Raw genomic sequence first — 72,089 nt, forward strand, 5'->3', positions numbered from 1 at the left:
ACCTCATACTCCCTATCAAAATGTTCTGCCTTACCACAGGTCCCCAAGCAATAAGACCAACTAACCATGGACTGAAATTTCTGAAACCATGAGCCAAAATAAATTCTTCTTTTTTTTAAGTTGTTTATCTCAGATATTTTGTCACAGTGATGGAAAGCTGACTAACACACATATGAACCAGAGAAAAGTATTCAACAGTATAATTTTTAAAAATCTTCTAAAATAGTCGATAAAATTGAATCTACAGGTTGGAAGGAAAACCTTAACCCAGAAAAATGGTACAGAATAATTAACATCAAGCTATATCCTGATAAAATTATCCATCTTCAGGAATCAAAAAGCACTGTATAAACAAAAAGAAATTTTGAGTTCACCCACAGGTAGAATAAGTTTCCTAAAAGGCAGAAATAATCAGACTGACCTTAGACGTCTCTTCAGTAACAAGGCCTTAATAGTGGATCAGTATCTACATGCTCTGTATTCAAGAAATGCAAGAGGAAATGGGGTTTTTCTTTAGATTAAATGCTGCCAGGAAGCAGCATTTATTTTGTAATTGAGTATCCCAATAATTCTTATCAAAAAAAGTGAAGAGAATGAAGTTTGACTAAAGTTGTTACTGGTGAAGAATCAGCAATTACTCAGACAGAATAATGGAATGTAGATCATTTTTTTGTGACATGGAAAATATTCACTTTTGTCAAATGCTTTTCTATGAAATGATTAATGTTCACAGAATACAAATGATCTAGTTGTAAGTATCAGATCAGCTCCTGGACATCAAGGGCTGCCAGCTTCTTACTTAATAGTCCATTGTAGAAGTTATATTGTGAATGCAAAAGCCTAGGTATCTTCCTATGTCTTGGGAATCCTGGTACTCCTTAAGAACCTGAACCCTGACAACAAAATTAATACCTGAAAGTTGCTATTTTGGGCAAATATGGTTCCAAGATTTCATTATATTATGTTTCTGATGTTCTAATTTTGTGAGTGTGGGTGCAGTGGTTATAGAAATTATTATACAGTCATAATAACAACAGCTATCATTTATGATATCTAATATGTACCATACAGCTCATTAGGTACTCTGTATTTGGATTCTATTTACCTCTCTCCAAACCCAATGAGGTGATTATAATTATAGATAATGAAAGAGAAGTTCTGACAGTGTACATAACCTCTCCAAGGACACACACAAAATAAGTGTAGAGAAATACATTTTTACATCTCTCTAACCTCAAATCCTATGGTTTTTCTATTGATAAGTGTTAATAAAAGGTTTCAGAGCCTGCTATTTTCTATTATCTAAACAGTATGGGAAATGCTAAAAAAAGAAAGCAGCAACAATAACAGAGAAGGTAAATTTGTTAGAAACAAAAACATTTTGAGACCATCTCATTCCCCAGTGTAAGGTTTTCTTTCTTCATCTTGAATTTACTGGATTACCCTGATATATGCATAATGTTCTTCTTGTCATCCCAATAAATTGGTTTAGAATGAGTTTCTCCCCCCCCACACACACACACTAGTGGGTAAAACTTAGGTAACAAGTTTCTCCAAAACACAGTGAGGAACCCACCTGTGATAATGTGAATCAGATTACCTCAAAGAGCAAAGTCCTTGACTGAGATAGCAAGAGAAAATTCTGTTTCCTTTTGATATATGGACTGCTTAGCTGGAGAGGCCAAGGCACTTTGGGTTGACAATTCTTTTAGATTTCCCTGTCTTAAGTTGCCCTGAAATTAGAATATCACATGGAAATCTAGTTGATAAACATTTCCCAAGAATCAGCTCACCAAAGAGACTTTATCTTTTATTAATTTTACCCCAGGTCTCTAGGAAAATACTGTAACTACTAAAAGAGGGGTTGAGTCCTTAAGGTGGTTGCACACTTTCCTATGCAACTTCCCCTGGATTATAAATCTCTGCTTGTCTTCTAGAATGGGGAAGACACAGCAGAAGAGAGCTCAATGGTTACATTGGATTAGGAGTTGGGATGAAGAGGTAACCTGATCTCAGAGGTTGTAACCTTCCAAGTGTCTGCAGTGACCCAAGGAGATCCACCAGTTCCAGGGAAAGACACTTCAGACTGCAGAGGAGATGACCATCTGACTCCAGCCAAAGCCTGGATGAGATCCTTTGTTTAGACAGAAAAGAATAAAGGAAAAGGATGAAAGATGAACTATCTCAAGAACTGTGTGAACCAATCAGCAGTAACAAAGAATTATTAATATTTTTCCCTTGGGGCTGATATTGACGTGTGAAGTTTCAACAGAAAAGCAAAATCTGACATTCTTAATCAAAATTTTAACCAAACTGTCACTCTTCCCTGTTTCACTGACGGTACTTCTTTTCACAGCCTGCACAGCCATGCCTCAAACTCCCCATTCACTTGACTAAAGGAGTCCAGTCCTTGACAAGGCTTCCCTCATTGATTATTTCTAGAACCCACAGGAATGCTTACAAGTTCTGCAAGCCTGTCCTGCCTGTCCCCTATGGTCTCTTGACCCCTCACCTGCTCCATTTCCTGCAACTGCTGCCCTCCTCCTCTCACCACTTCCCCTAAGTGTGAACACAGGTCTATTCCTCAATATCTGAAGCTCAGACAAAGCTAGTCATATTTACCCAAATCTTACTGTCAGCTTAAGAATCACAAAAGGGAATTAAAGTACAGAAAATTTTTAAAAATTTATGAGGTTGGACCATGGTCCCCAGACTATGCCCCATAGGGTCCCATGTTAGTCTCTCTATAGGTCATTTCCTGCTTCCCAGTGCCAGCTCCAGCTTGACCTTATCTCTACTATCTAGTCCAAGCCCTTTGCACAACCATCACAGCCTCCTCTCTCTCTCCCCGGCTCAGAACAGCTTCTGCTGGGATATAGCTCTTCTCAGAAGGGAACAAATTTGAGCCTGAGCTATAAACCTCATTGCCTTTTACGTTTATCACTTAAAAAATTTTAACTTCATTTTCATTTAGTCATAAAACTAAAATAGATGTTTTCTCAATACAAAAGGGGGGCAATTTTCTCTAAAAAATAAAACTTTGATGGAAGTTTGTGAATTTTATCCCCAAAGTGTCAAAGATCATGGAGGGTGTGTGTGTGTGTGGCATCATGGGGGTCCAACCTCAGGCAGAGTGCCTTGCTAAGTGAAGTAGAAACAATACATTATTGACCTTACCATAAATGTTACCATTGCCATTGTTGATATAAAAAAAAAGTTGATCCTGTATATCAGACTTAAATAAAATGATGGTGCACTTCTCCCATTATCTTCTTTTCTGTAAAGAAAAACCTCTGTGGGAGATTATTATGGAGTTACATCAACAAAATAATAAATTAATAGCATAAAGGCAATTTTTTCCCCTAATAAAAATATTAAAGCATGTTGTAAACCCTGCTTAATCACAGAATGGTCAGTGTTTTTTGGTTCAACCAACACAGCAGAGGAACTGGGACTCAGTTGCTTCCTGAGGGAAATTAGCACCACTTGAAGCCAAGGTCTTTTGTCCAAAATTGCTACCTAGAAAACTTTTTTTGTCACCCAGCTTCATCTGACCTATTTTGCCAAAACCCTTTCAATTATTAAGCAATCAGACACAGTGGAATGAATCCAAAATAATTTTCCTATGTACTTATATGAATCCCACCATCACATACATCCTCATTATGTCCATAAGAATGGGGTTCTAACTAGAATAAGATATATTCCATGCTTGTATGATTATATCAAAATGAATTCTACTGTCATGTATAACTAAAAAGAACCAATTAAAATTTTTCTGACTAAACCAAAGAAACAAGTAAAAATAATAAGGAAAACTAAAATCTTGTCCCCTTCTCCTCAAAATACATCTTTATGAGAAATCTTTGACTTGCAAGGTCTTTTTTAAAAAATATTTTCAGTTGTAGATGGACACAATACCTTTATTTTATTTTTATATGGTGCTGAGGATTGAACCCAGGACCTCACATATGCTAGGCAAGTGCTCTACTACTAAGCCACAACCCCAACCTGACTCTCAAGTTCTTTAGAACATGGATAAAACTAATTTCTAAATAAGTCCCCATCTATAAATAGCACAATGTTACAACTGGCCTAAAGATCATTAGAGTTCTATTTACTTGTATAGATTTTTCTAATTGCAATTTCATTTCTCAAATAGATTTTTCTACAATAGTAACATTTGTATATTATAATTTTAATTGATATTTTTTCTTGTAATACATGTTTTAAAAATACAGTACATAAGTTTAATAAATTGTCTATAAATTTTTATAAAAACAAATAAATATGCAATTATTTCTGTATCTCATGCTTCTTTTACTTTTTTATGAAATGAGCTTGGAGCTGGTTTTGCCAATTTTATTCAGTGTGACTGTGTTTATTAATGATGTGAATCTTAACCATCAGTAGTAAGTTATTTTCTCATGCTCCAAGTTTCCATTTCCCTTGTTGAGAAGGTCATATCTTTATATTTACATAACTCCTTCCACATATGCCCTGACCTTTCTCTGTGGGGTTTTGCATCCCAACCTAGTACCTTACAGAAAGGGTCACAGACCCCTGACTATTCACATAATTTCTTTTTTTTTTCTTTTTTGTGATATCCTCCACCCTCCTCTTGCTTCCATAGTCACCTCATGCTGCTCATTGTAGCTCTTCAGGTAGCTGAGAGAATCAAGGTAGCCAGCTGACAGTGTGTCTGTAGCCATACAGCATCCAGAGCTATGACCTCCAGGCTTCTGAAGTTATGAGGGGCTTTTACTTCATTTGCATTAAAATGCTACAAAATGGTTTTCATTAGGTCTCTCACCCAATTTCTAACCTTAGACCACATTTGGCAGCACAATCTCATTGGGTTCAATGCGTTTGCCTACTACATTTTGTCTTCACTTTTCTTTTTTTTTTTTTTTTTATTGTAAACAAATGGGATACATGTTGTTTCTCTGTTTGTACATGGCGTAAAGGCATACCATTTGTGTAATCATAAATTTACATAGAGCAATGTTGTTTGATTCATTCTGTTATTTTTTCCCTTCCCCCCACCCCTCCCACCCCTCTTTACCCTCTATACAGTAGTTCCTTCCTCCATACTTGCCCCCCTCCCTAACCCTAACTCTAACCCTTCCCTCACCCCCATTATGTGTCATCCTCCACTTATCAGCGATATCATTCGTCCTTTGGCTTTTTGAGATCGGCCTATCTCACTTAGCATGATATTCTCCAATTTCATCCATTTGCCTGCAAATGTCATAATTTTATCATTCTTTATGGCTGAGTAATATTCCATTGTAAATATATACCACAGTTTCTTTATCCACTCATCAATTGAAGGGCATCTAGGTTGGTTCCACAGTCTGGCTATTGTGAATTGAGCAGCTATGAACATTGATGTGGCTGTATTTCTGTAGTATGCAGATTTTAAGTCCTTTGGGTATAGGCCAAGGAGTGGGATAGCTGGGTCAAATGGTGGTTCCATTCCAAGTTTTCTAAGGAATCTCCACACTGCTTTCCATAGTGGCTGCACTAATTTGCAGCCCCACCAGCAGTGTATGAGTGTACCTTTCTCCCCACATCCTCGCCAACACCTGTTGTTGCTCGTATTCTTGATAATCGCCATTCTAATTGGGGTGAGATGGAATCTTACGGTGGTTTTGATTTGCATTTCTCTTATTACTAGAGATGTTGAACATTTTTCCATATGTTTGTTGATTGCTTGTAGATCTTCTTCTGTGAAGTGTCTATTCATTTCCTTAGCCCATTTGTCCACTGGATTATTTGAATTCTTGGAGTAGAGTTTTTTGAGTTCTTTATAGATTCTGGAGATTAGTGCTCTATTTGAGGTATGATTGGCAAAGATATTCTTCCACTCTGTAGGCTCTTTCTTCGCATTGCTGATAGTTTCCTTTGCTGAGAGAAAGCTTTTTAGTTTGAATCTATCCCAGTGGTTGATTCTTGCTTTTATTTCTTGTGCTATGGGAGTCCTGTTAAGGAAGTCTGGTCCTAGACCAACAAGGTGAAGATTTGGACCTACTTTTTCTTCTATAATCTGCAGGGTCTCTGGTCTGATTCCGAGGTCCTTAATCCATTTTGAGTTTAGTTTCGTGCATGGTGAGAGATATGGGTTTAGTTTCATTCTGTTGCATATGGATTTCCAATTCTCCCAGCACCATTTGTTGAAGAGGCTATCTTTTCTCCATTGCATATTTTTGGCCCCTTTGTCTAGTATGAGAAAATTGTATTTATTTGGGTTTGTGTCCGTGTCCTCTATTCTGTACCATTGATCTACCTTTCTATTTTGGTACCAATACCATGCCGTTTTTGTTACTATTGCTTTGTAGTAGAGTTGAAGATCTGGTATTGCAATACCCCCTGTTTCACTCTTCCTGCTAAGGATTGCTTTAGCTATTCTGGGTTTCTTATTCTTCCAGATGAATTTCATAATTGCTTGCTCTATTTCTGTAAGGTACACAATTGGGATTTTAATTGGAATTGCATTGAATTTGTATAGCACTTTAGGTAGTATGGCCATTTTGACAATATTAATTCTTCCTATCCAAGAACATGGAAGATCTTTCCATCTTCTAAGGTGTTCTTTAATTTCTTTCTTTAGTGTTGTATAGTTCTCATTGTAGAGGTCTTTCACCTCTTTTGTGAGAATGATTCCCAAGTATTTTATTTTTTTCGAGGCTATTGTGAATGGGGTAGTTTTCCTAATTTCTCTTTCTGAAGATTCATCACTTATGTATAAAAATGCGTTGGATTTATGGGCATTGATCTTGTAACCTGCTACTTTACTGAAATCACTTATGAGTTCTAAGAGTTTTCTGGTGGAATTTCCTGGTTCCTCTAAATATATAATCATGTCATCAGCGAACAGGGATAGTTTGAGTTCTTCTTTTCCAATTCGTATCCCTTTAATTTCTTTGGTTTGTCTAATTGCTCTGGCCAGAGTCTCAAGAACGATGTTGAATAGAAGTGGTGAAAGAGGGCATCCCTGCCTTGTTCCACTTTTTAGGGGGAATGCTTTCAGTTTTTCACCATTTAGAATGATATTAGCCATGGGCTTAGCATAAATGGCCTTTACAATGTTAAGGAATGTTCCCACTATCCCTATTTTTTCTAGTGTTTTGAGCATGAAGGGGTGCTGTATTTTATCAAATGCTTTTTCTGCATCTATTGAAATAATCATGTGATTCTTGACTTTAAGTCTATTAATATGGTGAATTACGTTTATTGATTTCCTGATGTTGAACCAACCTTGCATCCCTGGGATGAAACCCACTTGATCATGGTGCACTATCTTTTTAATATGTTTTTGTATGCGATTTGCTAAAATTTTGTTGAGAATTTTTGCGTCGATGTTCATTAAGGATATTGGTCTGAAATTTTCTTTCCTTGATGAGTCTCTGTCTGGTTTAGGTATCAGTGTGATATTGGCTTCATAGAATGAGTTTGGGAGGGTTCCCTCCTCTTCTATTTTATGGAATACTTTGAGAAGTATTGGAATGAGCTCTTCCTTAAAGGTTTTGTAGAACTCGGCTGAGAACCCATCTGGTCCCGGACTTTTCTTTGTTGGTAGGCTTTTGATGACTTCTTCTATTTCAGTACTTGAAATTGGTCTATTTAAATTGTTTATGTCCTCCTCATTCAGTTTAGGCAATTCATATGTCTCTAGAAACCTGTTGATGTCTTCGAAATTTTCTATTTTGTTGGAGTATAGATTTTCAAAATAGCTTCTAATTATGTTTTGTATTTCCATCCTGTCTGTTGTGATATTTCCTTGTTCATTCCGAATTTTAGTGATTTGGGTTTTCTTTCGTCTTCTCTTTGTTAGTGTGGCTAAAGGTTTATCAATTTTGTTTATTTTTTCGAAGAACCAACTATTTATTTTGTCAATTTTTTGTATTGTTTCTTTTGTTTCAATTTCATTGATTTCAGCTCTGAGTTTAACTATTTCCTGTCTTCTACTACTTTTGGTGCTGTTCTGTTCTTTTTTTTCTAGGGCTTTGAGCTGTAGTGTTAGGTCGTTTATTTGTTGAGTTTCACTTCTTTTATTAAATGCGCTCCATGAAATAAATTTCCCTCTAAGTACTGCTTTCATAGTGTCCCAGAGATTTTGATATGATGTTTCTTTGTTCTCATTTACCTCTAAGAATTTTTTAATTTCCTTCCTAATATCTTCTGTTATCCATTCATCATATAATAGCATATTGTTTAATCTCCAGATGTTGAAATAGTTTCTGTGTTTTACTCTTTCATTTATTTCTAACTTCAATCCATTATGATCTGATAGAATACATGGTAGTGTCTCTATCTTCTTGTATTTGCTAACATTAGCTTTGTGGCATAATATATGGTCTATTTTAGAGAAGGATCCATGTGCTGCTGAGAAGAAAGTGTATTCGCTCTTGGTTAGATGGTATATTCTATAAATGTCCGTTAAGTCTAAATTATTGATTGTGTTATTGAGATCTATGGTTTCTTTGTTCAGTTTTTGTCTGGAAGATCTGTCCAGTGGTGAGAGCGGCGTGTTAAAATCACCTAGTATTATTGTGTTGTGGTCTATTTGGTTTCTGAAATTGAGAAGGATTTGTTTGACATACATAGATGAGCCACTGTTTGGGGCATAGATGTTTATGATTGTTATATCTTCCTGATTTATGCTTCCCTTAAGCAGTATGAAATGACCTTCTTTATCCCTTCTGACTAACTTTGGCTTGAAGTCCACATTATCGGAAATGAGGATGGATACTCCAGCTTTTTTGCTGAGTCCATGTGCATGGTATGTTTTTCCCCATCCTTTCACCTTTAATCTATGGGTATCTTTTTCTATGAGGTGAGTCTCTTGCAGGCAACATATTGTTGGATCTTTCTTTTTAATCCAGTCTGCCAGTCTATGTCTTTTGATTGATGAATTCAGGCCATTAACGTTCAGGGTTATTATAGAGAAATGATTTGGTTTCCCGGTCATTTGGTTCATTTTTAAAATTTTGTTTATTTATTTGTTTGACACAACTTGTTTCCTCCTTTATTTGACAATTCCTTTAGGATAATTCCTCCCTTTGCTGATTTGCTTCTTTGTTTTTCATCTCTTCCTCATGGAATATTTTGTTGAGAATGTTCTGTAATGCTGGCTTTCTTTTTGTAAATTCTTTTAGCTTTTGTTTATCATGGAAGGATTTTATTTCATCGTCAAATTTGAAGGTAAGCTTTGCTGGGTATAAGATTCTTGGTTGGCATCCATTTTCTTTCAGGGCTTGAAAAATGTTGTTCCAGGACCTTCTAGCTTTTAGGGTCTGGATTGAAAAATCTGCTGATATGCGTATTGGTTTCCCCCTGAATGTAATTTGGTTCTTTTCTCTCACAGCCTTTAAAATTCTGTCTTTATTTTGTATGTTAGGTATTTTCATTATAATGTGCCTTGGTGTGGGTCTGTTGTAATTTTGTGTATTTGGAGTCCTGTAAGCCTCTTGAACTTGATTTTCCATTTCATTCTTCAGATTTGGGAAATTTTCTGTTATTATTTCATTGAATAGGTTGTTCATTCCTTTGGCTTGTTTCTCTAGACCTTCCTCAATCCCAATAATTCTTAAATTTGGCCTTTTCATGATATCCCATAGTTCTTGTAGATTCTGTTCATGATTTCTTACCATCTTCTCTGTTTGTTCCACTTTGTTTTCAAGGTTAAATATTTTGTCTTCAATGTCTGAGGTTCTGTCTTCCAGGTGTTCTATCCTATTGGATATGCTTTCTATGGAGTTCTTAATTTGGTTTATTGTTTCCTTCATGTCAAGGATTTCTGTTTGGTTTTTTTTCAATATCTCTAACTCTTTATTGAAATGATCTTTTGCTTCCTGTATTTGCTCTTTTAACTGTCGATTGGTGCGATCATTCAATGTTTGCATTTGCTCTTTCATCTCATCGTTTGCTTCTCTGATCATTTTAATTATGTACATTCTGAACTCCTTTTCTGTCATTTCTTCTGCCATGCTGTCATTGGGTTTTATTGATGTAACATCTAGATTTGTTTGCAGCATTTTCTTTCCTTGTTTTCTCATATTGTTCAGATATCAGTGGACCGCTGAGTATTGCAGATTTCCTCTGTTGATTTACAATGTCCCTGAAGATTTCTATATATATCCCCTCTTAGCCTTCAGTAGGCTGAAGTCTTGGAGGAAGTTGATAATGCGGTGCTCCACAAGGAAGCTGCCTCTCTAGGAGTGGTGGCCTTCAGGTGGGGTATATTCCCTGCTAGTGGGCAGAGGTGCCTCCACTTGTTGACCAATGGTCATCCAAAGGGGACCTAGGCTGTAGGCTGAGGCAAGGCCTGTTTGGGCCTGTGTCTCTGGTTTTACCGTCCTTGTGGGGAAACCTCACCAGGCAGGGAAGACTCACCCAGTGGGGAGGTCTCGCTGGTCAGTTTCCTCCTAGAGGTTCCCCTCAATTTACAGCTACTGCCTGGGCTGGGCTGCCTTCCTCTGCAAAGTTTCCAGGGGCCCGGCCCTACCTCCTGGGCCTGGGAACCTCACCCTTCGCAGATGAATCTCCTTAGGCTGCCCCTCCTCAGAGAATTTGCCCACAGGCCTGGAACCTTCGCTCCGCCCTAAGCCTGTCTCTGTGCGGCTCTTCCACCCAGAAGCCTCCTAGATCCTGGGACCCTGCTCTGCACCTAATCGCCTGGCTATGCGGCCCCTCCTCTGAGCAGCCACCTGGGGCCCCATACAATCGCTCTGAGTCCCAGAGACCCGCCACAGGCCTCTTCCTCCAGACAGCCGCCCAGTATGCCGGTGCGGTCACTAGGAGTCCAAGAAACTCACTTCGTGCCTCCTCCTCCCACCAACCACCCGTAGCCCGGGGCAATCAATCACTCCGAGTCGAAGTGACCCTCCCCGTTCCTCCTCCTTCTCCAGATAACCCCCCGGGTGTTCAGGAGCAGTCCCTCTGAGTGGCTCTGAATCCACGTGACCCGCTGCACGGGTCCTCTGGGCACTGCCCGGAGCTCAGGTGAGGCCACTCAAGACCAAGCGTCCCACCACGCTTCTCCTCCAGGCAGCCCCCCTGTGTTCAGGAGCTGTCACTTTAAGACCAAACAACTCACCACTCGCCTTCTCCTCTGAGCAGCCGCCTGGAGCGCTAATGCAGTCACTGCGAGTCCAAAGGACCCGCCGCGCTCCTTCTCCTCCTTCTCCTACTCCTCCGGGCAGGCCCCGGGGTTCAGAAGTGGTCAGAGTCCAAACAGCTCGCCACGCAGCCCCTTCTCTGGCAACCGCCTGTAGCTCTGGTGTAGTCACCCGAATCCAAGTGGCCGCTCCTCTTCCTCCTCGTCCTCAGGGCAGGCCCCGGTGTCCTGAGTCCACACAGTTCTCCTCGCCACTCTTCCCCTGGGCAGCCACCGGAGCCCCAGTGGCTGCTCCGAGTCCCAGCGCTGTGCCGAGCGGCCTCCTTTACGGCGCTCCCAGCTGTCCGAGTTCACTGCTCCAGCAGGGGGAGGGGCGTCTTGCCGGCAGTTCTACTTCACAAAGTTTCCTGCGTTCCGGGACCCCCGTCCCATTCGGGATGCCCCCCCAGGGGGTGAGAGTCACCCGGCTGCTTTGAGTTGGTCCCAAGCGTCTCAATATCTCCTCTTTTGAATCCTGAGTCCTGGAGCAACATGAAATGCAGCCACCCTCTAGGCCGCCATCTTGAAAACCCCTTGTCTTCACTTTTCAAAACATCTCCCCTACTTCAGTTCAGAATTTCTGTTCATTTATGTCCTCTTGAATGTAGCATCCTCCTACTTTGTGGTGTGTATGAAGGGGGCTGGACTTAATGTCAGAAAATCAGGGTTAAAATATATCACCAACTACTCACATAATATTGTGAGGGTGAGATGTTCAACTCACCTCCAAACTTGTTTCCCATCTTTAGAAGAAGGCTTTACACAGAAATGGCAAAGATTCAATGAAATCATTGGCCAAGCATATAAACTCCTCAGGTCTGTTGATTATACTTGAGCACATTTCATATGGCACTAGAAAGATTTGTCAAATCTTTTTTAGGTTAAAACAATATGTGTTCAAGCAATAGCACAGCCAATTCTTCAGCTGTCTCAGAGTTTGTAACACTCCTTCCACCAAGTCATCAAGTACCATTAAGAGCAGTTCTTCTCACCCAGCTTGTGCTACAAATTCCAACCATGTTAAGATCTGAAAGCACCATCATCATCATCATTTGTGAGGATTATAATTTTTACACATCCACTATGTGCCAGGTACTGTGCTTGGTGCAGTTCCAATCCTCAAGGAGTTTATATTTTAGGTGAAAACACAAGAAATAATAAATCAAGGAAACATAAATGCAATGTGAGAAACCAGTAGAGAAGATTAAGGGCAGTAGAGATTGCTGTGGGGTTTGGTGGTTGTGGAACAGAATGTTAACTCCCCCTCCTTCACCACTTTCAGCATTTCCCCTTCTTCCTTTCAATATTGACTTCTGAGCTCCCTGGCATCTAGGTGTGGGCAGGTACATACTGCCCAACCAGACGTGTTCTGTGCTGAGCATAATTTCCTAGTCACACATTTTGGAGGAAGCTGCTTTGTTCTCAGCTTTCTGTTTTGTCTGCAGGTGGAATGTGGACCTTTACATTTTGCCGGTATTAGTGTTCTCACCATGAGAGCAGAGTGACAGGCTAGATGATCTGAGCTCTCTCTTAAATAAGAGTGGGCTACCTATCAGAGACTGCCTACCTACCTGTAGACCATTACACAGTAGAAAATAAGTCTCTGTCTTATATGAGTCTCTAAATACTTTGTTCTCTTTAGTGTAGTGACTTAATCTGTATAGTGGTAAAAGGGAAAATTCATGAAGAAATGCCTTGAAGTGTGGTTAGGATTGAAATTAAATAAGAAGTGAAGAGTGAGAATTATAAGGAAAAAGAAAATGAAAGCAAAGATGTGGGCATAGCACATGACACACTTGAAGGGGAATTGATGGATTGATTTTGTTGAAACTTAAAATACACTCACAGAAGGAGTTAATAAGACAAAGTTCAAGTTGTGTTATGGTTTAGTTGTGTTATGGTGTGAGACATGCAAGAAAGTTTAGAGGCAAAATGACTGGATTATCAATGTTTTAATCTAATTAGTAAATTAATGCCAATAGGGATTAATTGAGTGGTAACTATAGGTAAGGTAGGGTATGGCTGGAGGAAGTAGGTCTCTGGTGGTGTGCCTTTGGGATTTATATTTTGTCCTTGTTGAGCAGAACTCTGATTCCAGGCATGATGTCCTGAGCCACTATCCTCCACCATACTCTTCCGTCATCATTTTCTGCCTTACCTTAGTCCCTGACGAATGGAGTTGGCCATCTATGGACTGAGACCTCTGCAACTGTGAGTCCACAAATAAACTCTTCCTCCTCTAATTGTGCTTATCAGGTCTTTTGGTCATAGCAACAAAAAAGCTAAAACACTATAGAAGAATTGAATTAAAGCTAAAATTCTTCACATAGAAAATGGAACCAATGTTTTAACCAATGTTAAAACCTGTATTCAGGGTACTAAATAGCCAGAGGCAGCCAACAGAGATATGATCTATGATGGTTAAGGACTGGTGAGCCTGAACTGGGATGAAAAGGAAGAATGGATTCTGGGGAGATCTTGCTGGCCTTAGTGACTACTCGCATACGTAAGGGTGAGATTTTGAGCATGGATGATGGAGGGGGTTCTATTTCTTTATATATAAAGGAAATTTCCATTTTATATATTCTGAGATGAAAGCTATACATCCTTGAGGAAATATTCATTCAGCAGAAATGCAAAATTAAAGCTGTAAGGATCTGTTCAGTTTGGAGATATATAACTAGAGGCATCCAAAGGAAAGATTGAAACCATTGCAAAAGGGATGACAGAGAGATTGGTAGAAAACAGTGCTATTGAAGGTCAAGGAAGGATCTTAGACAAAACAGTTGCTATTTGACATGGAAGTTGGCGAGGAGTTTAATTTGGCTGTGGGGTTCATGTTCTCTTTATGTACATATCCTTCTATCTAGCTTTACTTCAAATCTTTTTTCCCTTAAATCTGTTTTTTTATTTCTTTCTCTTGCCAAGACACTCATCACTTCCTGCCTTGATTTACACAAAACCCTTCTCACTGGCCTCTTTTTCATCAGTTCTCAACTCTAATCTTTGCCAAATGCTACTGCCAAGTCCATCTTCCTTTCCTGCTGTTCAGTCTATGTTTCTCCACTCTGCTTTGGCTTCTTTTCACCTTCCAGGCTTCCTATGACTCTGCATCTGCCTATAACTCTTCCACGCCCCCATCCTACACACCATCCCCTCTTCCTCTGACCCTCTCATCACTTCTGGCATCCTTAACCATCAAATTCAACCTCTCAAAATTTCAGGTCAACACCCCACATCATCCTCCAGTGCAGGCCTCCCAACTCATGCACATCAACATGGCTCCTAGTCCTGCTGCAAAGAAACCCAGTGTATTTGCTTCCTTTACGAAGCATGCTAGTTCCAATAACAATGGGCTACATGCTGCTTTCCTTCAGAGTTTACAAGAGAGTATAGCTTGCACTGTACTCTTTCCTGTCCCTGCTACCTCCAGGGCCTTACTTATATTGTTTGTTCTGGAAGAACATGATTTCAGTCCTGTCAGATGATTTCTATTCCTTATAAAGCACATATTCAAGTTACCTTGGGGTACCGCATAAATAATACAAATCTTACAATGCCTCTCTGATGAGAGGGCTTAACCTCAACTGGTTTGTCCAACAGTACCTTGAGTTTTGTGTCTCAGTAATGCCTGGGAGAAAACCATATCTGTCAGAAAAGGGAGAAGATTAATGTACAGAAGGAAAGCTGTGATGTTTCTATTGTCCTCAACAAACAATGATCATGGAGAAAAAAAAGAATATATATGAGTGAATAAGAAATTCAGTGAGCATTATAGGTAGCTCTACATAAACTCCTCTCCAGCTATGGAACATTCTCAAGGACATATTCTACTGTCATCATAGAAAGCACTCGTTTGTATTTCCACCCCTGGAACTTTTCTCATTCTAGGTTCATTTACCATATTACTATAATGTAAATCATATTTTAGTGAAGATACACACTATAGAACCAAAATGTTTAATTTCAGGACAGTTACAAATAGATACAAAGAATAATAAACTAGTATATATGTCTCTAAGAGCATGATTTAAATAATTGTTGCTTAATTTTAATTTCTCATAGGCAGAACTACTTGAATATCTACCATTTATTTAAATACACTTGATATTTTCACAAAATGTTAAAGTTGAGTATCAGAGAAAGGTTCACTTTTTCATTTTATTTCCTTTAAATGTTAATAAAACTTGATACTCAGCATCCAAGTTTTATTTTCAACAAGAATCAAAAAACTGTCAAAGATAAACTGTTTTCCATCATACAAATGATGTGATCACAGATAATAAAATTGCACAAACCTCAAAGCCTAAATAACCATGTAAATGGATTCTATGTTTTTTGAGACAGATGGTGGATCACAACAGTGATGGGTTATGAATTCCAAAAAGATTGTCCTCCAGAATAAAACAAAAATGCCTGAAGAAGCAGATTTAAAATATAAAGTGGAACCAAAATAGAAAAATGACATCAATTTTTAAAAGACCAAAAAGACAGAAACAGAGAACATATAGATTATAATAAAAGCACTCTGGGAAGAAAATCATTTTGAATTGAAATATTATGCTTATGTTAACAGAAGGAAATGTGAATGCATTTCAACAAGGTGAGTAATGTTATCTGCTTCATTCTGTGTCACATCCAAGAATGCAGAAAATTGCAGCCATGTCTATCAACCACCTTATCACCTGCTGTTGGCCTAAGATATGCTCACCAACCTTGGTCATTGTTGGGAACTCTTGACTTCCTTACATAGTTCTTTGGCCATATTACATTACAGTGAATTAGAAACCATTATGGAAGGGAATTAAGTTCTTTTTGATGGGTCATTTCCTTACACAGCCTATTTCTAGAATACAGAAGGGAAGTATACCATAAATGCTGATTTAAAATGTCTTCTGTGCAGGTGTGGAAAGAGTTAATGGTCTCATCAGATAAATCTCAAAATAACATCAGTGATATTGGCATAGAACTCATCTAAACAGAAAAAATTAAAAGCATTTTATGCTACTATCACAGCCAGTGAAACTCAATTTCTGATGAAGTCTACTGAATCAAATTATCTAATATCTGGGTATCTTGTGTGCTAGTTGATCGTGACTCTGTCAGCACAAAAAGGCAGTGATCATGTTCCAAAATAAGTATCTTGGCTCTAAGATGATATCACCCATACTAAGTGCAATGAAGGCACTTATCAGCAGTCATTCAAGAGTCCTTAATTCACTGTTCCTGTGAGAAATACAGGTTGTTAAATTCATATCATTTCCTTAGCTACTTGCAAGTTCCTCTCCAGTTCTTTCTTAGATATTTCCTTTATACAAACACAATTAAATTATCTAATATACATAAAATGCTTTGAGCAATGCTTGGCACATAGTAGTCACTAAGTCTCAGTAATCATCATCATTATTTGATGTCTTACAAGTGATACTTTGTATGTCACATGCCTTGCAGAGACTCTGAGGTGTGATTTGCTTTAGCAAGTTCAATCCAGTGCTCCCAAGGAGGAAAAACTCTAATATCCAAGGCATGTTTTACATTACAGTTTTCTTATTTAGAGTAGAAGGACAAATGATTTTAAAAGTGATCAAAAATATATATACATATCCACCTCTAGATAAATGTCCCCAAAGTTATTACCTGAAATGGTAAATTTTGAGAACAAATTAAAAGTAAATTTTGATAACTGTACTACAAATTAACTGTGCCACTGATTAAACAGCCTATCCTCACATTGAATTAGTTCCAGACTGTGGTAAATTTGTTGCAACATTATTAAAGTAGTTCAGTATATATTTTATTTTTATAATAATGAATCTGATATGCTCTAATATCCTTTGGTTTGTCATATGTCATCCACACATCATTCATTCCATTCACTTAAAGCATCATCTTCATGTCCAGGTATTTCTGTTGGTGACTGGTCAAGAGAAGTGGAGTCTTTGTATCTCATAGAACTCAGCTCTGAGTGTATCTCAGTTGTAGAGGCTTTCGACCCCCAGAAAGCTTTCACTGCTGCCCTAGGGGAAAAAACAAAAATGAAAACAAAAACCACAATATGAAGTGAAAACAAAGACTTAATGTTTTTTACATTTTCTCTATATAGATGTTCCTTTTATTCATTATTCAATTTTAGTTTGTAATGCATTGGGCTGATAGATGAATGCTTGGACTTACCAGGATGTAATGCTCATAGAGATATTATACATATTTTTATATAAATGAATTGGTAGATTACAATAATCAAGTTTTAAAGTTGTGAGAACTACAACTGGATAACACAAATATTCATTAAATAAAATTTTAAGCAATTGCTTTGTAAAATTCTAAGAATTGCGTTTAAATGCTCTCTCATGGCTAGGGAAATAAGTCATGAGATCATTTTTAAAAGTATCCACATAAGAGATGGGGTAGCCTGAGCTAGCATTGTCACAAGAGGAATGACGTGAGCTGGACAGTTTCAAGACACATGCCAGAGATATCATGGTCAGGATTTTACAATTCACTAGATGAGGGAGGGGGAGATGAGGAGGATGTTAATCAAAGGTGACAATGCATCCTGGTCATTCGCCTACCAATTAATAATTATGAAGATCAATACGAAGATCACAAACACACAGATAATGACTCCTATTGTCAGCACAAAAACTAGGACTGCATCAGTGTCTGGTCTGCTTGATCTTCTCATCTGCAATTCTAAAGAAAACACACCTGATGATTATTTCTACTGGAAACAAAGAAGGAAATTAAAATTAAATGGAAAATTTATATTTGAAAAACAACTGTAGGAAAATACAAACAGAATTAGTAGAAAGAAAATTGTTAACATGACCTCGTGCATGTTCAAAATATGCATGTTCAAACATACAAAAAAGTTGAAAGAACATAACAACAGACACCTAGATTACCACCACCTAGATAGTCCCATGAATATTTTACTATTTTCTCCATCCATTCATTCATCCATCCATTATTAATCCATTAAGATATATTTTCATGTAGTCTAATATAATTTGCAGACATCTGCACAATTTCCCCCAAATTCTGCAAGTGACCTATCATTAGCTAGGATTCAAAATTTGCTTATATTTTTTTCTTTGAGGTAAAATACATGTATAATGAATTGCATAATATCTTAAATGTACATTTGCTTAGATTTGGCAATGGCAAACACACGTATGTAATCAAATGCTGATCAAGATGAAGGATGTTCCCATATCCCAGAAAATTCCCTTGAGCCCCTCCCAGGTTAATTCCTGTCCCAGCCTCCAGAAGCAACCAGTGTTGGATTTGATCTTGTTTCCCACCAAAATTAGTTCCGCCTTTTCTAGAACTCCATATGAATGGGCACATTCTGCAAGTGGCCTATCACTAGCTATGTGCTTTTTTGTATAAAGCTTTTTTCACTCAGCACAAGTGTTTTAGAGATTCACCCACACTGTTATATATAATTACTTTTTCTCTTTTTTATTCAGAGTAATACTACAATTATTTATCCTGCCACTAATGAAATGTTTGAAGGCTATTATAAAGTCCTGTGAACATTCTTGTAGAAGTCATTTTGTGAATATATATTTCCACTTTTCAGTTGGATAACTAAGAGTGGAATTGCTGAGTTGTAGGGTAGATGTATACTTAGTCTTCTAAGAGCTGGTGAAGATTTTCTCAAACTGATTATATTGGCTATATACGTGTTGTGAGTTTCTCCCAGATTTTGGCTTGGCTATTCATTTTCCAAGTGATTTTTTTTAAGTGAGCTTAAGTTTTTAAATTTTAATGAAGTCTTCCCTACATTCAATATTTCCTTTTACGGTAGTCATTCTGTGAGTCTTGTCTAAGAAACCTTTTCCTACTACAAATCATGCAGATTTCCTCCAATGTTTTCTTCTTAAAGCTTTATGGGTTTAATTTTTATCTTAGGATTATGATACATCTCTAATTTTTAATATATGGTATACAATTGAGGTTGAGGCTCATTGTTTTCTATACAAATATCCACACAGCATTCTTAAATTAAGCCCTCTCTCCCATATCTGTCTGCTCTTTCTTCAAATCAGGCTATTAAAGAAACAAAGCTGGTTTACAGTATGTGTGGGAACACTGCTACATTGTAAACTGTTAAAAAGTCAATTTATATCAAGGATAACTTGTTTTGTGAATTAAATTGCTTTCTTATGGCTCTTTCTATTCCCTGAATTCTAGAATCATTAAAAAAAAATGCTGAAAAGGACCATAGAGACCATCAGACCCAAATATAATTTTATACAGTTAAGTAAAGCAAGGTCCAAGGAAATGTAATGATTTGCAAAAATTATGTTTTGACTATTTTAATATTTTTATTTTGGTAAGTGTCAGTCTATCAGAAGTAGTCTCCTCTATGGGAAATCTCCATTGATTATTTTTCTGAATATTTTTTTCCTGTCCTTTAAACACCACAGATTATTATAACTCTCCATTTTTCCTAGTAATTCTATCATATAAACTCAATATGGTGATATTAAAGAGTTCCAAGTATAATCAAGAAATTATATCCATGTTTGTATTCCAATTTTGATGGATTTAAAAATCTTTTTTATCTTGAAATAATTTTAGATATACAGAAGTGTTTTGTTTTTTTTTTTTAAACTTAAAAACACCTTTGTGGAGAAATGCAAAAATTAGTTTCAATTTATGTACTACCCTTCAACATTAGCCAGGAGAGGGTGGAAAGTGAAGCGTATAAAGATTTTAGTTCTTTACAACAGTAGTCTCTCCAGGGTTACCGAGGCCGCTTTTACATCTAAATTTTTTAAAAGGTTGAAATTTTCTAATGAAAACTAGGTCCAATTTCAATACTCTCACTCTTTAGATATAAACGAAGCTTATGGGTAATGTCCTAGGGACACCATAACAAAGCACCACAAACTAGGTGACTTAAAAACAACAGAAATTTATTGTTTCATAGTTCTGGAAGCAAAACATAAGGGAGGGGGAATGTGATGTAAGAGCATGATCCCTCTGAAGGATCTAGGGGAGGATCGTTTGCTGCCCCTTCCAGCTTCTGGTAGCCCGATGTTTCTTGGTCTGTGGTAGCACATATCCAGTCTCTGTCTCTGTTTTCACGTGCCCGTCTGCTCCTATGTCTATGTCTTCACATGGCATTCTTCTGCCTTTCCCCTCCTCTGTCTCTGTCTCTCTCCCTTCTCCAAATTTCCTTCTTATAAGGACACCAGTCACATTGGGTTAAAGCCCATCCTACTCTACTAGGATCTCATCTTAACTAATTACATCTGTGTTGATGCTATTTCCAAATATGGCCACATTCTGAGTACTGGAAAGGCAGGACCTCAAAGTCTCTTTTCTGGGAGGAGGGCACACTATTCAACTCATAACAATGCCTATTCATGAAAGACAACTCTTCTGGGAGTGAAAAATGGTGACATATAAAATGGAAGTCAATACAATGTTGTGTGGACATTTCTGTGATGTCCAGTCAAAAGGGTCTATTGCAGTGGTATACCCAATTGTCATTTTTGAAAGAATCCAATAGTGTGCATGTACTAAGACGACAAAGCTACACCACCCCGGGCTCTACAAGAGAAAGAAGTCAACTTTGCCTCAATAAAGGACAGATATTTTGAGGTCTGTGTCCCTGCCCTTAGCTTACACCCTAGCAAATGCATTCTCCTTTCTAATCATGAGAGGAGTATGTACTACCTTGCAACATTAGCCAAGAGAACGTGGAGAGTGAGGAGTTTGAACTACGAACTACTTACCAGTCCTCCCAGGGACCAGTAAGTGTGCACAAAGGCCAAGAATGGTCCAGTTGCATTTATAATATCATAAACTAAGGCTAGCTGAGAAATTTTTTAGCTTGATGCTTTGCTCCTGTTTTGTCTTTCTTTGGTACTTTATTGAAATTATTTTTTTAGTGTTATTAGCTTTAACCATGAATTTTTTAAGTTGCTAAATAGCACATCAAAAGAAGTTTAAATAGTAAATAGTTTATTTTTTAAAATCACCCCCAAAACACTTTGCCCTGTTTTCATTTGAATAAAGATACCATATTACACTATGTGGTATCTCTAAACAAAAGCAGAAGCCATTTACCTGGGCTTCAAAAGTAGCTTTGAGAAATCCACGAACTCTCTTAAAATTACATATAACTTTTCCATGTTTGTATATTGGACATTTTTCCTCTCAAGAAGATCCAGAGCCTTGATTGGATTCTCAAAAGAACTTGTGACCAAATCCCCCATGCCCCTAACAAAAATGACAACATTATAAATGGCTAAGAGCGACTACACAAAAGGAAATGATAACCTGGATAAAGAAGACATCATAGATTAAACTGAAAGGACATACATGCAGATCCATCTCACAAGGGAAACAATTTATAACATGGAAAAGTACATTCAGGACAAGATTTGCCTTTTGTGATATATTTCAAGAACTGAATTATTGCATTCTCAAAAAACATTTTCTTCAAATGGATTTTTTTTAAAGTGCTCTGACTTCATGTTTCTTAATTTTATTATTTTTCTGTGCCAACAGTTTTATAAGCATTCATGAAAATTCCATTAATCCACTTTCACTTTTATGATGGAAGTAAGTGCAAGAATATATTTTAAGTTAAAAGACTACTCATTAAAGACCAGTTTCCCAAAGTGAGACACATTTGACTTTACATTGTGAAAAAGAAGTTAAGTATTAGTTGGTAGAAAAGCTTCAATTACATAAACCAGTGATAACTCAGTATAGTCACCAGCAGCAACAGCATCACCTGGGAACTTGTCAGAAAGGCAAATTTGGGTGCCAGCTCTAGTCCAGATCTACTCAAAAAGAATCTCTAAGTTGGGGCTGGATAGAGATTTGTGTCTTACCAAGATCTCCAGGTGATTTTGATGCTTTTTGAAGTATGAGATATAAGCAAGCCAAAATTTTGCTAGGCACTTACCATTTGTTGTATAGACTGTGAATTTAACAGATGCTACTAGTTCAGAATTATCCAAGGTATCGCACTGGAAAGCCAAGGGGTGAACATCTCTTTGTACTTCCAGGATTGCTGAATCATTTCCAAGTATAACAGGTTGCTATTAAAACAAAACAAAACCCAAACAAAGTATCAATGTTCTTCACTTAAGGTCAGAAAACCATTTATTTCATTCAAAAAAAGAAGAGTCACTGACTCTCTAAGTCCAGTATGCTAATTAATTGTGCATGTGGATTTTGGAGTCAGAAAATCCAGACTTCAGCTCTCAATCTACCACTTCCTGCCTGTGTGACTGTAGACAAGTTATCCTGTACACATCAGTTAGTTATCTATGCAATGGTATAGCAACCATAGGTTGTTATATACTGAAGAAGAGATTCTGACCAGGTGTGTTGGTGCACATCTGTAGTCCCAGTTACTCGGGAGGTTGAGGCAGAAGAATCGAAAGTTGGAGGTCAGCCTCAGCAACTTAGTAAGACCCTAGGCAATTTAGCGAAACCCTGTCTTAAAATTAAAAAATGCAAAGGGTTGTGACTCAGTAGTTAAACTACTCTGGGTTGAATCCTCGTTTCTTGGTAAAAATCTTTAATTAGTGTTAGCTACTGTCATTAATATACAACTTCCTATATAAATCAATGAAACCCTCATTTCCAAAATACAACAGTTTATATAAAGTGGATGTTTTTAAGTTCTATTTATAGTTGACTTTAAGACATATAGAATGTCTTAAATCTCACTCAACAGTGAAAAATTTTGAAGTCCAGTAATAATAAAGTTGCATGATTTTTAACTTCTCTTTTGCCAACTGATTTTAAAAAGAGTTTTCTGAGAGTTATCTGAACTGGGATACAAATGTTATCACGTACTAGCAAGTACCAGATTACATATGTTCATTACTTACTTGGTCTGGCCTTAGAAGTTTCCACATATATTTGAAACGATTTACAGGCGAAGTATGAACACATGCCAGTCTAACACTTTCAAGACTTTCTGAAATTGGTTTACCCCCTGAACAAAAGAAAAATTAAATGCATAAATACTATTGGGCATTACAACTTGTTTTACATACAACATTACTTTTAAGTCACTCCCAGTTTTAAAGAATCAGTTAGATGCTGCAAGTTATCAAATCTTATAATTGGAAGCTGGAATATAGTGGGGTAGGGGAGTGATGAAGGCAATGATAAAGTCACTGAAAAAAAAAAAAGACACCATGTCTTTTTTTTAATGCAGAATAAATTCTGGAGAAGAAGTAAGGGCAATCAGTGATCTGTTACACTGAACTTTGAGGTCTGTTAGTGGCTTCCAATTTACTGGTTAGGAAATCTCATTAGAGATATTGAAATGTCAGAATAGCATAATTGGATGCAGAACAGACCTCAAAGTTCCCAATTTAAGGTTTACCAACCCACCGATAAAATGCCATGACCAAAACATCAAAAGTGTTCCACTTGAGGACAGATTCAACCACAGACCCCAAGTATAGAAGTTCCAGTGTACTGCGGACGATATATCTGTTAAATTTTAGACATCACTGAAATATGTAAAGCAAAAGCAGAAAGTTATTCACAGTTATAAGTGTCTTGAGATGTGAAAATTAAATTTTGATGATTTCCTTTCAACGTACCCCTTGACCGTCTCCTTGCACTTAGTGGCAATCTGAGATTAAGGATATGTCCCCAGAGTAAACTCTTCCCCTCTGTCACCCTCCAGTACTTACAGCCACAATCTGCTGGTCCACGGCATTCTTCCACTCGAACAATACACTTGGATTCGCCTCCAGGGCATCCATTTGTTAATATAACTTCTCTAACACCAACACCTTAGGTAGAAAGAAATGGGCAAATGTTAAGAAAAAAAACTAATTGAAGAAGGTATTTACTTTCTCACCCAGGTCTGCCTTCTCTTTTCTTGCTTCCATCTATTTACTTATTCAGACTTTTTTTTTTTTTTTTTTTTTTTTTTTTTTTTTTGCCATGCTGGGGATCAAACCCAGAGCCTTGTGTTTGCAAGGCAAGCACTCTACTGACTGAGCTATCTCCTCAGCTCCTAGACTTTTTTCTTAATTTCAGAAATTTAACACCTAAACTCACAATGATAATGTTTAGAATTTTCTGTGGCTCCTTGTTCTGAATAATTTCATAAAATAGTATTTTCTCAAATTAATTACATAAAACACTAGTTATCCTACAATCATATATGCATTTGAAAATGGTACATTAAGTAAAATGAAAGGGACCTCTTTTTTCTTTTCCTTTTCTATTAGCCCATTATAGCTATACATAGTAGTTGAGTTCATTCTGACAAAATCACACATGCATGGAATTTTATTTCAGTCCCTGTTCCTCAGCTTTTCCCTCCCCTCCTTTTCCTCCATATACTACTTCCTCTACTCTACTGATCTTCCTTTCTCTCATTTACTTATTTTTGATTGATTCTTTCTACTTCTATGTAAAGGTGAAATTCCATGTGATGTATTTATATATGTGCATAACATGATTTTGTTAAATTCATTCCATTTTTTCCTCCCCTTTTTATGTTCCCTCCTCCCTCTCTTTTGATCATCTTCTATTCCACGGATCTTGCCTATATCTTTATAATATCCAATTTCCCCCTCCTTCTTTCCCTTATTTTGCTCTAGCTTCCACATATGATAGAAACTTTCCCAATCTTGATTTTCTAAGACTGGTTTTGCACAATGTTCTCCATTTCCTTCCATTTACCAGAATATGCCATAATTTTATTCTTCTTTATAGCTGAGTAAAACTCTATTGTATATCTATACCACATTTTCTTTATGCATTCATCTGTTGATGGATACCCTGAGCTGATTACATTATTTGGCTATTGTGAATTGTGCTGCTGTAAACATCAAGATGGCTATATCACTATAGTAGGTTGATTTTAGTTCTTTTGGGTAAACACCAAGAAACTGAATAGCTGGGTCATATTGTGGTTCTATTCCTAGTGTTTTGAGAAATCTCCACACTGCTTTCCAGAGTGGTTGTACTAATCTGCAGTTCTACCAACAATGTACAGTGTACTTTTTCCTCACATCCTTGTCAGCATTTATTGTGTTCTTAATAATTGGCATTCTGACTGGTGTGAGATGAAATCTCAATGCAGTTTTGATTTGTATTGCCCTGATTGAGAGAGATGTTGAACATTTTTTCATTTAGTTGTTGACCCTTTGGGTGTCTTCTTTTGAGAAATGTCTGTGTAGTTCCTTTGCTGGTTTATTGATTGGGTTATTTATTGTTTGTTTGTTGGGTGTTAGGTGTTTTTAGTTCTTTACCTGTTCTGAATATTAATCCCCTATCAGAGGAGCAGCTGATAAAAATTTCCTCCCATTCTGTAGGCTCTCTTTTCATGTGATGTCTTTACTACAGAAGTTTTTGGAAACTTTTAATATACAAATAAATTAATGTACTATTATGATCAATTCTCATTGACCTAAGATGCAAAGATTTTACATTTTAACATCTTTGAAATAAGAATATATTAATATAATTGTGGCATGGCAGCATTTTTCCCTTTTAGAATACATAAAATGTGCTTCTTACAGACAATAAAGTCAGGTTTGATGAAATACAGTAGTACACAGAATTTTCCAAACAGAGTGGGGGCACTGAGCTTCTGGAGAAAAATCCAAAATCATATTTTACCATAAATGATTTTTTTAATATTTAGATTGATAGTCTGTATTAAATATAGACAGGATAACCTATTAATAACAAAATCTCCATTTCCAACAAGATACTTTTTGTCACAGGAAATCAAATCTTTATTAACAATCCTAATCCTACAGCTCTACTGAGTCAGCCTTTAATTGCCATAATTGAGGGAGATGATAAATTCTGGATCGGCAACATTGCTGAATACATCCAGTGATAAGATTGGCTGATGACAGTTAAGGAATAGACCTTGATTTTCTTGTCTACCAGATTCCTTCTTTCAACCACTACAAGGTGTTAATCATAAACCCATTTTGAAGGTATAGAAAAACTAAAGATGAGAGGTGTCTTACAACAAACAGTGCTTCTCAAATTTAAGAATACATGCAAATCACATAGAGGTCTTACTAAAACGCAAATTCTGATTCAGTCTGTCTTGAGTACATTTAAGCCATTCTGTGGACCATACTGAGTAGCAAGAAAGAGGACTTCTATAGGACAGGAGGTTAGAAGCCAAAAGGTGTCTTTTGATTAGGAGGGAGTTGAGCCAGACACAGTGGTGCATGCCTGTAATCCCAGAATCTTGGAAGGCTGAGGCAAGAGGATCACAAATCCAAGGCCAGTCTCAGCAATTTAGTGATACCATCTTTTTAAAATTAATTAATTAATTAATTAATAAGGCTGGAGATGTAGCTTAGTAGGAGAGCACTTGCCCAGCATGTATGAAACTTTGGATTCAATTCCTACTAAAGGCAAAATAAAAAAACAAATTAATTGAAAGAGGTGGCTGAGAATGGCTTTAGTATGTCTCCACATGAATTTATGTGAATTTCTTATTCTGAAATGCATAAATATTTTCTAAGCAGATATTTTACATATTTATTTAGCAAAATACAGCTCATTGAGATATGTGTAGGTATGCAATTTTCCAGGTAACACCTAAAAACCTGCCAAAATGTAAGAAAAAAGTTTTTGAGTGCTAAAATAGTTTTTAGGAGTTAAATAGCATTTTCATTAAAACCTTTCTCTTTTCTATGTAGCTATAAACTGAAAATATTTTTAACATTTTATAACCAAAATATTACATTTTTGGTTTTTTCTTTAGAACATATTACATGTGGCATATCTTTCACATATTATTTGTCTGTCTTTTCCTACTAAAATATACATTCTTTGAAGACAAAGAGTTTTGTTTTCTTTTGTTGGTTTTCACTATTTTATCCCTAGGACCTATAACAATGCCTAATACATAGTAGACAAAAAAAATTAACATAACAAAAAATCAATTTTTGATTGGATATACAATTCAATATATAATTTCTAAAGCATGCCTTTGATTTTAAAAAAAGCAACATTAATTACTGGAGCTGTCATAAAAATAATTTTTTTTTTAACCTGTGAAAAATTTCAAGCAAGCAGCAAAAGAAAGATATAAACTACAAATGAGTAATCACAGGTTTATTACATAGATTCCCCTCATTTTGACTCTGACTTATGGTAAAAACCTGGTTTAAAATCACCTTTAGAGATTGAAAGAATAGTGGTTGCCAGGAACTGGAAGGAGTGGAGAGTTTGAGTTTAATGGGTATTGAATTTCAGTTTGTGGTGCTAAAAACGTTCAAGATGGATAGTGGTGATGGTTGTACAACAATATGAATATGCTTAAGGCTGCTAAATTTTACACTTAAAAATAGTTAATACAGTAACTTTTATTTTGAGTATATTTTACCATAATTTTTTAAAACTCTACCTCAAATAAAAATAATTCAAGTATAATTTTTGACCAATAGTTTGCTCCCAAAAATTCTGATCAAGATCCACATAAATTTTTCTGTCTTCTTACCCTCCTCATACCCTTCTTACCCTTCTAAAGCAGACTACTTAGGATAACTTAATTTCATTGTGAATCATCTAATGTTTCTCTGTACCCTAGTTTATGGCAGTGTTATCAAAGGATAGTCCTCTATTTAGCCATCAAGAATGAAACTATGTCATTTGCAGGAAAATGGATAGAACTTCAGGGCATTATGTTAAGCGAAGTAAGTCAGACTCATAAAATCAAGAGTTCTTTTTTTTCTCTTCTGTGTAGAAACTAGAAAGAAAAAAATAAAGGTGTGGGTGGGGGGAGAATCTCATGAAACAGAATAACAGAGGAAGGGGACCAGGCGGAAGGAAGAAAAGAGGAAATGGGGAGGTACTAGGGATTGAAGTTGATCAAATTATATTGTTTTATTGTATGTATGTACAAATATGAAATAGTAAATCCCAATATTATGTATAATCATAATGTGCAAATGAAAATATCCAGAAAAAAATTAAAGGATGGTCCTTTAGCTATCAGGCTCAGCTTCATTGTCAACTGGTTAAAATGCAAATTCTTAGGCCCATTCACAGATCTAGAGAGTTAAAAACTATTGAGTAGGTCCCACAATCTGTTTTAATAAGCCCTTTAGGTACTTGGAATGGATGTTTGAGAAACACTGACCTATAATAGCATATTTAGCCTTAATTCTACCCCCATGTAAGAGACTTTTTGTCCAATTTCTGTCCATGGAATGATCAAAATAAGTCTCATTCTTTTAACATCATCTTCCCCACAAAGCCAATACTTTTTTTCTCCAAGACATGACGTACAAATTGGAGAAATTGGAATAGACAATTACAAATAAGCATATTTCTTGATAGATTTGCCAACACATTATGTGGGAAGACATCTGTGAGATGCATTGGAAAATCTCTCATCTTCTGAACATCTGTGAAATGGAGAAAATTTCACTTTGGTGAAGACAGTTTATGTGCCAAAAAAATAATAGGGAGTTAGCTTAAAATAAAACTTAGGGGTTGCAAACTGGAAATATCTTGCCTTTTGAAGCAATCAGCTGAGTGTTGTGTGTAAATTATAGTTGTTAGACATAGAAAGCAATGAGAGATGAATGAAAGTACACAAATTACAAGTAAACAATTACCACATTATCTGTCTTTACCTTCCCTCCCCACAAAATTGGAATAGTTGCCTGCTCTTTTCTACTTACCACACGTGACCGTGCACATTCCAAATTCGACTTCTTTGACTATTGTTTTATTCGGAACTAAATATAAAGCATAAAATACAGTAGTTAATCATATGAAGACTTTTCTAAGTGGAAAACCTCTTATTTGGGGATGGGGGATACAAATACTTATCATACGGATAGCAAGTTATTAAAATTTTTTTTCTATTAAACCAGAGAAGTAAAGCCATTTCTCATGTATCTACTATTTTCTAAATCAAAAAAAGCCTGAACTTTTAAAGAAGTTCATGAAACTAAGGAAATAACCTGCAAAGAAGGTTTGTATTTAAAACTTATATATAACTTAAGGTTTTTTCAATCAGTTAATGCATGGTGAGTTAAAATTCTCTTGAAAGTCACAAAAATATAAAAAGGCCTTAGAATTATAAGAAATAAGGACAATTTTTCTATTCTCAATTTTTTAAAAACTCACAAGTGTATAATTTTCATCCAAAATCTTTATGTCTACTATTCATTAAAATTATGTGATCGATTGGTTTTACTCATTTTCCAGATTAAAATGAAAAATTTCAATATTCTAAGAACATATTTCAATGCTTTATTTAGCAGGATAATCAAGGAGCATATAACTTTGAGAAGCTAAAAATTCTTGGTTCTAAATCACGTTCTTTTTCTAATCATTTAGAAGAATTTGGCATGAATTCCACTAAATATCTTATATAACCAATTCTTTATAGCTCAGATTAAGACTGAAATCTCTCTATAAAAAAACAAAATGAGGTATTAGAAAAAATTTATAAAAGGCAATGTATCTCAGGACAACAAATCACATGGAAAATTGCACTGAACTTCAAATCCAAAAAGCTGCTTCTATCACTAATAAGCTCTTTGAGTTTGAGCAAATTAATTCTGTCAGACCTAGTTAACCCTTGCTAAATTTGGAAAGGAGACTCTACCTTATTTGATGTTGTAGGAATTAAATAAGATGACGTGTACAAAATCATTCCATAAATTGTTTAGACTATAAACATGCTTAAGATGTCATAATTACCCAAATTAAACACATTGTATAGTTATTAATGTCATATAATTTGATTTTTTCCTATTTTTATTATTGCAAAACCTCAACAGTTCCATAGACATTTCATTCTGTACTCACAAGCATCAAATACAGTACTTTGAATACAGTAGGTACTTAATACATATAAGTAAATCGATTATTGAATTTGTTAAATAAATGATATAGACTATCATGACTGATTAGTTTGAACTGATATTTTAATGCTTGGAATGCTAAAATACTTTCAGCTGGCACATTATAAGGAATAAGTTAAAATCTAAATCCTGAGCATAGAAAACATAGGTAAGGAATGAGTACTGGACTACTTACAGCTTCTTTACACAACCCATTACTCAATTAGATCTACTACTTACTACCTATGCTGCTTTGAGAAATTATTTAATTTCTTCTAACTTGAGCTTCCTTAGAGGAAAAGAATGAGGAGATTGAATCAGATAGCCTCTATAATCCCTTTCTGCTTTAATGTTCTTCCATGTATTGAATGTCCATTTTGTCACTTTAGGAATTTGTGTATGTGTGTGTGTGTGTGTAGGAATACTACAATGACGAGTCAGGGGAATTATATGTATCTGGACTTCTGAGTGACATTTGAAAAAGTTTCCCATTATATACCGATGAATAAAAAGGGAAAATATGATCTGAATGTCAACAACGTTTGATGTATAACTGGTTAAAATGGTATAATGCACAGATGCTAATTAGTTGACTAGAATGTGGTAGAAGCCATGTGTCACAGGGCTCTGTCCTATTAAACATTTTTATTAATGACCTGAAAAAGAACCCTGATATCATGCTGACTGAATCTAGAATTCTGCAAAGCTAGGAAGGATAGCATATATGTTTCAAGGTAAATTTGTATCTAAAAATGACAAAGTGGAAGAAGGGGCAAATGGAAAAGGAAACCTTAGGAGAATAAAAAGTCCTATATAGAGAGCTTAAAAGTTAACTGTCAGAAATATTGTATGGATTGTCTTAATTTGATAGAAGAAAAGGTTAAAAAAAAAAAAAAAACAGAATTCAACAGTTTGATAAGAGGCAAGAATGTGGTGAGGCTTCTCCAAAAGTCTCCTGGGCCTTAGACTATACTGATAAAACCTGCATCCACAATGATACAGGCAACAATCCTGCTTTTATTTTTCTGGCCAGATCCCACAATATTCTCTTTAGTTCTGGACAACACTAAAACTTTCGGTATACATCATCCAGGCACAATTGTAATCTTTGAGTTTCTTTTTTGAGAGATGATTTGTAAAGTTGATATTTTGTGATTTATATTCTCTCTTGGAATTAAGAGAAAGAAAATAGTATATTTTTGATATTGCAGTAATTATGTAGGTTTATTGAATTTTTTTTTTTGATACTAGGGACTAAATCCTGGGTCACTTAGCCACTGAGACACGTCCCACATCCCCCGCCTTTTTTATTTTTTATTTTGAGACTAAGACTCCCTGAGTTGCTGCTTAGGGCCTCACTAAGTTGCTGAGTCTGACTTTGAACTTGTGATCCTCCTGCCTCAGCCTCCTAAGCTGCTGGGATTATAGGCAGGTGCCACTGTGCCTGGCTTTTTGGATCCTTTTATAAATCTAAGACAAATAATATATATATATATAATTATATATATAATATATATAAATAATATATATAATATAAAAAATATATATATACATATATAGATATAGATTTAAAGGTATATAAAAGGATAAAAGGCATAAGGATACAAACCTAATCTTTGTGGTTTTCCTTTATTTTGAAACATTTTATTTTATCATCTGTAATGATGTTATTTCATCATTTCTCATTAATTATTTGCAACTATTTTTAAAAGACTAAAATAATAAAATTGAAGAAGGATTGGCACTGCCTAAAAACATGATGTAATTATGAAGCAAACCATAACTATTACATCAGTCTGTTTTCTTATTGCTTTGCCCAAAGCATCATGTAACCTCTCAGGAATATGTGGAAAAAGTCTAGAGACACCCCCCTTGTAGGTTATTTCTGGTTTTCATTAAATAAAAGAGATTTCAGAATTTTTCATTTTTTTTCCCATAATGGCAGAGAAGAAAATTGATGGAGAAAAACATTTCAAAATTATTAAATGAGTCAGAAGATGAACATAGAAGAACTTTAGATGGAAATGGTGATGGTGAAATTGATTGTATGATTGTATAAACAGAATCTCAGTGAAAGATGATGGTATCTTAGGTGACTGTCCTGGATAATTTTTTTTTTTACAAGGAGTGAGTATTGTATTTCTAAGGATGAAAGAATATATGGTATTCTCATCCAGTTATATCTTTTGATAGGAAAGATTTGATCTTGAAATATTCTGTGACAATAAACAAGACCATACCATTTTCTAAAAGGATGTGGACAGTATTATTTTCTTTTTCATGATGTTTATGAACAAAGATTTACTTGACAAGACTTGAAAATGGACAAACTATGATGACATGTGTGTATATAAAGGTGACTGAAAGAAAATATATGGATTAGAAATGAATAAAACTCATTGAATTAATTATTTCAATTAATGTTTATGAACTGAAAATGAAAGTGTTCTGCAATTATGCAGCAAAAAGATGACATTCTTCTCTTCAACAAAATATGTACCTTCAAAGTTTTCAAAAGTATTGTTTTGACAATATAAGTGCAAAAAGAACCAGAGTAATGATAACCCAGATTTTATGAGAGATGTACTTGAAATCTGTAATCAGTATTTACATGATGAAATATATTACAGGTTCATGCTTAACAGTTTGAACATTTAGTTTTATTCAAATTACTTTGCCAAGTTACACTTTTTCTCCATCAAAACTAGGATGTACAGAAAAAAATTTTGGGTTTTTGGTGTGTTTACATTCTTATTAAAATTTCTAACAAAGTTGTTTTCACTAATCCTTTATTCTTACTTTTGGAAATTATTTGTAAAATAATAATTATTATTATTATTATTTTGCAGTGCTGGGGATTGAACCCAGGGCCTTGTGCATGCAAGGCAAGCACTCTATTGACTAAGCTATCTCCCCAGCCCCTGTAAAATTATTTAAAAGTGAAAAAATAATAGTCCACTCGAGAGTAATGGTGATGCCTGGTTTTACTGGTCCACTAGAATTAGAAGGGCTAGGCAAATTTTGACAACAGTCCTGAACATTTTCTGGTTGTTTACAGTTCCCGATTCTCAATCTCCCCAGAGAAAAAAACCCATGCATGAAGTCCACAGAAAGTCAACAGATGAGGAAACTGAGACACTGAGAGAATAACTTACCTACAACTGAATTTGAATTAAGGCATTGCAACTTCATCACCTGAGTTTAACCTAATAATACTTATCACTTTACAGTTAGAAGCATAGCATCCCTTCACTAGGGATGAACAATACTAAAATTGTTCACTCAATTTCTTTAAAGTATAGAATGAAGCAATAGATATACTGCTTTAGAACAGGTGCTTTTCTTCTCTAGCCATCTTCCTTTTTCACATTTTCAAAGTCAAGCTCTATAATGTAATCAAGGCAGTTTGAGTCTGAATCCCACTATTAACCTCAGATAGTCAATTTCTTTCCATGCTGAGGGTCACTATCTGTCATTAGGAAATAAAAGAAAGGTTGATAGACACAGCACCCACTCTGTACTTACAGATGGAGGAGACAGAAGAATGTGAAGGGCACTAAAAGAATTTCAGCTGGGTCATTTATGGTAGAAAGGAATCATCCTTTTGAAGACTGCAAACCTGCAACTGACCCTTTACCTAGCAGCATGTGAGTTACTAATCAATATAACATGTACAACAGTTTGTCAAGTTTTATTGCTTAATGAGCCAGCAGTATGAGGCAAATTTACGTACCAAGTGCAGACTCATTCTCCCTTGGTTAACACGTTATCATCTAACAATGTCATTAGTTGGATCCCCTGATAGATGTTTTCTACTGTCACCATTCCTTTGTTGAAGTTAAATATACAAATAAAGCACTACCACAGCGTGAAAATGCTCCGTGGTCCAGGCGCACAAAGGTGACATGGTGCATACACGGGCAGTTTTGTAGGCTACTGAGATTAAAGGGAATCATGAATTCCACTGAGTTCCCATTCCAGGGGCAAATGTGGAAAGAAAGAGGGTTACAAGCAACTTGGAACTTTAAAAACAACAACTAAAACTACAATGGGAAGGGGAAATGTCTTCAAGAAGAGTCAAAACCAAGATTCCCCTTGGTGGAAGGCTACCTACACCATTTAAAAAAAAAAAAAAAAAAGTTTTTCTTTCTCAAAAAGCAATATTTAAAACTATTTCTGTAGCGGTTCTACATATGTTTCTTTGTTTATCTTGCTGAAGCCTTGGACAAACAGCACATCCTTCTTCAAGGCCATAAGATGCACAAAATGGGATAAACGCAGGGCAGATGTTTGCAAGAAAGCTCTACAGATGGTGGCACGGTAATTATGGTTCCCTAGGCAGAGTCAGCCTTTGCCCTCAACAGGTGCCTCCGCGCCCCTAGTAAGGAGCCTCCTGCTCTCACCAACTTCCTCGGTCTCGGGCAGGGAGGCCTCGTTCTCCACCACTTCGCTTTCGTTGTTGTCGGTGGTGGTGTCCTCCTCGTTATCGTTGTCGCCCTCGCTCTCGCTTTCCCCCTCGCCATCGCGGGACAAGCTGGGATCCTGGATGGCGGTGACGTTGGTCCCACAGGAGGACTGGAGGCCCGCCAGGAGCAGCCAGCCGACTGTCAGTAGCAGCCCTGCGGAGCAGCCCGCGCCCCCGGGGCTCATGGTTCCCGGCCCCGACGGCCGCCCAATGCACACTCACAGCCCCGGCTCCAGAGGAGAGGGGCTTCGAAAAGACCTGCCACGCCGCGCTCCACTACGAACCCCTGCGTCGCGCCCAGGCAACCATTGAGTCGTCACCGCTCGTCACCGCCATCCTCTGTGGGGCCGCGCCCCGGCAGATGCCTGGAACCGCGGAGAGCGGTGCGGGTGCAGCAGGGCACCTGCGTTGGGTGCGCGGACGCGGGGGTGCAGGGGGCCTTTCCCGCCAGCCTCTTCTCACAGCTTTGCTTGCTTGCTTGCTTGCTTGCTTGCTTGCTTGCTTGCTTGCTTGCTTGTTTGCTTGCTTGCTTGCTTCTAAGACATTCCCTTTGCGTGCTTCCTACGTTTACTCTTTTCAAACTGGACTCCTTAGACCCTCAAGTACTATTCATGTGACTTGGCTGCAAAAATTATCTATCCAAAATAACCAACTAGGGACGACGTATCAAGAAGGATTTGCCACAGCCTTATTAAGTATGATGCTCTAAATTAGATCCGTAGCTGCAGGTGAGGTTTGCTTTGTAGGAAATACAGGGGAGCATTTCGTTTCTTTGATTTGTGCACCATTATGACTGCCATGCAAGCTCATATTCATGTTTTAAGATTTTGTGCAGCACCATCAGCTCCGTGTAGAACTTGAGTTAGACTGGAATGAGGGGGTGAGGAGGTAGGTGCTCATGCAAGTTTTCAAGCTATTTGGTCTCCAGTTCTCTTTTTTTTGGGGGGGAAGGGGGAGGGATAGCTGATAAGTTGGGTACCAAATGTGAGGCTTGGGACTTAACCTTCATTCCTGATAATTTCCATCTTCTCGGTTTGGGTTGGGGGGGGCGGGGTTGTTTGTTTTGTTTTTTTGTTTGATTGTTGCCATTTGTTTTTTGCCTCATTGACAGATTTTTTTCTCAAATGCTCCTGATTATTAATTCTGTTGTATTAACACATTAAATGTCCTTCCCAAGTTTGATTTGGAAAATATATCTCCTTCAGGTCACTGTCAAAACTGTTCAAAGTGCAACAGGTGAAGGATGGAACCCTGTGATACTACTCTCTGACAAATATTCCATTAATCTGTATGTTGATTTAAACCAAGACTCTCTTCTTTTTACCAAAAAGGAATTACGTCTTCTACTAAGGTTGCATCAGTCTAGAAGCATGAATACCTTAATACTTTGGCATTTCCACCTGAATCAGTAGAAAATCTTAGAGCTTACATATAACTCTCCACTGCCTTATTCAGTATCAATATGTCCAATTATTTTATAGAAAGAAATGAAATTTAGTTAAGTTCCTTCTATTGACTGTGAATTTCAGTGGTCTAATTAATTCAGATTTCTTCTTTAGGAATAGAACATAGAATTGAGTCAAACAAACTTAGATATCATCTAAACACTCCAAACCTCTTATTATTAAATGAGATTAAGAGCTGGAGAGATTATGACAGACCCAAGATTGTTCAGCAAATTATTTGCAAAGCTGGATCTCACAACCAGATCTGCTGACTGCTCATTCAATCCTCAGTGATTCTTATAACGCAAAATTAACAATGAATATGTATTTAGTGGAGTGATTGGGAGTCAAGAGTTCAGGAACTAAAAACAAGTTCAATGACATTTTTTAATTTTGTTATTTCCAATTTGATTTCAATGTGGTAGCTTGTGATTTTTATGATTGTTTTTGAAAAGACAGAGGGCGTAATCCTTTGAGGCTCAGTGTTTAAATTCCTATGATACACAGGATGGACAGTCACACCACAAAGTGAACCTGAGGCATAAACTCTGGCCTTTGGAGCTTTTGTATATCCAGTCTCAGCAGAGTAACAGGTAAGATGGTAATGGAGATTCTTAAGGGCCATTTATTTGTAACAAAAATAGATTGTGTGAAGCAAAAGTAGACATTTTATTTATGTTTTTTCTCTCACAAAGGCCTGTAGTATTGAAAAGACAAGAACTGCAAAAAAAAAAAAAATGATCAGCATTAAAGTTTGAATTGGTATTGGTAAAAAGTCTCAGGATATTTTTTATAAATTCAAAAACCATAAAGCAACTGACAAGATCATAAGGGACATTAAGGGGAGTTTTTTGATTCATGACAAGAATAAAAATAATCTTTTGAATGCTGATAAGAATAAGAAAAAAAGTCATGCTTTCAAACATAAACTTTAAAAGGAAGATCTAAATTATTGTCATGGGCAAATTACTGGGTGTTTCAAAATCAATTTTAGGGCCTATATTCCTAAAGATAGTATACCTTTTGAGTAGAGGAAGTTCCATAAACCCTAAAGAACACAGTTGAATTCAAGGAAACTTAATGACCTAATATATAAGCAGCTCCAAAAGGCATCCAAATGGATCTTAAAGGGGAACTGAAATATATGACTCTGAAATAATAAAATAGAATTATATCTACAGTATCAAAATCACAAATGTGTGGCTTGCATAACAAATTTTTTGTTCTTGTATAAGGAAAAATATAGTATCTGTCTTCAAGAAACTTATAGTGTCTACATGAAGCCACAGTAGTGAAAGGTAAATTTTTAGCCAGGGTGTCCAAAGGGTTTAACCCTGCTCTGACCTGGGGATACCAAGGAACAAGAATTACAGTCTCAATCCTCAATATGCAGCCCTGACCCCCCCCCCCCCCCCAGTTAGCTCTGCTCACTTTTCCCTCCAGACACTAAGTATCTCTGCCCCCTTCCAGTTTCTCAGAGGCTGGGAGGAGAGCCACTCCACACATCCCATCCCCTCTATCCTGCGCTGATCTTGCTCGAGCTCACTTGGCATGCCTGGATGCAGCAAAGTCATCCCTTACCCCTGTCTCCACTGTACCCACTCTAGAGGACCCCATGCTCTAAAAAGGAAGGCCAGTATGAAGTTTTTATGATACACACACAAGATAATCAAGGCCTGATTATAAGATCATCATGAAAATTTAAAAAGAAATGAATGTGAGAGAAATTATGAAGGAAGGACTGATAAAGTGGAGTAACTGCCTTAGTGAGATGAGGGAGAGGAGCAAATGAAGGGAATTGGGAAAGTCAGTAGATGTTTTGGTTAATTGGGTTTAGTTAGAGGTATCAACAGAAGTCAAATGGCAATATCCAGGGGACAGCACACACAGAATAATCAGAAGATGAAACCATTGACACATGCTACATGTGTATGTCCAGTTAATAAAGCATTCTAAGTACCATTCTAATATTAGAAACTTTACAGCAGTATTGATGGAAATATCTGTCCAGGAGAGAAAACTTATTTTGGTTTTAATATGCTTAATGTGGTCAAAAGTATTCCCCAAAGTCATTCACCATAGAGAAGGCTCTCACAATACTTTTGTGATACATCCACATTTTAGAGAAAAATAATTTTTCTTCTTGGAGTTAGATCTCAGGAGCAGGATTTCTCCAGTTTCCTCCTCCTCCTCTTCCTCCTCCTCCTCCTCCTCCTCCTCTTCCCCCTCCCCTCCTCCTCCTCCTCTCATCTCTCCTTTTTTTGCACCCTTAACGTAGTTGGGTCTTCTCTGTCCATCCATTCTCTGTCAGTTAAAACCATATTGCTACACATTGGAGGAATTTTGTGATAGAAAATAGGAAACCTCCAGGTTTTTTGAATGTAGGAATAGTGGTTTCAACGAGTCATAGTACATCCTCTTAATCCATTTTATGGTCAGTAGCTTCTTGCTCTTATTCCAGCCCCAGCCTCTCCTACCCCTTTATTTTCTCATCTAATGCAGCTTTCCACAAAGGCCCTCCTCTGTGCAGTCATTCTTAGGGTAATAAGAATTTACAAAGTGTTAAGGAAAGAACATACTAAACTCTTTCTATTAAACCTCCTACTTTAATAGGAAGAGTTGAAAAGCCATCAAAATTAAATAATATTCTAGAGAAATGTGGTCAGCATTTTGTGACAGCAATAAATATCACATTGTGCATGAGTTTTGATAGAAGGCACATAGCACTCTCAAAGTCCTTTATTCACAGGGTGATGTAAACCATATTTTCTCAGTTTGAATAAGGTATCCTATCTGTGGTTATTCAGGTTATAAGTGCCCAGCCTCACTCAGCTACACGTGCCCAGATTGATAGATAAAACAGAATTTTAGAATTTATGCAGATCATTGGGTTTCCCCTGAAATTTTTATGATCCTAATTTTTGCTTATTTTACTTTTAAGTCCATGGTAAGCATACCAAATACGTACTCTTATTTTCCTTGGTTACTAAGGAACGCAGTCCCATTCCGGTACTCCTTTACCCACGCCCACTCCAAACCCAACTTGACTGCTTTCTTCTTTCATTCATCTGATTCCTCCAAAATAGGTGTGCCCCTCACCCTGCTTTCTAAACACAAATTCTCAAGAAACAAGCCTACTGCTGTCCTAATTTCTGAACTTGGTCTATCCTGAAATCTCCAGCTTCCTTGTTACTTTCCTTCTAATTCTAATTCTACTTCCTGCCACCATCACCATCTAACCCTACAGACTGCGACAGCTCACACAGTTTCAGGATATAGATCAATAACATGCTTATATAAAAGTATACTATCTTTTGATGTATTTAGGCCCAGTTATCTTTTCCCACATGTAGGTTGAGAATCAAAGAACTGGATATCTTTAGGCTTTAGGAAATCTTCCCTGGGACCACTAAACATCATAAGCACCTAAAATAACCTCAGATTTCCATTTCACTTTCAACTGGCTAAGAGCACAAGATGGGCATTTTGAGGAAGAGTGCTTCAGATGTATGTAAAAAGAAAAGCCGTGCACTTCCCCAAACTCATACTTACCTTAAAAATATTCTGGGTGCTTTGAGATGCAAATAAAGGTTTTTGTCTCCAAATGAGAATTTTTTATTTTTGCTTATTGTAAACAAATGGGATACATGTTGTTTCTCTGTTTGTTCATGGAGTAAAGGCATACCATTTGTGTAATCATAAATTTACATATGATTTGATTCATTCTGTTATTTTTTCCCTTCCCCCCCACCTCTACCATCCCTCTTTTCCCTCTATACAGTCCTTCCTTCCTCCATTCTTGACCCCCTCCCTAACCTTAACCCTAACACTAACCCCTCCCACCCCCCATTATGTGTCATCATCTGCTTATCAGCGAGATCATTCGTCCTTTGGTTTTTTGAGATTGGCTTATCTCACTTAGTATGATATTCTCCAATTTCATCCATTTGCCTTCAAATGTCATAATTTTATCATTCTTTATGGCTGAGTAATATTCCATTGTATATATACCACAGTTTCTTTATCCATTCATCAATTGAAAGACATCTAGGTTGGTTCCACAATTTGGATATTGTGAATTGAGCAGCTATGAACACTGATGTAGCTGTATCTCTGTAGTATGCTGATTTTAAGTCCTTTGGGTATAGGCCAAGGAGTGGGATAGCTAGGTCAAATGGTGGGTCCATTCCAAGCTTTCTGAGGAATCTCCATACTGCTTTCCAGAATGGCTGCACTAATTTGCAGCCTTCCCAGCAATGTATGAGTGTACCTTTTTCCCCACATCCTTGCCAACACCTACTGTTGCTTGTGTTCTTGATAATCACCATTCTAATTGGGGTGAGATGAAATCTTAGAGTAGTTTTGATTTGCATTTCTCTTATTACTAGAGATGTTGAACATTTTTTCATATATCTTTTGATTGCTTGTAGATCTTCTCCTGTGAAGTATCTGTTCATTTCCTTAGCCCATTTGTTGATTGGGTTATTTGTATTCTTGGTGTAGAGTTTTTTGAGTTCTTTATATATTCTGGAAATTAGTGCTCTATCTGAAGTATGAGTGGCAAAATTTTCTCCCACTCTGTAGGCTCTCTCTTCACATTACTGATAGATTCCTTTGCTGAGAGAAAGCTTTTTAGTTTGAATGTATCCAGTTATTCTTGCTTTTATTTCTTGTGCTATGGGAGTCCTGTTAAGGAAATCTGATCCTAAGCCGACATGTTGAAGATTTGGACCTACTTTTTCTTCTATAAGATGAAGGGTCTCTGGTCTGATTCCAAGGTCCTTGATCCATTTTGAGTTGATTTTTGTGCAGGGTGAGAGATAAGGGTTTAATTTCATTCTGTTGCATATGGTTTTCCAGTTTTCTCAGCACCATTTGTTGAAGAGGCTATCTTTTCTCCATTGCATATTTTTGGCACCTTTGTCTAGTATGAGAAAATTGTATTTATTTGGGCTTGTGTCCATGTCCTCTATTCTGTACCATTGATCTACCTGTCTATTTTTTTAAAGCAGCATTATTGAGATATATTGTCATACAAGAAATTGCACATATCTAAGCGTATACATTTTGGGAAGTTTTGACATGTAAGTGTACACCTATGAAACATCATCAATCAAGGACAATGGACACGTCCATCACCCCAGGAAGTTTGCTCACCCCTTTCTCCTAAGAACCACTGATCTCTTTCTGTCACTAATGGATTAATTGTATTAATTTAGAGTTGTGTAAACAGAATCATACAGCATATATTCTCCTGTGTCTGGATTCCTTCACTCAGCAAGATTATTTTGAGATTGATATATGTTGTCCTATGTATGTTACTAGTTTATTCTTTTATATTAGTGCATAGTAGTCCATTGCATGGATAATAACCATGGTGTGCTATTCATTCATCTGTTAATGGACATTTGAGAGATCTTTAAATTGGGGCTTTTTATAAATAAAGATGTGGGGCTGGGGATGTAGCTCAGTGGTAGAGCACTTAGCATGTGGGAGATCCTGGGTTGGTCATCCATAACACCAAACACCTATAAATAAAGTTGTCATGAACATTTCAGCACAAGTCTTTGTTTAGGCATATGCTCTATTCTTTTGGGCAAATATCTAAGAATGAACTAGCCAAATCATATGGTAGGTGTATGTGTAATATTTTAAGCAACTACCAAACTGTTTTTTTAATGAGGCTGTATGATTTTTACATTACAACTAGCAGTATATGACCAGTTGCATTCTTCCACATCCACCCCAAACACTGATATGGTCAGTTTTTTACGTTTTGTCCATTCTAAGAGACGGAATGGTGTATAGAAAGTGTATAGAAGTATCTTAGTGTAGTTTTAATCTGCACTATTCTGATGCCTAATGATGTTGGGCATTTTCTCATGTGCTTATTTGCCATTTGCATACTTCTATGCAATGTGTATTCAAATCTCTTGCCCATTTCTTGTTATTGTAATTCTTATTATTAACTTTTGAGAGTTCTCCACATATTACTTTTTCAGATATGTACTTTTCAAATATTTTCTCAGTCTGTATTTTGGCTGTTCATTCTTCTAACTTTGGCTTTTCTGGAGCAAAAATTTTTACATTTTTGTTTAGTTCACTTTATCCAGTTGTTCTTTCAGGGGTTGGCTTGGGTTTGGAGTCCTACCTACAAAACTGCAAGGTTGTTGAGATTTTCTTATATTTCCTTCTAGAAATTTTAGAATTTGCATTTAGGTTTATGATTCATTTTGAGTTAATTTTTCTATGTGGGCAGAGGTATGGATTAAAGTTAATTTTTAAGACATGGATATTCAGCTGTCCCAGCATTTGTTGAAAATGAATTTCTCCACTGACTTGCCCCTGCACCATTGTCCCAATCAATTGTTCAGAGATGTGTGAGTCTTTTTCAGAACTCTCTTCTGTTCAATTAATCTAATTTTATTCTTTTATTTTATCATTGTGATTAATGTAGCTTTATTATACCTCTTGAAATCAGGTAGTTTTTCTTCCCATCTTTGCTCTGAGTCTCAAAATTATTTTGGCTATTCTAAGTCTTTGCATTTCTATATGAGTTTTAGAGTTATTATGTCAGTTCTCACAAAAAAAAAAAAAAAAAAACCAAAAAAGTCTCCTGACATCTTGGATGGGTTTGTATTGAGTTTATAGGTTAATTCAGGAACAGTACACTTACTTGCATTAGCAAGTGTTTGGACTCAAAGATAAATTCTTTAGGTGTTATTTAAGATTTCTCAGCAAATTTTGTCATTTTCAGCACACAGATCTTTAACATCTTTTGTCAGAATTATCCCTAAGTAGTTCACACATAATAGTTTTATCAATGGTATTATTTTTATGCAACTCATTTGTTGCTACTGCATAAAATAAGGTAAACTTTTGTATATATTGTATCCTACAATTTGTTAAAATTATTTATTAGCTCTACTACATTTTTGATAAATTCTTTTTGTCTCCATAGATCATCAGAGTCATCTGTGAATAAAGATATTTTTTACTTATGTTTCAGTCAGGATGCAGTTTATTTTTCCTACTGCAATTACCACAACCCCTTGGTAGGGAACGAGGGCACTCTGTCTTTTATCTAAGAGGAAAAGCATTCATTCTTTCACCATTAAGTACATTATCTTTAGGTATTTTGCAGTTGCCCCTTATCTGATTGAGGAAGTTCTGTTTCATTCCTAGTTTGCTAGAAAAAAAATAATCAGAAATAATGGATTCTGTCAAATTTTTCTCCTATGTCAGTAGAAGTGGATTTTTTTTTTAGTTCAATAATGTGATATATTTTATTGATTGATTTTTCTAATGCTAACTGAACTTTGCATTCCTAGGGAAAAAATTCACTTAGTCATGATGTATTACCCTTTTATATGTTGTTGTGTTCAACTGGTGTTTTGTTTAGAATTTTCAAATCTATATCCATAAAGAATATCGGTTTGTAGTTTTCTTGTAATACTTTGTCTGGTTTAGGTATAACTACAACATGAATAAGTTGAAGGATACTTTTTCTTGTACAGTTTTTTTGGAAAAGATTAGGTAGAATTGGCATTATTCCTTCTTTAAATGTTTGGAAACATTCACCTATGAATTATTGTCCTGGATTTTTCTTTATGGGAAGAGTTTTAACTACAATTTCCATTTCTTTAATATATATGATGCTCCTCCGGTATCTCTTTCTTCTAGAATGAGCTTTGGAAATTTGCATTGTCCATAGGATTTGTCCATTTCAGGGAAATTATAAGATGCACAGGGATCACAGTGCCCATAATATTTCCTTATTATCCATTTAATATATGTAATATCCATAGTGATGTTACCTTTCTCATTTCTAATATTGATAATATATTCCTTCTCTCCTAGCCTCTCTCCTGTTTGTCAATTTTATACATATACTGCCAAAGAACCAGTTTATGATTTCAGTGACTTTATGTTTTCCAGTTCATTGATATCTGCTTTAATATTTATTTTCTTTCTTCTACCTGCATTAAACTTAACTTTCTCTTCTTTTTCTAATGTCTTAGAAGATGAAGTCATTGACTTGAGACCATTCTTATTTTTTAAATATGATCATATTATAAATTTCAACTGAAATACTGCTCTAGTTCTAGCCCAGTTTCTAACATGATGTGATTTCATTTTTATCTGCACAAAATAATTTCAAATTTTCATTTTGATTTCTTCTTTGACTCGGATTATTTAAAAGTATGGCATTTAGTTTCTAAGTATTTGGGAATTTTCCTGATCATTAAATTTCTAATTTAATTGTATTGTTGTCAGAAAACATACTTTATATGAGTTGAATCCTTTTAAATCTATTGAAATTAATTTTATAGCTTAGAACCATGGCCTATATTGGTAAATATTCCATGTGCCTTAAAAAGAATGTAATTTTGCTCTTGTTGGGTGGAAGGTCCTATAAATGCTAGTTAGATCAAGTTGGTTGATAATATTCATCAAGTCAACTGTCTCTTACTGATTGTATTTTCACTTGTTCTATCAATTATTGAAATAAGGATACTGAAATCTCTAATTATAATCATGGATTTGTCTTTTGTTCCTTCCAACTCTATCAATTCATGTATCTTGAAGCTCTATTATTAGGAGTATACATATTCAAGATTTTTATGTTCTTATGATTAATGACCCTTCTGTCTTCTTAAATAACCTTTTTTCCCCCTGATGATAATCCTTTCTCTGAAATCTAATATTTTGGATAAAATAGTCAATCAAGCTTTCTTTATGATTTTGGTAGGCAACATGTAGTTGGTATTTATTAAATTAAAGTTTTTATTTTGAGACAACTGTACATACAGTTTTAAGAAATAATGCAAAGAAGTCTCCTGTGCCCTTTACCTACTTTTCCCCCAATGGTAACATCTTGCAAAAATATAATAATATATCATCTGGGCATGGAGATGCATACCTATAATCCAAGTGACTTCAGAGGATGAGGCAGGAGAATCACAAATTTTTGGCAAGGTTCATCAACTTGTGACACCCCATCTCAAAAAAAAAAAAAAAAAAAGGATGGGAGGATATAACTTAGAGGTAGCGTATGCACGGGGTTAAATCACTAGTACCACAAAGAAAGGAAAAGAGGGAGGGAGAGAGGGGTGAAGGAAGGAAGAAAGGGAGGAAGGGAGGGAGGGAGGGAGGAGCCATCCAGGATCTTGACACTGGTATAATCAAGATGCAGAGCATTTTCTTCACCTCAGGAATCCCTCTTGTTGCCCTTTTATAGCCACACCCACCTCTCTGCTGCTCCAACCTCTTCCTCAAACCCTGACAGCCACCCATCTACTGTACATATCTATAATTTTGTCAGAATGTGTATTAATGGAATCATATAGTATGTAACCTTTTGGGATTAGCTTTTCTCTTTTTTTTTTTTTTTAACTCAGTACATTTCTCAGTATGTGTGTATCCATAGTTTGTTTCTTTTTATTGCTGAGTGGTATTTCATAGTATGAATGTAATACTGTTTGTTTAACGTCCACCTGTTGAAGGATATCTTTCTTTTTTTTTTTTTTTTTTTCGAGTGTTTGGTTGTTACAAGTGAAGTTGCTATGAACATATACGGTTTTTTAAAATTATTTTATTTGTTCTAATTTTTTGTACATGACAGTAGAAGGCGTTCATATATTTTGATAGATCATACATAAATGGGGTGTAATCTCATTTTTCTGATTCTACATATTGTAGGATCATGTCAGTCATTCAGTCATATATGTACATGAGGTAATAATGTCTGTTTCACTCTACTATCTTCCTACCCCCATACCCCTTCCCCACCCTTCACTCCCCTCTACCAAAAGTTAACTCCCTTCTTCTCTATCCTCCCCCGCCCCACATTGTGAATTAGCATCCGCATATCAGAGAAAACATGTGGCCTTTGGTTTTGTGGGTTTTGCTTATTTTGCTTAGCATGATAGTCTCTAACTCCATCCATTTATCAGCAAATGCCATAATTTCATTCTTCTTTAAAATTGAGTAATATTCCATCATATATATATGATATATATACCATCATATATATACCATCATATATATATATATATATATATATATATATACCACATTTTATATTCATCTGTTGAAGGGCACATAGGCTGGTTCTATATTTTAGCTATGGTGAGTTGAGCTTCTAAAAACATTGGTGTGGCTGCATCCCTGTAGCATGGTGCTTGTAAGTCCTTTGGATATAAACTGAGGAGTGGGATAACTGGGTCAAATGGTGGTTCCATTCCAAGTTATCTGAGGGATCTTCATATTACTTTCCATAATGGTTGCACCATATACAGATTTTTGAGTGTATGTAAGTTTTTATTCTTCCCAGATAAATGTTAGGAGCACAATTACTGGGTTATATGATAAGTGCATGTTTAGTTTTTAAAGAAACTGCCAAACTCTTTTCTAGAGTTGCTGTACCATATACATTCCTATCAGCAATGTGTAAGTGATCTAGTTTCTTCACATCCTTACCAGTACTTTTCTTATTTTAGCCATTTTGGTGGGTATGTTTCATAATCTAAGCACTAGTCCTTTATAAGACATGTGGTTTGCAACTATTTTCTCCCGCTCTGCAACTTGTATTTTCATCCTCTTTACAGGTCCATCACAGACTTCTGGAATGTGTTGGGAGGTGTTTCCCCTCTCTGTTTTCTCGAAGAGATGATGTAGAATTGGTGTTAATTCTTTAAATATTTGATAGAATTCTCCAGTGAAATCATTTGGACCCGAACATGTCTTTTGGAAGAATTTTGAAATTTCAAAGTAAATTTTCTAAATACTTATAGAGCTACTCAAATGCTCTACCCCTTGATGGGTGGTTTATAGTAGTTACCATTTTTAAGGAATTGGTCCATTTTGTCTAAGTTGTTAATTTTATGGGTATAGAGTTATTTTGTAGCATTTCTTTATTATCTTTTGATATCTGAAGCACCTGTAGTGACATCACATTTCAATGCTGACATTGATAATTTGTATCTTCTTTCTTTTTTGTCAGCCTTCCAGAGGTTTCTCAATTTTTAAAATGTTTTCAGAGTGCAATTTTTGTTTCATTTTTTATTTTCAGTTTCTTTGAGTTCTACTTTTAATTATTTCTTTCCTTCTGCTTGCTTTGCATTTATTTTACTCTTTTTTCTCCCTATGTCTTTAAGGTGGGAACTTAGATTCTTGATTTGAGACTTCCTATTTCCTAATGCATTTAGTGCTATAAATATAACACTACTTAAGGTGTATCCCTTAAATTTTGAAATGTCATATTTTCAATTTCATTTAGTTCAAAGTACTTTTAAAATTTTTATATTTGTTCTAATTAGTTGTACATGACAATTGAATGCATTCATACATTTTAATAGATCATACATAAGTGGAGTGTAATCTCTCATTTTTCTGATTATACATATTGTTGGATCACATCAGTCATGTAGTCATACATGTACATTAGGTAATAATGTCTGTTTCACTCTACTATCCTTCCCACCCCCATACCCCTTCCCCTCCCCTCCCATCATTCCCCTCTACCTAATCTAAAGTAACTATTCTTCCCTATCCCTTGCCCCTGCATTGTGAATTAGCATCCACATATCAGAGAAAACATTTGGTCTTTGATTTTTTTGTGTTTGGCTTATTTCAGTTAGCATGATTTTCTCTAACTCCATCCATTTACCAGCAAATGCCATAATTGCATTCTTCTTTTAAGCTGAGTAATATTCCATCATGTGTGTGTGTGTGTGTGTGTGTGTGTGTGTGTGTGTGTGTGTGTACAGCATTTTTCTATTCATCTGTTGAAGGGCACCTAGTTTGGTTCCATATTTTAGCTATGGTGATTTGAGATGCTGTATACATTGATGTGGCTGTGTCACTGTAGTATGCTGATTTTAAGTCCTTTGGGTATAAATCATGGAATGGAATAACTGGGTCAAATGATGGTTCCACTCCAAGTTTTCTGAAGAATCTCCATACTGTTTCCATAATGGCTGCACCATTTTGCATTCCCACCAACAATGTATGAGTGTACCTTTTCCCCCTCATCCTCGCCAACATTTATTGTTGTATTCTTGATAATTGCCATTCTGATTGAATTGAGATGAAATCTTATAGTAGTTTGCATTTGCATTTTTCTAATTGCTAGAGATGTTGAACATTTTTTCATATATTTGTTGATCAATTGTACATCTTCTGTGAAGTGTCTGTTCAGTTCTTAGAACATTTATTGATTGGGTTATTTATTTTTTGGTGTTAAGTTTTTTGAGCTCCTTATATATCCTACAGATTAATACTTTATCTGAGGTGCACATGGTACAGATTTTCTACCAATCTGTAGGCTCTCTTTTCACATTATTGATTGTTTCTTTTGCTGAGAAGAAGCTTTTTAGTTTGAATCTGTCCCATTTATTGATACTTGATTTTACTTCTTGTGCTTTAGAGGTCTTGTTAAGGAAGTCAGATCCCAGACCAACATGGTGAAGATTTGGGCCTACTTTCAGTATTTCTGTTCTAGTGTCTAAGTCTTTGATCCACTTTGAGTTGAGTTTCATGCAGGGTGAGAGATAGAGGTTTAATTTCATTTTATTACAGGTGGCTTTCCATTTTTCCCAGCACCATTTGTTGAATAGGCTATCTTTTCTCCAGTGAATGTTCCTGGTGACTTTGTCTAGTATGAGATGACTACATTTATATGGATTTGTCTCTGTGTCTTCCATTCTGTACCATTGGTCTACATGTCTGTTTTGGTGCCAATACCATGTTGTTTTTGTTACTATAGCTCTGTAGTATAATTTGAGGTCTGGTATTGTGATACCTCCTGCTTTGCTTTTCTTGCTAAGGATTGCTTTGGCTCTTGCTGGGTCTCTTGTTTTTCCAAATGAATTTCATGATTGCTTTTTCTAGTTCTATGAAGAATGTCATTGGGATTTTAATAAGAATTGCATTAAATTTGTATAATGCTTTTGGTAGTATGGACATTTTGACAATATTAATTCTACTTATCCAAAAGCATAATACATCTCCCCTTCATGTTCAAAATGCTAGAAAAACTAGGGATAGTAGGAACATACCTCAACATAGTAAAAGTCAAATATGCTAAACCCAAGACCAACACAATTCTAAACAGAGAAAACTTGAAAGCATTCCCTCTAAAAACTGGAACAAGACAGGGATGCCCTCTTTCACCACTTTTATTCAGCATCACCCTTGAAACTCTAGTCAGAGCGATTAGACAAAAGAAATTAAAGAGATAAGAATAGGAAAAGAAGAAGTCAAACTATCCATTTGCCAATGACATAATTCTATATTTAGAAGATTCAAAAAATTCCACCCAAAAACCTTCTAAAATTAATAAATGAACTCAGCAAAGTAGCTGGATATAAAATCAACACCCATAAACTAAATGCATTCCTATACATCAGTGATGAATCCACTGAAAGAGAAATTAGGAAAACTACCCCATTCACAGTAGCCTCAAAATAAAATAAAATAAAATACTTATGAATCAATCTAACAAAAGAGGTAAAAGACTTTTACAATGAAAACTACAGAACACTAATGAAAAAAAATTGAAGAAGACTTTAGAAGATGGAAAGACCTCCCATGTTCCTGGATAGGAAAATACCACTTTTGAGTCAGTGACTAGAATCTTTCTGAATGTTTATCATCAATACATTAGTAGGTAGAATAGTTTCCTTCTAGGAACCGAGGCTTTAGGAGAAAGTGGCTAATAGATGTTATCAGTAAAGATCATTATTAGATATCATTAATAAACATTAGATGACTTCCCCAAGGGATAGGAAATAAATGGAAAAATCTGTGTATCTCCCTTTTAATTTTTCCATGTATTTAGATCTTCATTGATTTTTTTCATTAATGAAAAGAGTCTTGTATGGTTTTATTCATATAGATCTTATACATATTTCATTAAATTTATACCTATTGCTTTTTTTCTTACTGCTAATATAAATGACATTGTGTTTTTATTTCAAATTTTAATTTTTCATTGCTGGTGTATAAGAAAGCAATATTTATATTTAACTTTGCATCAAGCAACTTTTTCTATAATAACTTATTTTTTTCAGGGCTTATGGTGGTTGTTGATTCTTTGAGATTTTCTATGTACACAATCATGTCATCTATGAACAAAGATAGTTTTATTTCTTCCTTCACTCTATGTATACCATTTATTTTATTTTATTTTACTAACTAGGACTTCCTAGAACCATGTTGAGTAGGAGTGGTAAGAGCAGACATCCTTCCCTTGTTCCTATCTGATCTTAAAGGAAAGCATCTAGAGTCTCATCATTAAATATGACATTAAGTATGCACCACACAAATGAAAGATATTAATATTAATAATAGGGGAAACAAGGGAGTGGGGTGGAGTCAAAGAAGTATGTGGAAACTCTGTACTTTTGGCTCAATTTTTCTGTAAATCTAAATCCACTCGAAATATTAAGTACATTAATTAAAAAAAAACTTTTCAGGAGCAAATTTAGACTTACAGCAAAATTAAACAATAGGTGCAGAGATTTCTGATCTGTTTTCTACCCTCCCACACATGTATAGCATCCCCCACTAGAGTTCATTTATTACAACTGATGAACCTGTATCAACACATCATTGTCCTTCAGAGTTCATAGATTACATTAGGGTTCACTGTTGGTAGTAAACATTCAGTGGATTTGGCTTCAATGGCATGTATCTAGGCTTATATTTTCAGGGTATTTTCTCTGCCCTAATTTTTTTAAAAGAATTTAAATTAATTTTTCCACTGATATATTAAAAAAAATTATACATATTGATGGAATGCCATATAATGTTTCAGTACATGTATACATTGTACAATGTTTAAATCAGGTTAAGCACATCTATCTCTTCAAACATTTATCATTTCTTTATAGTGAAAGCATTAAAAATCCTTTTTCCTAGCTTTTTGAAATATTCAGGACATTTTTGTTATCTGTAGACAGCCTACTGTACAATAGCACTCCAAAACATCTTGCTCCTATCTAACTGTAACTCAGTACCCGTCGATCAACATTTTCCTGTCCCTTCATCCCTACCCTGCAAATTTTAATTAATATTTTTTCAAAAAAGAAAGCCAAAGTGGGGAAAATAGTGATTCTAAGCCTGCCCAAACATTTCTCAACCTATTTATGGTAGAGAGTGACCATCTAGAAACTTCAGTTAACTCCAGCCGTACTCAGATCACAGAATGCAATGTTTCAGTACCTCAGCTGACAAGTTACCAACTGGGCAACAGAACATCTCTTGGGAAATTTTGCTTTGAGAAAGTACATTTCAATTATAGTTTCAGCTATATCCTGATGAATTAATAAATTTGGAAATATTTATATTACAAGATGTGGTGAAACCAGAATGCTCAAAATTCAAGATTCAAAATTAATTGTTATAGGCCTTTTCTGTGAAACACCTTATCCATAATTTTTCATGTACTTGGATAAGCACTGTGAAAAAGATTCCCTCTACTTGAATCCAAAATTCTGTTATTGGTAATTTTTGCTATAGAAATGAATTTAATAGATTAAGCTATTATACACAATTATTTATTATTACATTATTTATAATGACAAAACATGGAAATGATCTAAATATTCATTTAATAGCAAAATTATTAAACAATATTTGTGCAGCAACACAATGGGATTTGATGCAGCTACTACAAATCATGATTAGAAAGTCTGATTATACTTGGAATTATTGTTGCTAGTTAATTAAGATTACAATAATGAACTCAGTATGGCACTCTCCCAAAAAAGAATGAATATAACAGCTCACCACATGCTTCCCATCTAACTTCCATAGCTTTGTCCATCCTCACCCCTTAACTTGCGGTAAATGAACCAGTTTATAAATACAACTATATAAACATGTGAATATTTCAATGGTGGGGCATTGAAATTAAAAGTCATATGATGAGATTTAAGATTTTAAGTTTTAAATTTCTAGTGTTGTTTATATAGTAAATAATTTATCTCTAAATGATGAACTGTCTTTGGTCTTTCCCAACTTGTCAGGGATTTAAGAGACATAAGTGATTACTCTTGTGCAGTCATCATGAAAGTAACTATGCTGGCAAAAAAAAAAAAAAAAAAAAAAAAAAAAAAAAATCTGAGAATTAAGGTACTTGTACAGATAATTCAACATTCTGACCATCCCCTCCTTCACCTCCCAAATAATCACTTTTTAAAAATCACATAGATGATTCCCTACTTTAGCAATTGTGTCAACTTGGTTGGTTGAAATCTGTTAAAGCAGTGCTTCTCAAACTTGAATTACATGCAAATCACCTGGGGATCTTGTTAAAAGATAGGCTTTGATCTGGTAGATTTGAGGTGGGCCTGAGATTCTTCATTTCTAACAAGCTCCCAGGGAATGCTGATGCTGGTGATCCAAGGACCATATCTGACCCACAATCCATTTATCTAGTGAATCCAGATTATTCCTATGCTGATATGTTTGTGTGCAGATGTGTACACATATATAATTCATATATCTACATGTGCATATATACTTATATGTATACACACACATATAAATACACATAGTGTTCTGTCAGGTTTGGCCATCAGTTTGAAACAACTTATAGAAAATGCCCAATTTGTGCTGTACAGTCTAGTTTCCTTAGTTTTCTCATTTTTGAAACAGATAATAAACAGTAGTTAACTTACCTATCATTTCTCGATTGTGTAGGGAAAAAAGGAAAGAAATGAAATGTGGTTGAGTAAGATCATGGTTTGCAGAGAATTGACTTGTTGAGCAATAAAAGCACAATCTGGTTGTAAATGTTTTAAAAGCATCCATAAACTCTAGTAACTCTTGCTAACAGAATTGACAACTAGCAGTCTTCTTTCTCATAGACTATGCTCAATAAATATTTGCTCTGTAAATGCCACATGAACAAATGCATGAACACCTACAACCATATCTTTGTAATGTAACCTATGCAGCAATTTCAGTACTGGCTAAAAATATTCTTTTATTTTCATTGTGTTTTCAAATAGTAACCTGATTGACTCCAAGTATGATTAAAGTATTCATTTTTGTGGAAAGTCTTAAATCAAGGAGATGCTATTTTATGTGGCATAGTATTTGAATTGATGATATCTTCCAGATTCAGTGAGTAACTCTCAACAGATTTTTATTTTCTAGGCATTGTCCTCTGCAAAAATAATGCTGAGAGGTCAGAGCACATCTGTCTGCAAGGCAGAAAAAGCATTATCTGAAATACTTTTTTCTTACATCTTTCTTTGCATAGATAATGCATTGCTTTCCCCTACTGAATGGGAACTGTTGCCATAGTAATGTTTTAAGAACACTAATAGATCAATGTTAGGACAGCAGAAAGTATCTGAGGTATTCTATGCAATTTGTGAGTCTAAGGCTATACCCCCACTCTTGTTTATTTGCTCAACTGTAGAATAAAGCTTCAAGCAACTCCTTACAACCGGGCAGTTCTGGGCTGTGAAGAATTAGTCAGTCAATCAACCAACAAGTTCCCTGTGACTGCTTCCCAGCCAAAGACTATGCTAGACACTAAACAATAACAACAATGTCAAATGCAGAGATTATGTGTCTGCCAGCTGGAAAGAACTATGCTGAATGCACCCGGGTGCCAGGATTTCAGCTGTCTCTTGAAATCTGCACTCTGCTTTTCCATATTATATCTCAAAGTTTACCTAAGAAAATTAAATATCTTTCTGTTATCTATTCATCTTTGTCTTCCCATCATAATTCCCATCTTATCCATATAATATCTCACACACCTGCACAAAATATGAGAAATGAGTTGCAGTGCCAAATATTACAGAATAATTAGAAACATTCAGATGGTTTAGAATCAAGATCTAGAAGAAAAAAATACATTTTGTGTCTGCTTCCTTCTGTAACAAAGCCACACACTCACAGGCAGTGCTTATTATGCCTAGATGTAAACATTTATTCCAAGAGAGCCCATTATCTTGAAGCGCTGTTGCACAGGGCTCCTCAAGTTATCCCAATAATGAGTATATTTCTGAGGAGCTGGGTAAGGAGAGGCCTGGGTACCAGCTGCTGCTCTGCTTCCAGCTGTAGGTCCCTGAGCAAGTCATTTCACCTTTCCTGAATCTGGTCTCACATGTGTGAAAAAGACAGAGCTGTACTTGACAGAGTTTTCATCTGACCTTGAAACCACATGGCTCCATGAAATAGAATTGAGTAAGGGATCCTTTCATTTTTATTTGTTTCTTTGTTCCACTTTTATATTCCTTGCTGATATTGTGCAGTACTCATATCTCTTCTTGCTGAAATTGGCAGTAAACACACCCTGTCTGTCAAAAATATTTTACTGTTTTTTCCCCAGTCATGAATATTATTAGAAATGAATTCAAGGATTCTGGGAGACTGAGGATATTTATTATTTCATAATCAAATATACATATATATGCATATAAAATATTTTAGATAACTAAAAGATGAGCTTTACCAATCATTGGTCAAATTGCCATAATAGTTCAAACATTCATATTTAGAAATAAAACAAAACCCTGATATAAATATCTTCTAACTATCTGTCCTAAGTTCTTCCTCCATTGTGACTTTGACTGAAATTACATGAAGTTAGTTCAATGACTATAAAATCATATTTGGCTTTTAAAATGCTAACTATTCCCAAGGTAAATAATTCTTTGTTTTAATTAGTTGTAACAGTCATTTTAGTAATATGAAAGATGCTAAAAGTGTGGATTCAGAATGCTAAATTATCAGTTAATTTAAACATTATTTAGCACACAGTTGGCTGTGTCACTCAGTACATTCCCGGTTATCTGCAAAGTGCCATGTGCTCAGATGACTGAAAATTTTTATTAGTCAGAATTTTCCTTGGTCTCATCCTTTTTTCCCAGGCATCTCTGGCAACTTACCTTTTCCTCACCAGAATCTATTCCTTTTGCAGGGGGTGGTGGGTACTGGGGATTGAATTCAGAGGCACTCAACCACTGAACCACTTTCCATCCCTTTTTTATACTTTTATTTAGAGACAGGATCTCACTGAGTTGCTTAGTGCCTCATTGTTGCTAAGTCTGGCTTAAAACTCACTATCCTCCTGCTTCAGCCTCCTGAGCTGTTGAGATTACAGGCATGTGCCACTGCACCCAGCTTCCAGAATCTATTACTTCAGTTGGAAAAAATCTGAAACAACCTTGTACAAAAATCTGAGGTGTATGCATGGTAGAGAAGTAGTGATACTACATAGTAGATGTATCCAGGACCTTTCTATCTGCTTAAATTTAAGTGAAATGAATAATTATGGCAACTTCCATAATTAAACAGAATTTCGTTCTATCCTACAATGGTCAGGCAACATGGCTGAATGAGCTGACATGAGCAGGTTCCCTGCTGGCACCACTGTGCTTTCACTCAACTCCCAAAACAGAAATGCTGGAGAAAATAGGATGACGGTGCAATATAATTTTAATCCAAGCTAAGCACAAAAGAAAGGCATAAAGTTTCAGGAAGTCCAAGTCAGAGCAATGCAGCATGCGGTGGCAGTGTGACCCAGTGATGGCCTACAGGGGTCGGGCAGGATGGAGGCCCTCAGGACTATTGACTCAAGAGCAGGACGTTCAGCCTGGGCTCCACAGGAGGCTGGGAATCAAACTGGGCATGAAGGTCAGAGCTGTGAAGCACTCCCTCCTCCAGAGAAAAGAAGTCAGGAAATCTCTCCACACATTCAGGCAAGGCCTGAAGAAGGTTGTCCCTCTGGGGCTGTGGGTTGGAAAGTAGCCACCAAAAATCAAAACCCCAGTTATGTAGCATAACTTGAATTTTTACTCCCTGCATGGTGAGGGAGCCCTGGGCCAAGAAACAAGCCCAGTACTAATGGGAGTCTGAGACATGAGGAAGGAATTCCGATTGAGGGGATCTGGAAAGGTTTTCCAGTAATAGTGGAGCCTGAAAGGGTTATTTAATACTAGCTAACCTCCTCTGAGTTTACTTGGATGCACTGCTACCTGTCATTAGATAAATAAATCCTTTAGGTGCTACTCCTCTACAGTTTGCTATAGAGAAGGCCAACTGAGAAGCAGCTCAGTTTTCCTATAATTTGGAGCATCAGTCCTTGTTATTTTCAATCTGGGACTCTTATTTGCAACCATTGTTTGTCCAATACATTTCACTCAATCATAAATACTCTCTCACTGAATCTCCATTTCAGCTACTTTGGGAGACTCTACCTATTTTTGAGATTTCCCTTGGGATCTCCCTAAGGTATAGTTTGCATAGTCATCATAGCTCACTCTGACAATCAAATCATACCAAAGAATCTCTAAATTGGGAGGACATACAGCTTGATGTTTTGCATGATGTGGTGTCACATAGAAGCAACCTATTAAAATAAACCAAGCTTTGGTAAATTTTTTTCAATAAACAGCCAGATGGTAAATATTTAAGGCTTCGTGGGCAACATACAGCATCTATCACATAGTCTTCTTTGGGTTTTGTTTGCTTTTATAACACCTAAAAAATGGAAAAAGAAGTCTCTGCTCACTGGCCATACAAAAACAAGCCAGGGCCAGATTTGGCCTACCGGCTAGTTTGCAAGCACTGATATTGATTAACCCAAGGAATGTAGCATTTTTGGCACTTAATTACAAAGAAGTGTGAACTAACATGAGTAAATGACTGAGACCCTGAGGGATGACTGTTGGAGTGCTGAGACCAGCTGAAAAGAATGTTGAAAACACAAGACTGTGCTTGCCTGAACAACCAGAGCATCCATCAAAAGAAAATCATTTTCAAAGTGAAATCAAGCTTGCATGACGAACAGCAGAATATCAATCCAAACAGATGTGTAGGAGGCAATGGAAAATCAGAACCATGGAACAGTAGATTATTTAAAGCAAATGAAGTCAAATGTCAGAGAACGGAAGTTTAAGGAAGACCCTACATCAAAATGAAACTGTACCATGTTGCAATGCCTTTCAATTTCAAGTCTCTGAAGAATAGCTGTAGTTTAACTACCTATGTATAATTATGAACTTTTACATGAAACATAAAGCTATTACACTGGGGCGGGGGAGGAAGAAAGATGAGAAAGGAAGATAGAGGAAAGGGAGGAGAGTGTGATGAATCAACTAATCAACTTGACTGGGTCATAAGATGCCCAGATATCTCACAAAACATAATTTCTGATTGTGACTGTGAGAATTTTTCCAGAAAAGGTTAGTTTTTGAATAGGTAAAGAAGATCATTCTCATTAATGTGGTTAAGCATCATTCAATCAGCTGAGAGCCCCCACAGAACACAAAGGAAGAGGAAGAGTGAATTCTTTCTGTGCTTGAACTGGGCATGTCTTCTCCTACCCTCAGACATCGGTGTTCCTTGTTCTCAGGCCTTCAGACTTGGACTGGAACACCATCATGGGCTTTTCTGGCCTTCAGCTTGCAGGTGTTAGATTATGGAACTTCTTAGACTCTGTGATTGTGTGAGACAATCTCTTATAATAAACCTGTATATATCCTACTGATTCAGGTTTTCTGGAGAACCTGACTAATCTTAGGGGAAAGGAAAGGAGGAGAGAGAAAGAAAGAAAAGCAATAGGAAAGAGTAAAGGACCATAATATTATAACATCTACTAAGCCTTCAAGTATAAAGTGACAACTAGCTTTGCTAAAGCCTAAACATCCTAAAAGAAAGGAAGGAAGAAAGGAGAAAGGAAGGAAGAAAAAAAAATTTTTTTTCCCCCACATGGCATTGGTGACAACTTATTGTCTAGGATTAATCACAAGGTCACAACCACAGCTGCAAGGAAACTGGGAAATGTATTTTAGCTAAACACATTGCCTTCTCTGCTAAATCAGTAGAAAAGGGGGCAATAATGTTGGGGTAGGCTATGGCAGTTCTTGCTACAGGGAGCTAATCTGATACTTTAATTTACTGTGATGTTTGGAACTTCACTTCAGCCAGGGGTATGAAACCACAGAAATTAAGAAACATTCAGAGCCACAGGTATGTGATGGGCTAAAGCATTATGGTCAACAGACATCGGTAAACATCAGTACATTAAATGAGCAATAGAAATGCATCCTCATAAAATGCATTACCTTTTTAAGATACTCAAAAGTGATATGAACCTTTTAAGAACAACAGTAGTCTTGAACTAAACAAAAACATAGTTTATTAGAGGTGAGCTCTTTTGAAATGAAAATTTTAAAAGTTAGTACATTGAAAGTATTCACAATACACATACCTGGCATAAGACATGTGTGGAGATTTATCTAACTCTGGTATTCAGTATTAATAGGTAAAAATACCCAATTAAAAATGGGCAAAAGAGGGCTGGGGATATAGCTCAGTTGGTAGAGTGCTTGCCTCTCATGCATAAGACCCTGGGTTCAATTCCCAGCAGCATCCAAAAAAAAAAAAAAAAAAAAAAAATGGGCAAAAGATTTCAACAGAGACCAAAAGGGAAATGTACAGATGACTACTAAGTACATTAAAGATGATCAATATCATTAGTTAAGAAAATGCAAATTAAAACCACAATGTGGCACCACTACATACCCACTAGAATGGCTATTAGTAAAAAAGATGGTAATAGCAAGTGTTGCCAAAGATGTAGGGAGACATGAAATTCTTCGTTGTTGATGGGAATATAAAACAATACACCACTTTAGAGAAGAATTTGAAAGTTTATAATGAAGTTAACATGCAATCCAGTAATTCCACTCTTAAGTACCTATACAAGAGAAATGAAAACACACACACAATCACGATTAATATCTATAACTCATAATCTCAAAATATCCACATATAATCCAAGTGTCCATCAACAGGTGAATTAATAATCAAATTATGGTATATACCCACAACAAAATCCTACTCAGCAAAAAAAAAAAAAAAAAAAAAAAAAATGAAGACTACTACACTCAACAACATAGACAAATCTCAAGAACAATTTACTATACAAAAGAAGCCAGACACATAAAAGTAAATGCTGATGATTCATTGTATAGCTTTCTAGTATAGTCAAAGCTACTCAACAGGAACAAGAGTAGATCTGTAGTTTTCTGGCTCAGAGGTTGTGGTGTTAAATAAAGAGGTTCAATGTGGCAATAGAGGCCAAGGGAACTTTTGGAGATATCGGGAAAGTTCTGTATCTTTTTTTTTTTTTATTGGACCAGAGATTGAACCCAGGGGCACTTAACCACTGACATTCCCCAGTCCTTTTTAATATGTATTTAGAGACAGGATCTGGCTGCATTGTTTAGGGCCTTGTTAAGTTGCTGAGACTGGCTTTGAACTTTTGATCCTTTTGCCTCAGCCTCCCAAGTTCTGCTCTCTGATAGACCAAACACAAACACATCAGCTTTGCCACTGAAGTCCAGTGGACACAGTTGGCTTCAGCTTTGCCAAGTCACCAATGAACCAGACCTGGTCATCTATATGAGGAATCAGCAAACTCATTTTTAAACAGCCTGAGAATAGAAACTCTATTGCAATTCAACTCTCCCATAGTAGAAGTAAACAATACATAAATGAATGGGCATAATTGTGTTCCAGTGAAACTTTACTTATATTTAAAAAAAAAAAAAAAAAAAAATGGTGTCCAGCCTATAGGCTATAGTTTTCTAACTTTTGATCTAGGGGAACCCCTATGAGTTGAAGGCCCTATTGATTTAATTTAATGACTTTGTTTCCAGTAGTAGAGTGGAGGATAAATTTTCCTTGGGCTGCCACTTTGTCATGCAAAGTTGAGAAAGTTTCTAAGGCCAGGTTGGCTACATTCCTGAAATACCATTTTTATTTGACACCAAGCCTTGTTGGGCTTTTTCATCTTGTTTAGTGGTTGAGCCTAAATTGGCCTACTCCACAATGAAAGAATCAGATAAGTCAAAAGGTCTCCGTGAGTCAAGCATTCGGTATTGACAAGAGCCAGGTTGAAAGTTATTAGCTGCTTTCAAAAGGAGTGAATCTAGTAGTCATGTGAGGTAGGCAAATTCCAAGGGGCACAACTAGGTGAAACCTGTTCTTTACCAGAGGTTCCAATCAGCAAAATTGTCAATCACAGAGACTTCTAACCCAAAGGGTTTATCATAGGCTTTTTGTTATTGTTGTTCTCTCTCTCTCTCTCTCTCTCTCTCTCTCTCTCTCTCTCTCTCTCTCTTTCTCTCTTTCCCCCTTACAGGGTGCTGATTTGCAATTATCCCATAAAAAGAACCAAGTAAAATACCCAGGTAAGGCACATACTTTCTCCAATATCCAAAAAGTATAGTAAGGGGCTAGATCTATTTTTTGGTGGTAGTTGTCTAGAGATGGCAGCAGCTTTTCTTTAACTGATGGAGGGATTGAACATTGTGAATCTGTCCCCATGATCAAGGAACCTTTACTCAGCAAGCAGGCCCCTGAATTTTGTCAAGGCTTATGAGCCATCTTTGCTAGTGTTATGGCTTAGGTATGAGATGTCCCCTATAAGCTCATGTGTGAGAAAATACAAGAACATTCACAGAGGAAATGATTAGGTTATGAGGGCCTTAGTGAAACTAGTGCATTAATCCACTGACAGAGATTAACTGGGTGGTAACTATAGGCAGGTAGGGTATGACTGAAGGAGTTGGGTCACTGGGGCATGCCATTGGGGTATATATTTTATTTTATCCCTGGTGAGGAACTTGCTTTCTGCTTCCTAATTGTCATGTCCTGAGCTGCTTTCCTCTGCCACAGACTTCTGCCACGATGTTCTGCCTCACCTTGCTCAGAGAGCAATGGAGTCAACCATTCATGGACTGAGACCTCTGAAACCATGAGCCAAAATAAACTTTTTTTCCTCTAAAATTGTTTTTGTTAGGTCTTTTGGTCATAGTGATGAAGAAGCTGACTAAAACAGAATGGTACCAAGAGTGAGGTCATTGCTGTGACTAACCTGACCATATGGTTCAGGAACTTTTGGAGCTTTTTGGAGTTTGTGAGGAGGAATTTTGAAAATTTTAGAGATACAAGCTAGAAAAGTTTTAGAATGTTGTAAGTAGAGATTAATGGGTGATACTGGTGGAAGCCCAGAAGACCAGAATGCTGATAGGACTGTAGACAATAAAGACTGGGTTTATGATACAAGGAGTACTCCATTGGAAAACAGAATAGAACCATTCATGTTACATTCTGACTGAGAAGTTTTCTACATTTTGCCCATTTCCTAGACTTTCTGTGAGGCCAAATTTAAAAGAGGTAGACTTCTTGACATTGCAGAAGAAATTTCTAGGCAGTGTAGAATTCAGGTGGTGGCGTAGATATTGCTGGTGGCTTTTAACCAAATTTACTGTGATAATCAGGAGCAGAAAGGAAAGCAGAACTATATTAAAAATTTGCAGTTTGGAAAAAAAAAGTGAAGCAATGGGGGCTAATGAAATTGTGGTAAAGAGAATACAACCACTAAAGAGACACTGCTAAGTACTTTACCCAGAAACAATAGAAAATATGACTTGAGGGCATCTCAGGCATTGGCAAGATCATACCCATCTCAGACTCAACAGTGTAAAAATAAAAATTTCTTTGAGAAAAGACCAATGGGGCACCCTTCTTATACACAGTGGGGCCTAGGAAATTGTTTCACCATGATCCACCATCTAGGCACTCAGAGAGTGCTACAGCCAGGGTCCTAGGAGACTTGGTTCCTGTTGAGATGCTGGCACTCTGGTGGCAAACCACATGGGTGCTGGTTCTGTAGGATTGCAAGATGCTAGAGTTAAGGGATCATGGAGGCTTCCACCAAGATTTTAAAGGGAGGAATGAGAGGCCAGGCAAAGTTTAGCCAGGTCACAGTCTGCCCCTGAGAAGAAAATGCATGTATAAATGAGACAGAAGCCAAAGCTGCATTGGAAACACCTGAGATTAAGAGACTCCAGTACCATGAGACATCTACCAAGGAAAGCTGCATGAATTGAGCAGAGACAAGCCAAGAGAGATGCAATGTGGGCTGCAAATGCTGGACATAGAGTACAGAATTTATTGCTCAGCTGAGTTTCAGTCTTGCTTTGGTTCCATCCCTTCTTTCTATGCCCCTGTTTCTTCCTTGTGGAATGGAAATGTTTATTCTATGACTTTATACATTGGATATATGAAATCTGTTTTTGATTTTTACAGGGGTTCACAGCAAGGGTTTATCTTGTTTCTCAGAGAAGACTTTGGACTTGAACTTTTGGACAATCCTGAGATCCTGTTAAGATTGTGGAAACTCTTGAAATGGATTAAATGTATTTTGCTTTGCAAGATGGGCATGAGCTTTTGGGGGTCAGAGGCAAGATGTTATGGTTTAGATATGAGGTATCCCTTAAAAGTTCATGTGTGAGACAATGCAAGAAAGTTTAGAGGTGAACTGATTGAGTTATGAAAGCCTTAACAAAATCCATGCTTTAATCCATTGATAAGGATTAACTGGATGGTAACGGTAGGTAGTTAGGGTATGGCTGGAGGAGTTGGATCATGGGCTCATGCCTTTGGGGTACATATTTTGTCCCTGGCAAGTAGAATTCTCTCTCTTCTTCCTGACCGTTATGTCCTCAGCTACTTTCCTCCATCATGGCCTTCTGCCTTGATGTTCTGCCTCACCTTGGAGCCTGAGCAATGAATTCAGCTGTCTATAGACTGAAACCTCTGAAACCATGAATATCAAATAAACTTTTATTTCTCTAAAATTGTTCTTATCAGGTCTTTTGGTCACAGCAGCAAAAAAGCTGACTAAAACAGCTGGCAAGCATATGCTAATATCAGTCAGCACCACTGATTCTCAAGCTTCTGACTAGCTAACCAAAAGGATATCATCTGTGTAGTGGAAACTTTTGAGTGTCAGATGGTAGAGGTATTAATGCTGAATCCCAGCTCACTCACTAGTGGCAAATCTCAGGGTTGTTTATCTCAATAACACTTCTATACATGAGGCTCTTCTAATTAAGAGAATCCCTTCTGGCAACTTATGGAACAGAAAAGCATAAGAATATTAAAACATGTAGAAGAAACAAGACCAAAGGGTCCTACCCATATGTCATATTAGCTTACTTCCCCCACCACCACCCAGTCCAAACACGATCAACTGAGACTCTAGTGAGTTGTCTACATCTAACAGAACTTAAAAAGAGGGAGACCCTTCCCCTTCCCAAAGTTTCCCAACCTAGACAGATGGTTATGCATTGCATCCAGGTGCCCTTGGCTCAGACCAAATCATTTTTCTTTTTAAAACAGCTGAGGTCAAGGTTGAGAGAGACAGTGGGATCAGAGGGGTACAGATGAAAATATGATTCTGCCCTAGTAATTAAGGCTCCGCATGTACTTTCAATGTTGGCAAGAGCCAGATATCAAGTTAATAGTTGCTTTTCAAAAGAAGTGTACCTAGTAGTCATCACAGGGAAGGCCAAATTCTATGGGGCACATCTACGTGAAGACTGTGTCTCTTTACCAGAGGTTCCAAAAGACAAGAGCTATGTCTTTGTTGAGGGATTTAGCCACTTCAATGTGACCTTGTAAGGAGGGAGCTAGGGAATAATAGCTCTGAATTCATTCAATTAAAAATAACAAAAATGTGTATGATAAACCCTTTGAGCTAGAATTCTCTTGTCTCTGTGAAAAACCATCACCTGTGCCATGTAACCAAGTGAACTTCTAATGCTTTTAGTCTATCTAAAACTCTATATCTTCATTGCTGACATCACTTATTTCAGTATCAGAGTACTCATTGCTTTAGTAACTCTAGCCATATGGCCCTTTGGTTCTCATCAAGGATTTGTTTCCCCATTGACACAATATCACTTTTTCTTCTTCTCACCTAGCAGCAAATGAACAACAAAAGCACCATTATGGTGGCTTGTTTTTTCCTAAATTCCTTAACTTGAACTCTAAACATACATTAATAAGTAGGTCAGAGGAGACCCCCTTCAAACATTGCTCACCCCACTGGGTAAAAAAATTACTGCTGGATTCTAGGGAGTTCCTTTATTTTCCTGCCCCTAGTCCATGTGATGTTCATTCTTTCTGTTCCAGAAAGCCTTGTCTCTGTCAGAACCTTATACTGTCATCAAAACTACTGAGAATTATGGAAGGTCTGAGCTTTTACCCTACTTGTAGATTAACAAGTTAATTTTCTGGATGCAGGCAAAAAAAATAAGACTCCTGGTTCAGAGACAAAGTACCTCATTACTCACAACACAACAGAAAACATGAGCTTCATATTTGTGTTTCTTTCTTTCCTTTTCCCCTCAAATCCAACAGGAGCAATGTGGAAGGGCCCTAGTGAATGCTGCACACACATACTGAGTTGTGTTATAACTAAGGAACCAGGAGTTTAGAGAACCCAAATCTTTTATGCTGGACAGTAAGCAAATCTACCTACCCTCTGTTCCAGAGGGGGACATGACATCTTCCAAAGTGATTGGCTATACAAAGATATTCAGAATAAAAGGATATTTTATTCTCACAGGACATGAAAAAATGTGCAAGACACCCATGGAGAATTGTCTCTGAACATTCAATACTCTTTCTATTTGATATTCTCTTATTTATTTACTTTTTTAAATTGTCTTTTGATACCACCAGAACATAAGCTCTATGAGAGCAGGAATTTCTCTCTGCTCTTCCTCTATTGGCACATAGTAGGCACTCAGTAAATGTTTATTCACCAAACAAATCTTTAAATATTACTTGTCCTTTAATTACTCAGCTTAGATGATTTATCTTTAAATACCAGAGTCTGTAACTGAGATTTCCTGTTGAGATATCTGGACTTTCATAATGCTTCTAACACTTCTAGCATAACACTTGTAATTGGATATTTTGTGTTATAGCTCTTTTTATTCATGTTTGTCTGACTAAATGGAAAAGTCTTGAAGGTGATGGAATTCTGTTTATGAGGTTTGGTCTAGAGTGAAGCAAATGAAAAATCTCAGTGCAAAATTTAAGGAGACAGTCACTCAAGTTCATGCAAGTCCTTCAACCACCTTTCCTTATGTAAGTTTGCACCCTCAAAACCCACTACAGTAGCTCTCATCGATAGAAGTTCCATCGATATTCTATCAATCCTATCACAAAATGTATGAGGCTTATTTTCTTTCTACCAGATATTTGCCCTTTGTCCCTTCATAGGCATATTCTATCATTGTCTGATCTGCTTTATGCCATAGAACCTGATCTGTATAAACTACATCAAAAGGAATTCTTGCCTCTAGCTTCTCATTGGGTTTGGTCAGTGGGGACTTTCAAAGTGAGTTGGGGCAGGAGAAAATGAATTCAGTGTATTATTTCCCAGCTCCCTCCCTACAAGTTCATTTCGGATTGTCTACATCCCCCAACAAAGACACAGTGCCTGTCATTCAGTCCTCTCTTAGTGTACAGTTCCTCTCTTCAAGTTCCAATAATCACTCCCACCCATTGATATCTTAACGCCTAAGATGCATAGCAGCCCCCCATTGTGGCTAGCTCTGGAAAGCATTCCCATACCTTTTTGATCCCCTCAACTCTGCCTGTACTTTTTGATGTAGCTCATTTATTAAAATTCTCAATTACCTCATTTGAGTGCACTATTTTATTCTACTGAAACACTTTAAAATAATATTGGGTTCAACCAATATTTTATAATAAATGAGAAAAGGCAAAGATATAAAACATACCACTTAAAAAATTTTTATATCAAAGATACCATTTCAAAAGAAAACTTGACAGCAACTATATGGTATTTTATTGATTTCAACCAAAGGAATTTAATTTCAATGGATTGTGATACCCAGAATTGATGAAGCGATGAAGTTAAGCCAAAGGGGAACTTTTGAAGACTGGAAAGATTGACTATGTATTATAGATGATGGGTGCTAGAAGGCAGACATAGCTTTATAATTCGCCTTTATGTTATTGGTAAGATAATAGCAAATCCATACATCAAAATGAAAATGCTCAATTAAAAGATTACATAGGGCCTCAGGTGACTCTAAGAATTATTAGGGAATAAAGACTTAAAATGAGCAAAAACTGAAGGAAGCCTTGTCAAAAACAATTTTAATTATTTTAATGATTAACAATATAAGCATGAAGAGTCTGAACACAAAATGGCATAAATGGCTCTGACTGGTGAAAGGAGAGCTTTAATTGAATTGCAAAGGGTTAAGGTTGATATACTGTTTGATCTGGAAAACTCAATTACCAAACAGCAGAAGAGTAAACTGATTAATAGGCAGTTTTAGCAACAGTTTTATGCTTTGGTCACTACAAATAGAAAGAAGGGTGATGGAAACCCCACTCACTCAATTCACAAAATCTTAATAAACCCAGAGAATTTTGGATAATGACAGCAAGTTCATTTTAGTATGAGGCTGACATGTTACATTACATGTTGCACAGCCCTTCTAAGAGTGTTATTTTAAAAAATCTTTGAACAAAGTGGGATGGGCCATCCCTTAAGCCCTTTCTTCCCTACAGAAAGAAAATGATGGCCTCTAAATTTTAAACTTGTTTATAAGACCCAGCGTGGAATTGAGTAATTGTGCGGATAATTGAATCCTTGAGCCATTCTCTTTATGCAGGAGTCCAAATAATTGATGCAAGGATGATTAATCTAGATTCATTATCTCATTGCTAGACTTCACTTCACTAGTTGCAGATTAAAATTCAACACGTAGGGAACAGCAGCTTATTCCACGTTTTTCTGTCTGCTGTCTCAGTTATCTTCCTAACACTTTTGTCCTATAGGTGTCATTAATTGCATCTCACAGATGAGGAATCTCAGGTGCAGAGCATTCTATAACTTGCCATGGATTTGAACCCACATTGCCTTACTTTAAATGTAGCAGAGTTCCCTTTAAATCATGTGGATAAATAAATGAGAAATGTGATTTAAACCTGAGTGTGAAAGCCATAAACTCTAGGTAAATACCACCCACCCCAGGAATGAGTTTGCACCTTTGAAGTTTTAACTGATTAGGCCTAGAACATTCCTGAGGAGCCTGTTCTAGACCACACTCAAAGTGGGAGAAAGTTTACATCAACATTTCTTTGTTTTTTTTCATCAGTTACCTATCACTGTCTCTGGAAATTATTTGTCCTTTCTGCCTGATTTTTAGAAAACAGAGAAAACATTATGACATTAAATGTTAACTAGTTGAATTGTGATTCATGGAGAAAGTTCTCTGTAAGATTGCATTTTCCTTTGCCAACCTGAGAGAAAAACATTTTATTTTACATATACAAAATCAATGCTCTGAAAGGAAACAAACAACAATTTAAAATTCCAATGCCTCAGGGGAAAAAACTGAATCCAGAAAGATAATTCCTCAGGCATTTACTGTCTCTTATTCACAGAGAAAAGAATGCACACGATTGAAAATACATGAGAAAACTGAAAGAAGCAGGAAGTGGAGAGAGCCAGAACAGAATAACTGTTGTCTAGAAAAGAGCAGATGGTCCTCAGTTGGTAGGAATACCAATTGCATTCCAGTGGTGTGTGACTTAGTAGAACCAAAATAAATGACATATTGGTCCAGAGAGAAAGCTGCTGCAAGTCTAAACTGGTCAGAGAAAAGAAGAGTTATGAGATGTGTTCAAGAAAACATGCATTTGCCCTGGGTTTGACTTTGTACCTCATGCCCACAACCTGCAGGACATTGATAAATGAACTTAACTTTCTAGACCATCCTCAGTATCCCACCCAAAACCTGTCTCAACCAGTGCCAGTGCCTGGCAGAAATCAACCTGTATAACACCACCCCCACCACCAAAAATAAAACCAGTGATATTTGTCATTTCATATCCCAGTTTCCTCCGTGCCTTTCCCAGTCCAGAAATTTCTATGGCCTTCCATTGATTTTCTTCAAGAAACCAATAGTGTAAAACTTATGAAGGATCAACTGGTCTTTCCAGATAAACCTATTAGAAAGAAGTTAGTTTCTCTCTTTATTCATTCATTCTACAATTGTTCAACCAGGGCCTACTCATCTCTAGACACTGTACCAGGAGCTGAGGATTTGGAGAAATGGTGTGACCTGGCTTTAGACCTAGATGAGAAGACAGAACACATAGTCGATTATAGTTAGGGTATTTCACAGATAGGAATGCCCATGTAGGATAGCACAAACACAGGACTTTTCTAGAATTATTATTTAAAATATGTTGCTTTATGATGGTGTCTCTTGTAAATAAATGTGTTGCAAATGCAAACTGGGCTCTGGCCATAGTATTGCCTACAGCCCTCACCCTATCTGTAATTCTTTTACTTCTAGACAAACTGAAAGAAGTATTTGTTCTGAGAGTGGATCACAGGCATGTAAGCAATGCTCTTTTAAAGAGTTTTTTTCTTTGGGGGGGTTGTTTATTCATTTTTTTATCTGAGTAGTTTCCAAGTGAGCAAACCCTTAATTCAGTTGTCTCAGTCTTTTGAAATATAATTAAGCAACATCTCTTTTTTTGTTTGTTTGATTTTTAGCATTTAATGGATGGTGGAGCTCAAATCAAGTTTAAAAAATGCACAAAGGTATTTAACACTAAATGTACTTGAATTTGTGTCAGATATCATAGGAAATATTATAGGAAATGTGCATGTTTTCCCTTTAATTAAACTGTGAATAGCAACTCCTGAACACAGAGATTTTTTTCTTTTTTCTTTTCTTTTTTTTTTTTTTTTTTTTTTCTTTTTATACCAGGTATTGAACCCAGGGGTGCTTAACCACTGAGTCAGATCAACCCCCACCTCCTTTTTTAAATTTTTACTTTAAGATAGATTTTCCTTCTTTTCCTAAAGAGTTTCTACTTCTGCTGGGTTTTCAAAATGGAGAATACAATTCTTCAACATCAGCAAGACTCCCACGTCCCAAGTGTTGACTAAGGCTTCCCTTGAGGGGGCAGTGGGGGAGGGAAGCAGGAGGGAGGATTGACCTCATCTTTTCCTCTAAGAGCCTCCATTCTGTTGCCAGGATGGCAAGCGTGGCAAATAGGGATATTCCCCTGCCCCTTCGCCATCTTTTCATTCTACTCTCCTAGCCTTGCAAAAAGTCATAGAAGGTCACTGGGCGCATAATCCATCACAGCGTTTTGACAGAATACCCTTAGCCCTGCTGAGAGAAGACACCGGGTCATTAAGGGCTTTCAACACAGACGAGGAGGAACAAGATTATATATGAGTCAAATTACTTTCCTTGTGGCCATGAGGGATATTAATGTTGAAATGGATGTCCTAGAATCGTCCTGTCTGCATACCTTGAAGAGGGAAAATGGTACTGCCTTCTAACACGTGGAAGGAGAAGAAGAGCTTGGGAGTGAATGGAGTGGCCCCCAATCTTTCTTCCAGATTTAGACTTCTATTAAGTATTGGTCACAAAGTGCTGTTTGGAAAGTAGTAGGTACAAAAGGAAAACAAGAATTGCTGATCATTTACCTATACTTAGATCACCCTTGGGTATATACCAATTGTTGATGAGATATAACATAATTAATGGACACTGTCTCCTGAAGAGAAATTGCAACCTACCTTTCCACTCCCTGTAGGTTTCCATAACTAGGAGAATCAGTTACCAGAAAGCCTGCTGGGGAAATAAAGTTAAGGGACAAAAACAAGAAAAAAATGATCTTTTAGTCAGTGACCCCATTTTATCTTCCAAACCACTATAACCACACTCAACATTTCTATCAACTTAAGTGAAAATGTGAATCGGGCCCCTAGTTCTCATTGATTAATCATACTGAGAGACAAATCAGCTAAGAAACCAATTGAATTAAAAGGCTTATTTATTTGCCGAACGAGATAAATAAAATCTAGGAACAATCCTTTAACATAGACAGTTATGACTCATTTGTGAGTCTCAGCACAAAATGATCCTGAGAATACAGAAATAAGTGACAGCTATCATTATTGTTAACACTATTAGTTGCTATTATTATCATGTTTTATAAAAAGCTTATGATGAAAGAAAAATAGATCTGCCACAGTAAAACTTGTCTTAAGAACTTAAATATAGTTGGATAAAAAGAAAAGATTCAGGCTTCCATGATTGTACTTCAATTAATATTTAAAACATCCTAACTTAATTTTTTTGCCTATGTCTAACTAAAAGGTTAAAGGACTTACATTTTCAGAAAAGGAGAATAAAGAAATCAGGATGCTGCAGCAATATAAATAATATTCTAGTTGATAATTATCTATCACACAATACAGTAACTTTCAATTAATTTGGTCACAGTGTAATTAAAAGCTAAGCTTTATTTGTTTGGATCACCAGGAAGCAAGTAATTTGCATTTGCATTGTGCTCAGAATGCGTATTTTGCACACCTCCAGTTGAAGTGATTCAATAATGATTGCTTGGGACTAGGCTAACCTTTGATATCAGTCACAAAATTTATCACCTCACTGTGGAATGACCTCTGCTCCAATCTCCTTGGGTTTCACTAACTTGTTTTATTCATGAGGCACTCTGATTCCAGGAGACCAAATACAGGTACCAATGGCAAAGGTCAGCACCTGTCTTTAGATAGTCTCATGAATAAGTGGGTTTACAGAGGGTTATTACATCACATTATACATGTACAGGAAAAGCAAGAAAACTTTTTTTTAAAGGAAAAGAGCAAGGTATTGCCCTTTCCTTAAGAAGTCTGTGGCATGGTTTAGAAAGGCATGTTCATGTCCTATCCCTTTACAAAGACATCTACTCAGTCTTGTGCCTCCAGCCTCCACACCCCACCTCAGATGCCCCTGACACATTCCAACCTCATCTATAAAACCACTATAAACCACTTTGATCAGTCACACTCCTCAGGAGAGCTCCTCAGGAAAGTTCAAATTCTACAGAACCCACACAATGTGATTACATTAAATCTCTTCCCCAGTTTTCCCCAATACCCCATGATAAAATTGGCCCTAACCATTCCCACTTGAGCCATCACCTCCCCATTCTCTCTTTACCCACATTCTACCTATAAGTCAAGGTCTGTTCCTGCCCAGAACTTGCCAGAACATCCTAGCACTGAGATCTCTTTCCCTTTCCCATTCATGGATCTTTCTGCTTTGGTAAAGACTTCATTCAGCAATCCATCTTCCAAATTATATCACTGGCTTCCCCTGCAGAGGCCAGGATTTATGTCATCTTGGTACCCCTACTCCAGCGTTATTTTCCCTACTTAGGAGTTCTTCACAAATGTTAGTAATGATGATGATGACAAAAATGGTAAAAAATTGATGATGCATTGCCTTAAAACATTGCTAGTATGTTGAGATGTATAATCATTACACTTAAAATTTACCTTTATCTTGCCTCTTTCAACTTACCGTGTATATTTTCCCTGAGAATCTAGATCATGTCTACTTTTTTGTTTTACTCCAAATACTCACCATAGCACTGTTCATAATGTAGAGATTTATTAAATAATTTCTGCTTTAACTTAATTAATTTGGTATTCCTAATGCAAATAACTGAAAAACTGAATACAAATATCTATGCCACTGCTAAAGACAAAGATTAATTACTATTCTTCAACAATACTATCTCTATACTGACAATTTCTCAATATAATGGGTTATTTATTTAATTAATAGCTACTAGGTCATTAGGATCCATTAGTACATCAAATTGTTTTGTTCTGAGCCTTGCCAAATATAAATAAATGATATACATGTATACTCTATGACTCTTAATTGTATTACTTTAACATCTTTGACAATCTGTGAGACCCTAATTAAGATAACAAATTAAACATTAGATTTCCAACTACTGTGTGAAAATAAAGGTAATATGTCAGTTTGCTGATGTCTTAACATCTTTTCAGAAGTAAATCAGCATAAAGTAAATCAATTTGATTCTATAGAACTTTTCTTGCACAGATAATAAAACATATAAATGCAAAAAGATATACTTGGACTAATTTTAGTTGTATTTCAGGCATTTCTGGGATTTAGAAATTCTTGTTGGTTACTGCTTATGGAACATTTAAAATAATATGTTTTTCTTAGCTGTAGTAAAGTTTTTTGTTGGCACCGTCTTGGCTTCTACTCCCTAAAAACAATTCATTCTTCATTAGGAGGAAAACCTACTAAGAAAGAGGAAAATTAAATAGCAACAGGCATAATCATGTTCAAGTCAACTTAGTAAGAAAATAAACCAGACCATTGCTTTGAATTCTAGCAGGCTGAGCTCAAAATGATTATTGTAAGACACACTGA

At 36.4% G+C, this 72,089-nt stretch overlaps 1 protein-coding gene across 1 annotated transcript; it reads right to left on the bottom strand.

Annotated features, from left to right (window-relative positions):
• Positions 1–17,021: 17,021 nt before the first annotated feature.
• Positions 17,022–34,659, bottom strand: SPACA1 (sperm acrosome associated 1; the record flags this gene model as incomplete). Its single annotated transcript, XM_079149087.1, has 7 exons — positions 17,022–17,178; positions 17,734–17,854; positions 22,095–22,230; positions 23,032–23,138; positions 23,851–23,952; positions 28,837–28,893; positions 34,413–34,659. 7 exons carry the CDS (start codon positions 34,657–34,659, stop codon positions 17,022–17,024), a joined length of 927 nt encoding a protein of 308 aa, XP_079005213.1.
• Positions 34,660–72,089: the final 37,430 nt, after the last annotated feature.

This window comes from Sciurus vulgaris, assembly GCF_902686455.1.
Source record: "Sciurus vulgaris genome assembly, chromosome: 7".
In the NCBI taxonomy this organism is placed as follows: domain Eukaryota; kingdom Metazoa; phylum Chordata; class Mammalia; order Rodentia; family Sciuridae; genus Sciurus; species Sciurus vulgaris.